At 34.6% G+C, this 71,751-nt stretch overlaps 5 protein-coding genes, 6 non-coding genes and 2 pseudogenes across 28 annotated transcripts in view; 9 read left to right on the forward strand and 4 right to left on the reverse strand.

Moving 5' to 3' along the window:
- The first annotated feature begins 12,681 nt into the window (after positions 1-12,681).
- LOC100784922 (peroxidase 3-like) lies at positions 12,682-15,179 on the forward strand. Its single transcript, NM_001255048.2, is given in 4 exon segments — positions 12,682-12,987; positions 13,085-13,276; positions 13,715-13,877; positions 14,478-15,179. Coding segments are annotated over 4 exon segments (975 nt in total). The 5' UTR covers positions 12,682-12,777; the 3' UTR covers positions 14,888-15,179.
- Positions 15,180-16,323: 1,144 nt separating this feature from the next.
- On the forward strand, positions 16,324-16,421 carry LOC112998608 (small nucleolar RNA Z157/R69/R10). The gene has a single exon (XR_003263702.1). It is a non-coding gene; the product is annotated as a small nucleolar RNA Z157/R69/R10 (small nucleolar RNA).
- A 127-nt stretch (positions 16,422-16,548) lies between these two features.
- On the forward strand, positions 16,549-16,632 carry LOC112998610 (small nucleolar RNA R11/Z151). Its single transcript, XR_003263704.1, has one exon. It is a non-coding gene; the product is annotated as a small nucleolar RNA R11/Z151 (small nucleolar RNA).
- A 165-nt stretch (positions 16,633-16,797) lies between these two features.
- Positions 16,798-16,903, forward strand: LOC112998611 (small nucleolar RNA Z152/R70/R12). Its single transcript, XR_003263705.1, has one exon. It is a non-coding gene; the product is annotated as a small nucleolar RNA Z152/R70/R12 (small nucleolar RNA).
- Positions 16,904-16,973: 70 nt separating this feature from the next.
- Positions 16,974-17,098, forward strand: LOC112998617 (small nucleolar RNA snoR80). Its single transcript, XR_003263711.1, has one exon. It is a non-coding gene; the product is annotated as a small nucleolar RNA snoR80 (small nucleolar RNA).
- A 175-nt stretch (positions 17,099-17,273) lies between these two features.
- On the forward strand, positions 17,274-17,371 carry LOC112998607 (small nucleolar RNA Z157/R69/R10). The gene has a single exon (XR_003263701.1). It is a non-coding gene; the product is annotated as a small nucleolar RNA Z157/R69/R10 (small nucleolar RNA).
- Positions 17,372-17,474: 103 nt separating this feature from the next.
- LOC112998609 (small nucleolar RNA R11/Z151) lies at positions 17,475-17,558 on the forward strand. Its single transcript, XR_003263703.1, has one exon. It is a non-coding gene; the product is annotated as a small nucleolar RNA R11/Z151 (small nucleolar RNA).
- A 2,136-nt stretch (positions 17,559-19,694) lies between these two features.
- On the reverse strand, positions 19,695-23,699 carry LOC100810061 (traB domain-containing protein). Its single transcript, XM_003540801.5, has 9 exons — positions 23,147-23,699; positions 22,861-22,908; positions 22,653-22,712; positions 22,133-22,216; positions 21,906-22,010; positions 21,511-21,624; positions 21,313-21,413; positions 20,184-20,295; positions 19,695-19,972 (listed from the first exon to the last, which is right to left on the reverse strand). Exons 1-9 carry the CDS (start codon positions 23,603-23,605, stop codon positions 19,844-19,846), a joined length of 1,212 nt encoding a protein of 403 aa, XP_003540849.1. The 5' UTR covers positions 23,606-23,699; the 3' UTR covers positions 19,695-19,843.
- Positions 23,700-31,909: 8,210 nt separating this feature from the next.
- On the reverse strand, positions 31,910-40,294 carry LOC100811131 (zinc finger CCCH domain-containing protein 13). Of its 11 annotated transcripts, none has more exons than XM_006592321.4 (13): positions 40,095-40,294; positions 39,742-39,926; positions 37,988-37,993; positions 36,610-36,720; positions 36,066-36,099; positions 35,142-35,283; positions 34,982-35,038; positions 34,116-34,213; positions 33,908-33,979; positions 33,545-33,759; positions 32,681-32,838; positions 32,212-32,412; positions 31,910-32,131 (listed from the first exon to the last, which is right to left on the reverse strand). In XM_006592321.4, the coding sequence occupies exons 2-13, from the start codon at positions 39,866-39,868 to the stop codon at positions 32,093-32,095; spliced, it is 1,260 nt and encodes a 419-aa protein (XP_006592384.1). In that variant the 5' UTR covers positions 39,869-39,926; positions 40,095-40,294; the 3' UTR covers positions 31,910-32,092. The 11 variants fall into 11 exon arrangements, with proteins under 11 accessions (XP_006592384.1, XP_006592383.1, XP_006592382.1 ...); XM_006592320.4 differs by having other exon boundaries at positions 39,742-39,954; XM_006592319.4 differs by having other exon boundaries at positions 39,742-39,968.
- Positions 40,295-52,250: 11,956 nt separating this feature from the next.
- On the reverse strand, positions 52,251-55,140 carry LOC100812195 (peroxisome biogenesis protein 22-like; annotated as a pseudogene).
- A 2,863-nt stretch (positions 55,141-58,003) lies between these two features.
- On the reverse strand, positions 58,004-65,135 carry LOC121173138 (protein transport protein Sec61 subunit alpha-like; annotated as a pseudogene).
- Positions 64,932-69,619, forward strand: LOC100813277 (uncharacterized). Of its 8 annotated transcripts, none has more exons than XM_006592332.4 (5): positions 64,936-66,169; positions 67,950-68,471; positions 68,599-68,811; positions 69,118-69,203; positions 69,314-69,619. In XM_006592332.4, exons 1-3 carry the CDS (start codon positions 65,324-65,326, stop codon positions 68,707-68,709), a joined length of 1,479 nt encoding a protein of 492 aa, XP_006592395.1. In that variant the 5' UTR covers positions 64,936-65,323; the 3' UTR covers positions 68,710-68,811; positions 69,118-69,203; positions 69,314-69,619. The 8 variants fall into 8 exon arrangements, with proteins under 8 accessions (XP_003540854.1, XP_006592395.1, XP_006592396.1 ...); XM_006592333.4 differs by having other exon boundaries at positions 69,317-69,619; XM_041007484.1 differs by having other exon boundaries at positions 69,121-69,203.
- A 494-nt stretch (positions 69,620-70,113) lies between these two features.
- Positions 70,114-71,751, forward strand: part of LOC100813816 (uncharacterized) — a 2,803-nt gene continuing 1,165 nt past the window's right edge. Inside the window, exon 1 of the mRNA XM_006592335.4 lies at positions 70,114-71,672. Within this exon, the coding sequence (XP_006592398.1) occupies positions 70,890-71,672 (783 nt within the window). The 5' untranslated portion in view covers positions 70,114-70,889. The remainder of the gene's footprint in view (positions 71,673-71,751) is intronic.

Here is a 71,751-nt window from a genome sequence, read left to right on the forward strand (position 1 = left end):
TCTACTTTTTATTATTTCCTTTCTCACCCCTGACACATGAGATGCACTCTTTATTGATCCTTCATTCACTGTCAGATTCTTCTTCTTAATCATAACAATAAAGGTTGATGCCAAGTATTTTTTATGTTTCTTCTCCACCTTTTTTCTTTTGCTGCTCTTTCCAGAGCCCAAATTGCCAACAACGTAGCCTCCCTCAATAGCCCCACTTTCCTCGTCAACTTTTTGTGGTTCGTTAATACAATCATGCACCCAGCTGACCCATATGTTATATTAGCATTACCAGACCCACTTCTATTATATTTTTTATCCACCTTACTTCCACTTTCACTTAGGCTTTCCCAACAAAGCCTATTGGGCCTGATTAACGTCTGTAGTGAGCGGTTCAATCCATCAACGCGTCTTTCTTCTAGAATATAGTTCAAGCCCACGTTCCCATCCTCTATAGTACATTTGTTTGCCACTTTCAAATTTGAAATTCGTCTCTTTACATCTTCTGGTTGCAATTGACTTGGCATCTTTGCACATTCCTGTGGTTGTGCAGAATCATTAACAGGTAGATCAGCCAAGGTATTGCCTAAAACGCTCATATTGTCTCAATTTTTCTTTTGACACGACCTTGTTTGTCTGCACATCCCCTTTATCTAGCCCCCTTATCACCTTTTTTTGCAACCCCTACCTACATCATTATCCAAAGGATTATTTTCCCCTTGGTTCCCCTCATCGTTACTTCATAGATCTTTTGTTGAACATTCTAACTGCGATGATAGAAGTTACATCTAGCATTGCTCTCTATCGTTGAACCTTCTCTGGAAGCTGTGCCCGCCTTCCATAACCAACACGAACAACGACTAGGCTGAAGACAAGTTTCCTCCACCACTCTCATTTGATATACTTTGCCATTAATCCTAGTATTGTTACAGACATCGATCTTCTTATAGGCATTCGTCTTAACCACAATACGCACATAGTCCAGCCTGTGTAGGTTTTCCGTTTCCTCATCTAACGAAACAAAATTACCAAAGGAGCGGGTGGTTGTTGCAAAACATTGTTTTCCCAACAGATGAAAAGGTATACTAGAAAACCTAAGCCATATAAGTCTGCATGCTAGTAGTGACGATTTCAGGTGACCACCGGTGAATCGAGTTGTCTTCACTTCTATCCATCATCTCCTTAGCAACTTCTTCATCCATGCCCACTATAAGGACCATGTCATCGTCGAGGTACCTAAGGCTAATCCTATTCAATACCTCCACATTTGATAAGTCTTTTTTCCTATCAAGCATAGACAACTCTCTCAGGTATCCCACCAAGCATTCCTTAGCCCATCCCAAATTCTCTTCTTCAACCTTGAAATCAATGGCTATCCATCCCCTTTCTGTTGTGGCATTCATGCCATGATTTGTTGGTTGTCGTCTCTGCATACCTTTCCTCCCTCCATGCTCTACCACTTTGGCATAAGACTTACCTGTCCCTACCTACGCAATATTGTTCCTCTTCGGTTCTTCCTAAACAATCGATTTTCCTTTAATTCCCATGGGTCTGTTGAGTCTAGGAATATTCACGTACATCTTTTCCTGGTCAATAATCCTTATGCTGTCTAATCGTTCTTCCAAAAGCTTTTCATTTTTAACCCCTAAAAATCTCACAAATCCAAACCGATGCCCCCCACCCTTTATCCCTTCATTTTGCAATGACCACTTCCCACACCTTGCCCCATTTCATAAAAACACGAGAAGTAATAAGTCAAAATGTCCCCCCTCTCAGTTCTTCCGATTCCACATCCTATGGCGTGCCTCGTCCGATACCACTTTGTCCCACCCCTCTCTAGATCTCTCCTGTTTGCTCTCCCCTCCCCATGTTCCCATCTTCAAATCTTGTCTTGCATCCTCACATCTGAATTTTTTTTTCCATTCTTGAATTCATGTCGTTATTAAGCTCGTACTCCTTTGTAAACAAGACTATTCTTAATTGATGAAAACTAATCATTTGTTAATATGGATTATGAATTAATACACGAAGCACGGTAGATCCAAAACCATGCAAGATATATATGACGTTTTAATTTTATATATATATATATATATATATATATATATATATATATATATATATATATATATATATATATATATTGTTTATTGTTTGCTTTTGACAATGTAGATTGTTTAGGGTTTAATTTGAGCACTCATTGATCCCTTACACATCAAGTTGGCTACTACGCAGTAGTGTCACCTTTGACATCCTACCAACGCTTGTGGGGCAGACTTAAAACATGTCTAGGACTAGCAACGGGACAAGTTTAAAATTCGTCCTCCAATTTGGGATCAATGTATTTAGCATCTTCTCTTCTTTGCAGTTTACGTCCTTCACTAGTAAAGTTACATATTTTTATTAATTTAATATCTTGAAAATATTTTGTTAATTTAAGATATAATGAATTTATACTCATTTTAAAATATTCATAAGGAGTTAAATGAGGAAAATGATAATTTTGACCACTAGTGTCGATGGGATTGGATTATATAAGCAAAATTTACTCCTATCACGGTCGTGGAAACCACAAGGTCAATGAGGCATTTTCCTTAGACCCCCAAGAGTTTCCTTTTTTTTATATTTTTAATATTTTTTTGTCAATTTAAATTATTAAGTGATAAATTTTGTTAAGATATGATTTATTATTTGTAATCATTTTTTCATTAATAAGACTATGTAATCTTAAGTTATGAATGTAATGGTTATCGTAAATCATTTATCTAAAAAGTCTGATATTGATGGTATTGATTTATTTTCAAAATTGAAAGTACTAAGAGAAGTGTTAAGAAAAGAAATTAACATACCAATAGAAGTATTGAGTTATATTAAAATTTTAGATTCTTTTCCAAATATTTACATTACATATAGAATTTTATTGACAATCTCTGTAACAGTTGCTACTGGTGAAAGAAGTTTTTCAAAATTAAAATTGCTTAAATCATATCTAAAATCAACAATGTTACAAGATAGATTGAATGAGTTAGTTATTTTATCTATTGAAAATGAAGTATTAGAATTGTTTGATTATAAAACTCAACCAGAGTTGTTCAGAGCACGTATCAACTGGTGCTCTCGTTGTCACCTTCATGGCTTCTTCTTCTTCCTCCGATAAGCTTGAGGAACTCATTATTCGTCTCACCAACCAACAACTCACCCTAACCAACAAAATTGATGATCTCCTTCAGCATGTTTCTCCTTCTTCCCCTCAGCCTCCACCGTATCAGCCTCCATTACATCGCCCCTTTCATAACCCAACCCCTGCACAGAACCACAGACTTAAATTAGATGTGCCTCATTTCGATGGCACTGACCCTTTCGGGTGGATTTTCAAAATTCAGCAATTCTTTGAGTATCATGGAACTCTAGAATATGACAGACTCACAATTGCCTCCTTCTATATGGAGGGAAGAGCCTTGGCCTAGTTTCAGTGGATGACCAGCAATGGTCAATTCACTTCCTGACCCGTCTTCCTACAAGCCCTCCAAACGAGGTTCGCACCATCGCAATATGAGGACCCTACAGGGGCTCTATGCAAACTAATGCAAAAGGGTTCAGTCGTGGCTTACCTGGCTGAGTTTGAGGATCTAGCAAATCGGGTTGTCGACGTTCCTCCACCGTTTCTCCTCAGCTGCTTCGTCTCCGGCCTCCTTCCGGAGATACGTCGGGAGGTTCAAGATCATCAACCTCTCACCATTTGCCAAGTTGCTGGCCTCGCACGTCTTCAAGAAGACAAGCTTTCCAACCACCGCCCCCGCCACCTCGCCCTCGTCCACCACCTCTTCTCAACCCTAACCCCATTCGACCTAACCCCCTTCCACCTCTTCTCTCACCACCCCCACGCCCCAACCCACCCCCACCCTTCAAGCGTCACACCTCCGACGAGATAGCCTCTCGCCGTGAGAGAGGTCTCTGCTTCTCTTGCGATGAGAAATATCACCGAGGGCACTGCTGCGCCTCTCGGGTGTTTCTCCTAATCGCAGAAGAGGAAGCTAACCCTAACCCACCTCATATAGACACCTTTGACCCAGGCCCAGACCCGAACCCCGACCTAGTTCCCGACCCGGACCCATACCCGGCCCAACTAAGCCTTAACTCCCTGGCGGGTCATATTGCTCCTGAAACTTTGCGTTTCATGGCCACCATCTCCGGCCACGACATGGTGTTGCTGGTGGACGGCGGCAGCACCCACAATTTTATTCAGCACCAACTTGTGGATCAATTGGGCCTTCCGACGCGACCCACCACACTGTTACGTGTTATGGTCGGTAATGGACAACATCTCTAGTGCTTCTCCATTTGTGAGTCCATTTCCATCATCATTCAATCCACAGAATTCATTGTTGACCTTTATGTGCTTCCCCTCTCCGGTGCCAATGTGGTTCTTGGTGTACAATGGCTCAAGTCTCTGGGCCCAGTCCTCATCGATTACAACACTTTAGCCATGCAATTCTTCTATAATGAGAAATTGATCACATTACAGGGATACATTGATGCTTCGTTGCATGCCCTTTCCCCCTTACAATTTAAACGTCTCTGTCGCACTCACAGTGAAACTACCTTTTACCACATCACGTTGTTATCTCCTTCGTCTTCCCTCAACAACCAGGAACCATCCCTTGTTGTTCAACCACTCATCTCAAAGTATGCGAGCCTCTTTCACCCTCCTACCACTCTACCCCCAATTCGCGACACTAACCACCATATACATCTACTTCCTCAAGCTTCTCCGGTCAATGTCAGACCGTACCGATACCCCCATTATCAGAAACAAGAAATTGAGAATCAGGTTGATGGCATGTTGCAGCGAGGCTTCATACAACCAAGCACAAGCCCGTTTTCCTCACCCGTGTTGTTTGTCAAGAAGCACGATAGGTCTTGGCGCTTATGCGTCGACTACCGTGCTTTAAATGCTTTGACGGTGCATGATCAGTTTCCAAGTCCGACTGTGGATGAACTCTTGGACGAATTAGGAGGCGCCAGCTACTTTTCGAAGCTCGATCTACTCCAAGGCTATCATCAGCTTCGCATGCATCCTGATGATATTCCTAAAACGGCCTTTAGAACGCATCACGACCACTATGAATTCAAAGTGATGTCGTTCGGCCTCTGCAACGCCTCCTCATCATTTCAGGCCACCATGAATTCCATTTTCCGGCCATACCTCCGTCAATTCATCATCGTCTTCTTTGACGATATTCTGATATATATAGTACCTCCATTGAAGACCACCTGCAACATTTGGAGCTTGCTTTTCAGGTATTGTTGACTCATCAATTTACATTAAAACTCTCGAAATGTTCTTTTGCGCAGACTCAAGTTGAGTATCTGGGGCACCTGGTTTCTCAAAGGGGTGTTGAACCCTTAGCCGCGAAGGTAGCAGCTATTCAACAGTGGGTGTCTCCTCGAACAACAAAGGCCTTACGCAGCTTCTTAGGCTTGGCCGGTTTCTATCACAGGTTTATACGAGGTTATGCTACGATTGCGGCCCCTTTGGTCAAGGCAACCACCATTGACCCTTTTCAATGGTCGTCCACGACCCAATCTGCTTTTGACCAGTTGAAGCTCGCCTTGTCCACCGCTCCGGTTTTAGCACTCCCAGATTTTCAATCTCCGTTCACCGTCGAGACAGATGCTTCCGGCATTGGAATGGGTGTCGTGTTGTCTTAGAAGGGCCATCCTATAGCGTATTTTAGTAAGCCTTTCAGCGCCAAACTCCTTCGATCATCCACGTATGTCAGGGAACTCTTTGCCATCACTGCCGCCATCAAAAAGTGGCATCAATATTTACTTGGTCGTCGGTTCCTCATTATCACTGATCATCAGAGCTTAAAAGAGCTCCTCACTCAGACAATTCAAACTCCCGAGCAGCATATGTACATTGCTCACCTTATGGGATACGATTATGAAATTCAATATCGTTCCGGCACACATAACCAGGCTACTGATGCTCTGTCACGCCTCCCGGAGATGGAGTCTTCTTGTTCCATGATGCTTTCAGTGCCTTGTTTTAATTTCCTCGAGGAACTTCATCATCAACTTCATCAACATCCTGAGTACATTCAGCATCGTCACGAGATTGTGGATAATCCGGCCAAATACCCCCATTACTCCCTCACCGACAAGCTCATCCTTCATCGAGGACGAATTTGGTTACCTCACACGATTCCCATTATTCAGACACTCCTCACTGAATACCATTCCACCTCGACAGGTGGTCATGCTGGAATTACGAAGACCTTGGCTCGCATTTCCAAAAACTTCACATGGTCTAGTCTCCGAGATGACATCACTCAGTTCATCACTAACTATGTCGACTGTCAGCTCACAAAGTATGAAACGAAGAAAATGGTCGGCCTCTTATGCCCCTTGCCGGTGCCCCACCGCCCGTGGGAAGACCTTTCATTGGATTTTATCGTCGGATTGCCGGCATATCGTGGCTACACCACTATCCTCGTGGTCGTTGACCGCTTTTCTAAGGGCGTCCATTTGGGAATGCTCCCCACTTCTCACACTGCTCTTATGGTAGCTTCGTTGTTTTTGGACATTGTTGTCAAACTCCATGGCGTTCCTCGCAGCTTGCTTTCCGACAGGGATCCCTTGTTTATCAGTAAGTTCTGGCAAGAACTTTTCCGGCGCAGTGGCACCCAGTTACGCCTGAGCTCAACCTATCACCCTCAGAGTGATGGCCAAACGGAGGTACTCAACAGAGTCGTTGAGCAATACTTACGAGCCTTTGTTCATAAACGTCCGACGAAGTGGGGACAGTTCCTTCCATGGGCTGAATGGTCCCATAACACATCGTGGAATGCAGCTACCGGAGCTACACCATTCGACATCACCTTTGGCCGCAAACCACTCACTTTTCCAGAGTATCTTGCAGGGACTTCACATAACGCCGCCGTGGATACATGTTGCTTTGCAGGGATGACACACTTGCCATCATCCGCAAGAAGTTGCTTAAGGCACAGACCACCATGAAGGAAAAAGCTGATCGAAAATGCCGTGATATTCACTTTGACCCTGGTCAATGGGTCTTGCTTAAACTTCGTCCCCACCGTCAAACTTTAGCAAGGGATTCTCCGGTCACCGGAAAGCTAAGCAAAAGATTTTATGGCCCTTTTCAGATCATAGAGCAGATTGGCAAAGTTGCTTACCATTTAAAACTCCCTGAGGGCGCCAAAATTCACCCGATTTTCCACTGTTCTTTGCTCAAACCATTTCATGGTTCCCCTGATAATACCAACATCACCCTTCCTCTCCACTTTCACAATGATCAACCCATCATTTTTCCCGGCGCCATTTTAGATTATCGATGTTCGTCCTCATCCCCTCATCAGTCATGGGAGGTTTTGGTGCAGTGGCAGGGCCTTTCCCCAGACGAGACATCTTGGGAGGATTGGTCCCAGCTTTGCCATGACTACCACCTTGAGAACAAGGTGATTTCCCAAGGGCCGCAGGGTGATACGGAAGCAATATCAGAGGTGCGTCAAGCAAAACAAACAACACATGAACAAACAGGGGAGGTGCAGAAAGAGGAAAAGCCCAAAAGAAAAACATCAAAGCCCACATACCTCAGAGATTACATTTGAAAGTTCACAACAGCATTTCCATCCTTGGTGATTTTATCGAAAGGCAGGAGACAAGGATAACCAACTTGATTCTGGAATCATCCCTTAGGCACAAAAAGATAAGAATTCCGTTAGGGAAGCATAGTATAAATAAACATGTAATAATATAATCAGAAGCATGAATGAATGAGAATTTTCTTGATAAATGATTTTACAGCTAAAAAAACTAAAAGATTAATATAAAAATTAATATTTTATATAATATACTAAGTCTGTTTAAAATTCTTGTAAAAAAAAATCTCTTTCACATTTTCGCCTTAGACCATAAAATGTCTATACACGGTCGTGACTCCTATAAACAATAAACCTCATTATCATTATCAAGGTTAATAGTTTTCTATATTATAAATTTGAGTTTTAATTTTAAAATTTTAAACATAAAAATATTTATACTACAATCTCTTATATTATTGTAATACGTGAATTTATAATTATTTGTCACTGATTTTCGCCTTAAACTCTAAAATATATATACACGGTCCTGACTCCTATAAACAATAAACCTCATTATCATTATCAAGGTTAATAGTTTTCTATATTATAAATTTGAGTTTTTATTTTAAAATTTTAAACATAAAAATATTTATACTGCAATCTCTTATATTATTGTAATACGCGAATTTATAATTATTTGTCACTTATTTTATATCATTTTTAAAAAATCTCAAATTAATTAGTTCTATAAGAAAACTCTAAAATTAGTAATGATTTTAATTTGTCCTTTGATAAGATTCTCAGATTTTCTTCTTTTTTTATTTTATATTCTAAATTATTAATCATTTTCAAATTTTAAATTTTCTTGTTTTTTAAAATCTCAGCTACTCGTACTTTTAAATTATTCTTTTTTATTTTTTTGAAGTGACTCCTCCCCCCTCCCTCCCCCCCCCCCCCCCCCCTATTTATTTACTTATTTGTATTAAATGTTCATATTTCTCTTATAATTTCACATATTTGTAGGGAATGACATGAAGTTAATTAATCATATTACACTTTAATACATCCAATAAATTTCATATATATTATAATATATATATATATATATATATATATTATATTGTTTGTTGTTTGCTTTTGACAATGTAGATTGTTTAGGGTTTAATTTGAGCACTCATTGATCCCTTACACATCAAGTTGGCTACTACGCAGTAGTGTCACCTTTGACATCCTACCAACGCTTGTGGGGCAGACTTAAAACATGTCTAGGACTAGCAACGGGACAAGTTTAAAATTCGTCCTCCAATTTGGGATCAATGTATTTAGCATCTTCTCTTCTTTGCAGTTTACGTCCTTCACTAGTAAAGTTACATATTTTTATTAATTTAATATCTTGAAAATGTTTTGTTAATTTTAAGATATAATGAATTTATACTCATTTTAAAATATTCATAAGGAGTTAAATGAGGAAAATGATAGTTTTGACCACTAGTGTCGGTGGGATTGGATTATATAAGCAAAATTTACTCCTATAAACCTCATTATCATTATCAAGGTTAATAGTTTTCTATATTATAAATTTGAGTTTTTATTTTAAACTTTTAAACATAAAAATATTTATACTGCAATCTCTTATATTATTGTAATACGTGAATTTATAATTATTTATCACTTATTTTATATCATTTTTAAAAAATCTCAAATTAAGTAGTTCTATAAGAAAACTCTAAAATTAGTAATGATTTTAATTTTTCCTTTGATAAGATTCTCAGATTTTCTTTTTTTTTATTTTATATTCTAAATTATTAATCATTTTCAATTTTTAAATTTTCTTGATATTTTTTTTTTAAATCTCAGCTACTCGTACTTTTAAATTATTCTTTTTTATTTTTTTGAAGTGACCCATCCCCCCCCCCCCCCCCCCCCCCGCCGCCCTTATTTATTTACTTATTTATTATTTGTATTAAATGTTCATATTTCTCTTATAATTTCACATATTTGTACGTAGGGAATGACATGAAGTTAATTAATCATATTACACTTTAATACATGCAATAAATTTCATATGTTACTCGACCTTTTTCTTCATTAGCATGGACTATTTTAAATGTTATATTTCTATGATGTTTTCTTTATAATAATTATTTTTTTAAAGGCATAAGACAACATTATTATAGAAAACTAAGTTAGGCACAAGACGTGACCCATTTAGAGAACAAAATAATAATTAAAAGTTTAGAACATGGTTTTTTTTATAGAATGTTTAGAACATAGTTAAGATAATTGAAAGTGAATTTAATTAATAAATTTTTATTCTAAGATAAAGGAATCTAAGCCTAATTTTATATCTATAAAAGAGAATGCCAAGACTAACATACATATTCAATGTTTAATAATTGTATGAGTCATTTTTTTATATTATTTCTGAAAACTTTTTAGTATATAATTCTACACTTATTTTAATACTCGAATACGAATTATGTAAATAGAATAAAAGTTTTTTTAATTTTTTAAATATTAAATAATTTTTTACCTAAAAAACTTACATAATTTTATCTATTGCTTTTATATTAGAACCAGTTTTTTAGCATGTGATGTAGAATAAATATATATTTTAAATAATCAATATTTATAAATATAAATTACATTATAGTTAAATATTATGATGTAATATATTTGAATATAAAAGTATATTTGAAATTTATAATGAATAAGTTAAATTAGTATATGTTTTAAAAAAAATTAAATTATTAATAAACAAAACATACTTTTGGGAAGGGTGCGGAGAACACTTTTATTGTGAGAAGTGAGAATAAAATATAAATCATTAGATCTTATTTGAATTTGAATGGTAGAGATTAACATATAAATGATGATAACTTTTTAATATGATCATGTGACCATTAAATAACTTTTAATCTTGACAATTTCCATTTGATTTTGCATGAACCACATTAATTTACAGTTCTTGTATTTTAAAAATCATGTAGATCAACTCATGATTGGTGGACTAACTTAGTGATTAAAGCGAGAACATCTTGAATGGTCGATCTATGGCTCCCAAAGAACTCATCTTTCCACAGTCGACTTCCCGACAATCTGGTATAGCCCTTCAAGAGTCAAGCTTGCAATGTGTTAGTGCTTCTATTAGTCAGTCGATCCACCAACCAAACAATGCACAATCTTTCACACATGAAGCCTGAAAGATGCAAACACGTCGATCTATTATCAGTTTCCTGGCCGGATGGTCCAAAACCTAATTATAATTATTCTCATAAGGTTAAATGAATTTTTGTTTTCTTGAAAAAAATACCCAAAAGATAAATAGATATTTTTTCGTACAAAAAGATAAATAGATACTGTGCATTAAAATGTTGAGAAATTTCAAGTCATAGTTGAGGCTAGCTGTTCTCCCTTATCCATATCCTTTTAAAGGTAGACTGGTCAGTGTTTAACATATTAAGCAAGTAATGTTGGTCATGCCCACGCTACGATATTCTCTCCACAACATTAGCCATAACAATCTCCCTTTACATAGTTTTGACCTTGTTATTTTAAACCTTTTCATTGCAATGCTTAATTGCTTATAGACATAGTCAACTTAACTTGCATGTGCCTTGAGATGAGATCCCAGCAAAGCAATCTCAAGTTTTCAACGTTTACATATGCAACCGATTTTCTTTTCTTTTCCTTTTTTTTTGGTTTTCTTCCATTCAGGTACTTATAAACTAAGCATATATTTAATTCAATTTATTATTTCGTAGTAGTATATATTCGTTATTTTTATTTTAAAAAAATCAAAAGTAAGTGATTATTTTCGACATAAGCTTAAGACAGTATCTTTATGACTTCCTTTTTTCCTTTCTTTTTATATTACTGCTGTTCTCAAGACACAATACCTTCAAGTAGTATATGTATATGGGAGTTAGGGTTTGTTTCAAAGAATGTATTTACAGTCTACTTGACTTTATCTTATGATATAAGTATTCATATAAGCGATTGAAAAAAATCATGATATATCTATAAGTTTTTTCAGTTTATTTTAATAAGCTTTTTAGGATATATAATTTATAAAAGCAACTTATAATTTATATGAAAACAGTTTAATCGTATTTTCTCTTTAATTATAAAATAACCTATACATAATATAAATGCTTATATGATAATAATACTTGTTAAATAAGTCCGCAATAATTAATCTGTCCACGCAAACATACCCTTACTATATCTGTCTTTGTTTTCAAAAGCACTTCCCGGACGACTATTTGTCTCTATCTTTGTCATTATCTAGTGTTTAAGTGTTTATATATATTATAATCACAATGATTAGAACCCTGCAACTGTCCTTCACCCACTCTATAATTCATGTGCCACGTTTTAATTTCTTATATCCAAACAATTTGTCCATAGGTGCCTGCAAGAAGCTACCGTTAATTTAATTTCAACAATGGACAGCTCAAGTGTGCAACAGGATAATGCATGTAGGCTCACATGCATATATAGACTTAAGTAAGTCAATTATTCATTTTTAAGTTCCTCCTTAAAGCCTGCTTCAAAACAGTAATTCTATTTGTTGTTAGGAAATTCACATCAATTCCTTGTACATTTAAGTTAACCACCACAACTCTTTAAATTTTACTATTATATACACAATCTGACGATAAATTAAAGCTATATGATCGGTGGAAGATGTTATATATATGCCAAGTTCTAAAATGGATCGATGGACATGCCCAAGTAATATTTTATTAGAGATGCATTATTTGTATAAAATTTTCTTACAACATTTTTTACAATAATATATATATATATATATATATATATTTCTTCTTCATCACATCTATCTTATCAGCACACAATTTTCTAGCTCTTCTTATCTTTTTGTTATAAAATAAATTGTACGAATTTATTGTATAAATATAAGTTCTCATATTTTTTTTATTAGACTACAAACATTATTAAATGGAAAGATATGGTAAAGTAACATGTACGTCACATGATGCATGGACCATCTCTATAATTTGCCCCATTAATTGTAACACAAGCTGAGGACTATAAATAACTAGGCACTGTTCTGAATTCAACCATAGAAATGAAGTTGCTTCTTGCAAGAAGTTTCTGAGTTTTTGTATCCTCTATATATAGTTCTCTGGCAATTAAGGTCTCAGCTAAATACGCACAAATGGGTAGCCAGAGTTGCTTCAAGGCTTTGATTATTTGCCTTATAGCATTAATTGGATCAACTCAAGCTCAATTGCAGCTTGGTTTCTATGCCAAAAGTTGTCCAAAGGCCGAGAAAATAATTTTGAAGTATGTTGTAGAGCATATCCGCAATGCTCCATCACTAGCAGCTGCTCTCATAAGAATGCACTTCCATGATTGTTTTGTCAATGTATGCACATAATTATGTTGTTTTTTTCTTTTATTATACTGTGGAGATAATTAACTATGTAACATTAACATGTAGTACATATTAATATAAATTTCAGGGTTGTGATGGATCAGTGCTTGTGGACTCAACACCAGGCAATCAAGCTGAAAAGGACTCTATTCCAAATCTTACACTCCGAGGCTTTGGTTTCATTGACGCAATAAAGAGGCTTGTTGAAGCTGAATGCCCTGGGGTAGTCTCTTGTGCTGATATCTTGGCCTTGACCGCCAGAGACTCTATTCATGCCACTGTAAGTACTCACTCTTGTTTCACCCTCATCTCTAAGGAAACATGAATACTTTGAATAATAGTTAAGCTGCATCCTATTAGAGTGGAAAATTCATATTGCATTTACTTGTATTGAAAATGTATCTATACAGTTCACAAATGCTTTGAATCTCCCAAACCCTTCATTTTTTTTTGTGATTTCTATCTGTTTTCATCACAAAACGCTTGCATGGCTCAATCAGACATTATATTGTCATGCTTGTGTTACTCACTAGGGTTGGCCTAGGGGTAAAAATTATGGTAAATGCATGAAAATTTAAGTTGGATTTTTATTATTGTCGTTCTAAAAAGAAGAAGAAAAAAAACTCATGTTTGTGTTATGTTTTCTCTAGGCTTTGTTACATAGGGTAGAAATTAAATGACATCTTCTTGTGTTGCCATGATTGACATGGGTTTGCAGGGTGGACCCTATTGGAATGTTCCAACAGGACGAAGGGATGGGCTCATCTCTAGAGCAGCAGATCCGTTACGCAGCCTGCCTGCTCCATTTCACAACCTCACTACCCAACTAACACTCTTTGGCAATGTTGGACTTGATGCAAACGACCTTGTCTTGCTTGTTGGTATGTCAAACACTAAGTTGCATGATAAAAGTTTGCATCAGGGTTGTTTAGAAATTTTTTTCCACTTTTAATTATAAAATTGGCACTACATTTTTTACTTATTTTTTTATTTCTGAAATATGTACTTGTTCCGTATTTAAATATAAGAAAAAAACACTCTTGAATTAATTAAATGTGAGTAACATCTCCGATAAATATGATTAATGGTAGTTTAGAAAATGTTATCTTTTTATAAATAAAATCAAGAAAAATATATAAACTTAACTAACAATTAGTGTGAAATCATATGTTTTTGTTTATATTTGAGTTTGTAAAAAGTATAAGAACGCATAAAACGTAAAAGAAAGTTGTTTTCATCATTTTAGTACAATATTTAAAAACAAAAAAAATGAGGTGACAATTTGTACCAATTTTAAAATAAAAAATGAAAACAAAATAATGTTTCTCAAAGTAAATAAGTCCTAAGTCAATGAAATGAAACTCTAATTATGATTGAAAAATAATACCAGAAACACCAAATAATTATATCTAAGTTTTTTCCTTTTTTATGTTCTACATTTTAAACTTTGTCTCTAATTATAAAAAATTCTATTCTTTCAGGTGCTCACACAATTGGTGTTGCCCATTGTTCATCAATTGCAACTCGTCTATACAATTTCACTGGCAAGGGTGACATAGACCCAACACTAGACAGTGAATATGCAAAAAATATCAAAACTTTTAAGTGTAAGAACATCAATGATAATACAATTATTGAGATGGATCCTGGAAGTCGCGATACATTTGATCTTGGATTTTATAAACAAGTTGTTAAGAGAAGGGGCTTGTTTCAGTCAGATGCTGAATTTCTTACTAGTCCTATCACAAGGTCTATTATCGATAGACAACTTCAATCAACTCAAGGATTCTTTGAGGAATTTGCCAAGTCTATCGAGAAAATGGGACGAATTAATGTCAAGCTTGGAACTGAAGGGGAGATAAGGAAACATTGTGCACGAGTTAATAACTAAGGATCTCGTTAATAATGACCATCTAGGTGCATTTATGTCTACTTTTCAGTATAATTTACTCTTGGTCTCATTATTTATTCTATGTTATGTCTATGGTGTCTTGATATATGAGATATCATATGATTTGGTTGTTTTTCCAAGTGATGTGGGAAGGGTTGGGGAGTGATTATTAGGTTTGAATGGAAATCATCCTCGGGTGGTAATAAGATGTAGAATTGAGTGAGAAGATTTATTGTAATACACAATTGCACAATAAAAAAGTCTCCCTTGCTATGTTGAAAATATGTTATAATTCAAAGTGCATTTTTTCTTTATTATTTATTAGTTTTAATTCTCAATATTCAGATGGGTCAAAGTTCTCCACAAATATATTTTTACTATTTTTTTACTCACCATAATTAGACTTTCGCTTTTCAGTAAGATCTCAATATATTGTTTTAGTATTTTGGATCGATTTTACGATAGTCAAATCTAAAACCATATTTAAGAAAAACTATATTTTGTCCGTTGATCCAACACATATTCGTTTCTTTAAAAATATATAAATTAGTATAATTATATTAAATAAGAATATTTATAGGGAGTATTTTTTTAATGAGAGCGTTTTTTGAATTTTTTTTCCAATGATAACATGTTAGAGATTTTTCTAAATCTCTTATTTTAATATATAAATTAGTATAATTATATTAAATAAGAATATTTATAGGGGGTATTTTTTTAATGAGAGCGTTTTTTGAATTTTTTTTCCAATGATAACATGTTTAAAGATTTTTCTAAATCTCTTTTTTTTCAATTTATCATTTTCATCTTATTTAAAAATAAAATTTTAATATTTTTTAAAATTAAAATTCAATATTTAAAAATAAACTTATATTATAAATTTAAAAATATAATTTATATATTCAAAAATATTTTTTATTATAAATTTTAGTTGTATAAAATAAATATTTATTCTGTGCACATGATAAAAGACTAGTTTAAAATATATCTGAAGAATTATAATAATTAATTAACTGATTAAAATTTAAAATAATTGTTTATTATTTTTTTCAGAATTTAAAAAATGGTTACTTACTGGAAAAGGCTCTATTTTATTTTTTTATCGCAAATTAGGGTGATGGATTTGGAGCTTATGATCCAGCCCACTCTATATTAGGGGCATCTTCGTGTTCGGCCCACGCTGTCTATAAACCCTAATTTGGTGTTTCCCTCTTCACTGCCTATATAATCGAACCTATAGCCCGATAATTTTTTCGTGTTCTTCTTGGTCGCTCTTCTTTGCAATCAAATAGCGATCCAGCGTTCGTCGTGTTTCTCCGTTTGGTGCCCGAATTGTCCTGAATTTTGCGTCTTTATGGAATCTCAGTTTCTGTATTTTTATGTTGTGTGTTATTAGTATTTGTTCTCTTTTTTTTTTTTGTTATTTGAAATTAAAGTTGTGTGCTGTGACGAGGCAATTTCGTGGACTAGAGTTTCTGATCTGGGAATTTACTCAGAAGTTGATTATCAAACCCTTGGCTGTCTGAGCACACCCTAATTTCCCAAACTTTCGAAAATTAGGTTTTTTTTAACATTTTCTTATTGTCAATGTTTAACCGTTTTTTAGTTTAATTTCTTCATTGATGTGTTGAGTTCAATCAATCGGCTTGATGAAAAAAATTTGGCTTATGATGATCATATAATTATCTTAGCGGATTTCAGTGAGATTTCTATCAATGATCTGATTGTTACACACACTGAAGCCTATGTTTTAATTGTTGTTTGCTAACATTACTCTTTTGCTAGTTATTCTATTTTGTTTCTTTTGTTCTTTTGTTATGATGATAAGTGTTAGCTCAAATTTTGCCTTTTTGTACTTGGGCATTTTAATATCGGTTATAGTACTTACTGGTATCTTTTTTATGATAAGAAGTGCAATGATGAGATGAAACACTTAAGTGTGTTTGGGCAGTGGACGTTGCCCTATGGTTTCGCCGTGAGCCCACATTTTAACGACTTCTCCTTCCACTGAGCACTATGATTACATTTAATTTTGATTGTTAATTTGATTATTATTGCATTGTCTGTGTTTTGCATTGCGTCCATTACCAATTCTGGGGGATATTTAGTTCCTCTTGGTATAATGGCTCGGACGCAATATACACGAAGTGGTCATCCTGATTGATGGTTTAATTATAATACCATTCGGTCTTGGAAACGCCACCAACATTGTTTGTAGGTTTTTTTTATTCAATAATATTATATGATTCTAAAGTTGTTTCTGAGAATGTACATGACTACAGGAAATGTGTTGTTTAAAGAATTCAAATGTTATTAATAATATGAAAATTGTGTTAAGAATATATCTCACTTTTCTTGTGTTTTGTGAAATTGAAAGTGTTCTGTTTTGTGTGCTGTGACGAGGCAATTTTGTGGATTAGAGTTTCTGATCTGGGAACTTACCCAGAAGTTGATTATCAAACCCTTGGCTGTCTGAGCATACCTAATTAAAATTTCTAAGATTTTTGAAATGTAGGTTTTTTAAGCATTATAATGTTTTCAGTTGTTAGAATCATTTACTTTTGCAAATTGGATTGCGAAATTCTTTTGGCTTGTGATGATAAGCTAATTATCTTAGCGGATTTCAGTGAGATTTCTATCTATGATCTGATTGTTACACACACTGAAGCCATTGGTTAATTTTCATTATAGCTTTGTTTTGAATGTCCTTTTGTTTCTTCTTTGTTAATATGATATTTGTGACCATAATTGGTGTTTGTTACTCATGAATCGTTGTTATGAATATAAAGCTGATTAGAAGGATGGAGGTAGCTATTGAAAATTGATTTTAAGACTTGTGACCATCTTTAGATGATTAGTGAATATGGGATGTGTAGGAAAAGAGATAATACACATGAGGATGTTGATGACAATCTGATTTTATTACAATCAGCTTAAAGAAGTATGTATTTGAAAATTTGAATAATGTAAATTACGTGAACAATAATTATGACTAGAATTTTAAAATTACTGAAATCTCTGGTGAAGTGTTTGTCTGTTTTACCGTGATACATGTACATAACAAATTTGGGGACACAAACCTCAATACTACAAGCTGGAGTAGTAGTGACATGGACTTATATTTCAATGAAATTTGTATTATGGATCATATTTTCTTAATACCAAGCGTATAAATAGTCATTTCGAAATGATTATAACTTTTTGTGAACAAAAATCTCACGAAAGAAGCCAAGAACCTTAACTTTAAAATCCACAATAAAACCTGATGATTCAAGAAATAGAGCCTTTTGGCACCTAATTTTCAATTGTTTACTAGACTTAAATTCGAAATTGAAGGAAAGTTATTTTTGTACAAGTTTAATTTAACTAATTCACTCCCTCGCTTAGTTGCAAGTTCAAAATATTAGTTTTTCTAAAGTAGAAGAAATGGAAAGCATCTGTAACTTGGGTGCTTCATGGGTTGTTTAAAAAGCATCTTGCATGTTTGAAATTAGGGATGTTTGAGAGGTGATTTAGTCAAATTTAAGATTTATTTTCATCAAATTTGATTGATTTGGTTTTACAATATTTTTTAAATCAATCTAATTTAATCATGAATGGTTTTGTTTGATTTGAGTTATCGAATTATTTATTTAAATTTGACTTTTTTTTTCTTTAAATTATAATTAGTTTTTACATATTAATTTTTTATAATCAGATTTGTTACAATTAATTTATTACAATTAAATTTGCTTAAACAAGTAAACCATATACCTAAGATTATGTTTGGATAGATAATTTTAAATGAGGAAAGTAATTTATGAGACAATTTGAATTTTTGAATCTAGAATTCATTGTTTGGATGTTTTTTTTATGAAGAATTTAAAATTTTAGAATTTTGAAATAGAATTTTAAACAACTAAAAATCTAGAATTTTAACTTTTTTTATCCAAACACAAAATTTTAAATTCTCTTCATATAATCTTATTCAAGAAATCTCGTCTCATTGTGAAACATTGATCGGACTTGAGAACGTAAAATAACAAGTATACCAATTATATCTTTTATTTTTTTCATTCATTTTTTTTCATCCTCGTAATTTTAATTTTTTTTATCCAAACATAAAATTTTAAAAATAAAAGAATTTCAGTTGAAATATTTAAAATTCTTAAAATTTAAAATTTCTTAAAATTTTAAATTCCTCCATCCCTGTGTTTGGATGAAGAGTAATTTTAAATTCCTCCATCAAAGATTACTATAGAGATGAAGAGTAATTAATTATTTTTAAAATAAAATAGGATGACTTTCGTTTTCTACATTCTGATACGAGAAAAGTAAAATACAGACAGACAAATGGTACACACGAGGGTAGGGAGTTTGAAAGAGAATGATTATGAAAACTTAAAAAAAACAAAATCATTTCATGATGTTGGACAATCATGTTATTCATCAAGATGAAAATTTTCTACTATTTTTTGCTATCCACTGTCTTAAAAAACCAACAAGTACAATTTTTTCATATTGATAATTACAGTGGCTTGTAAAATCACCTTTTTGTCTTCGTAAATCAGATAAATTTGACTTCTTGAATTCGAACTTAAATTTACTTCAATTTACTCCACCTTTCTCGTTTCTCTATCTCCTCCCCCTCTCGTTGTAAAGCTTATCATCAGTTTTCCTTTGAAATATTCTCTCAAATCTGTTTTTTTACTTTCTGTTCTTGCTAGTCAAAATGCTAAGATGACTGGTATCCATCTCTTTTTCGGTTTCTATTCTTCATGTTTTGGGACTATAGTTATTATTCACAAAAATGATCGATGCCCAAGAGTAAGAAATTGTAATTATTTCCATGGAAAGATTTAAAAAAAAAATTGTAATGACTTATGCATCAACTTAGTTGATGGTTGAATCAATGTTACATATTTCAATTCCTACATCAACGTTCCTGTGGATGACAGCATCTCTCTCCTAGGAAAGTTATTTCTTGCATGAAAGATAAATGCCCGATATAATGGCCACGCCGGCTACGGCAACACCAATAGACGTAACGATTCTTGTTGCAGAGACAGCTGGTTTGGGAGATGGAACTGTCATTAGATCCTTCATCTGAAAACCAGTAAGGTAAATTGAGCTAAGAAAATCTGACAATAAATAATAAAAGAATAATTCTATGGTTTTGAAAGAAAGAAATTGCAAAATAAGAAAATCGGGTTCATATTAGAATTGGCTGGATGGGAGCAACGGAACGATGGTTTTTGTGCTAAAAATAATTATAAATTGCAGGGTATATGATACAAGTAACTAAATGTTCCCCCACCACGACAGGTTGCTTCCAATGCTTCTTTATTCCCTGTAGATGGCCCTTTCCAACAACAGCAACAACTGAGCTATTCTCACTCGCCACTTTTAATAATGTGGAGGACATGTACCTGCATACAAGTCAAATCATGTCAAATTTATAAACTTAATATAAGTACATGATTCTAGAAAAAACTCTTGACAAAGCAAAGGTCAGTTGAAGGTGGAATCACCCTCGATGCTACCCTTTGAAGTAGTATTACAACATTATCAACAGTCTCTTCACAGGGTCTAATTTTAACCAGATAGGGGAGAGACTGCAGGATAGTCAAAATTACCAAAAGCAAGAAAGGCATACCAACCAAAGTTTTTACAGTAACAACGGCATCCTCAACACCACCATGAGGCAGAGCATATACTACTATTTCAGACAATTATGGCCAAATTTCATTCAAGCTGAAACATGTTCTTTATACGAGTAGTTCTGAGCACAAGAGATAGACGAAAAAGAAAGGTGTATGCACTAATTTCTTCATTGGTATGCATAAAGTCAACAATCATAGATAATGAAAATACTTTTAGAGAACAGTTTGCCCATCATGATGCTAAGGATTATAATATACTGCAGATTGTATATGTAAAGAAGCGATAAAGTCCCAGAATGCTCTGGTGTCCAGTAGCACCCCCTTAAATTTCTTCAAAATATAAACATTTTAGCTTACATTCTAATGCATGGCCTCCACAAAACATAAACACTATAATTGTTTCCTCTCCTCTAGCTCCACCACTGCCTGGTGTATTAGTCAAAAGGCACAACTAGACAATATCCCCCAGGGAAAAAAAACACGGATTAATTAAAAGGTTTTCTCATCCTATACTCTGAAACAAAAAAGGCAACCAGGGTAAGAAGTCCATGCCTCCATGACATTAGGATTTCAGATCATCCAGGGTGGCTAGGATATGCAGAAGATGTCAACACCAGAACCATATCCAAGACACCCTCCAACAAGGACCCCTCTGCTAAATCATAACATACTGGGGTGACAAACATTAACAGAAGCATTCTTTTAAGAGCAAGGAAAGCAGGTGACAGGTAACAGAAGCAATAAATGAAATTGTAAAATGATATTAAGTGCAATAGGTCTTACTGATCTCGTTCATGCACAAGAGTCTCCATTAAAGTTGGAAACTCCTTGCTCATTTCCTGAATAACAAGAGTTAGCATGTCACTGTCATCCATTTCCTTCAGCTGAAGAAAGCAAACCCAAGTTAGGATATAGACAATAACTTAGCACAAACACTATCAATTCACACTTTCTCTAGCACATGAGGATTATGAAATTTACCATCTTATTAAGATCATCAGAGCTGGGCAAAAATACTGCTTGGAAAAGTAAAGAGTATAACAATTTTGTCTTATGCCAAAGTGGCATCTTACTCCATGTTCTCCTCAATGTAATCTGTCTCAATCAAAATAATAACCCAATAATACATAACAAAAAAAAAACCTCTACAGCATAACCACACAATGTAAACCAAGTTGAAAGCACGTGTAACAAAATAGTAAATGTTTAAACCACACAAGACCTTGATGAAAATGAATATTATCCTGGGAATAACACATTCAAATACAACAACTCTTCATAATTCAAGAGAAATATTTTACATTAACAGAGAAGTAGAATTCATCCTAGCAGAATAGCAGAATAGCAGTCAGCATAAAATAAAATGAAAAACTCACCTGTACAGGACGATCACCAAGTATCACTCTGCCACCATACTTGATGGCTTCTTCATATGCCACACGAAACTCAGAGCCAGGAAATACCTCAAGCTTACTAGCAATCTGTCAAATTTAAGGAGAGAAAAACAGGCTATATGAGAAATATAATTGAATAAGGAATCAAAGACTAATAATTGAAAATCTAATATGGATGATGCATATGATTGTCAAATATAGAAACCTGCCTTGGCAAGGAACCAGCCATAAAGTACTTCAAACATGTTATGTTTTTTCTTCAACATTGTAACCATTTCTCCCATGGTGGGTACCTGGAAGAAGCAAAAAATAAATAAACATACAAACAACCAGATAACAGAATGAGAACCAAAGTAATGATGGATTCAAGGAAATTAGTTGATGCTAAGTTTGAATAAACATCTAGGCCATTAGAAAACAATAATTACAATTATCATTTTCACCTAAAGAGATTATTGTTTTCTCTATTCAAAAGGGAAAAAAAACTATTCATAAGTTGAAAGCTAAAAGGTTTAAATTATCAAGGTATATGAGCCTGTGTCTGTGATGTTCATCCTTCAGTGAAAACCAGTAAGCCAAACAAATATTCAGCCATCTGATATTTTATCTTTCAAACCGTCAACTCATCTAATATGGATCTGAAGAATGCTGATATTCTATAACTGTAAAATATTTTCCTACATTTTGCACACTTATACGCATAAAAACACCAAGTTAAAGGATACAAACCTTAAGATTTTGAAGGGTAAGCACTGCCACCCGACTCGAGCACAATTCCAGGAAGACAACCTGCAGCAAACAAAGAAAGCCACAAGGTTTAATCACCAAAATCCTACAAGGTCAAGAAGGGACATCAAGAAAACAAAAGCAAGCAATTAAGCACGCAAATGATCAATCCATCAACCATGTGTCACTGATTTCAAAAGGGAAACAAAACCTGAGGTTTCAGAAAATTCACTATAGCTTGAACTTCTCTGCTCGATTCCTGCAACAAAATTCAGCACAAATTTTAAACTCTTAACAATTCAACAACTCTGAATCAATACGATGAAGATAAAACACAGCCATGCATCCTTCTGAAAATGACACAACAACAATTCCGATTGAAACGAATACACAAGAAAGAAAAAAGAAACCCTAAATTTTCGTTATGGCTGAACACAGTGACAATGTGTAATGCAAGAAAACCTAAAACCTGATTCCAAACGACGAGAACAAAATACCTCGGAGACATGAGCGGTGCCGACCAAGTAAACGTCGCAGACGCCGCCTTCGGCAGCGGACTCGCACGACAGGACGAGCACGTTTCTTGAGAGCTCCGGCGAGAGCGTGGCTGGACGGCGATCGGAGTCCGGAGCGGAGGGAGCGGCGTCGGCTTCGGAAGGCTCGTCGATTCGAACCATGCTCTCGGAGAGGCTCTCCATCTTCAGATCCGTGACGTGGACGAAGTCCTCCGCCGAGGCGGCGGGCGCGGAAGGTTCCGGCGGTTGCGGGTCCATCGTCGGGCGGAGGAGAGGGTGCGTTCGGCGGCGGAAGGTGGCGGAGGAGAGTGTGGAGAGTTGGGGGAGAGAGAGGGTTTGGGAACGATAAAGTGTTGGTTTTGGTGTGAAGAAGAGGGGTTTGGGGCGATGAGAGAGCTGCGTGACTCTAGCGAGTTGAGTGCGAGTGACCAGGTGAGTCATAAGCTGTGAAAGCGTAAATGATTAAGGTTTCTCTCTCAGAGTCAGAATTCAGAAATCAAATGGGAATAGTGTGGACCCTCCACTCCCGCAAGTCATTCCAAAAGTGTTAAGAACCTAACAGGATGCCATTAAAGAAGTAAAATATCAAATTAGTCCCTCATTTTTTGAGGTATTGTCAATTTAGTTTATGAGATTTTAAAAACATTAAAATGATCATCGACTTTACATTCTATTTATCACGTTAGTCTCTGTCGTTAATAGTCTCCTAACACCGTTAATAAATGTATAATGTGACACGTTAAGTGTCACCTGAACGCACACGTGGCAAGTGTAATTGGGAAATAAACAATACCATGTCATAGGGACTAAGATGACATAATTATAAATGTTATATTGGAAAATGAAGAGTCAATTTTTATATATAGTGTAGAAGCAAGCTTCATGATGATGAATGAAGTATGATTCAAGTAGTTTTGATGATGACAAAAAGTCCAAAATAATGATATTAAGATTGAGTCAACAAGTTCAACATCAATATTAAAAAAAAAGACATCAAGAAGAATCAAGATTCAAGAGAAGATGAATTCAAGATTCAAGAGAAGAAACCAAAAAGCAACAAGTCAAGACTTCACAAGGGAAGTATTGAAAAAGATTTTTCAAAAACCAAACATAGCACAGTTTTGTTTTACAAGAAAAGTTTTTCCAAATGTTTCTAAGTTACCAGAGTATTTATTCTCTAGTAATCGATTATCAAAGTGGTAAAGTTTGATTTCAAAAGCTTTTAACTGAATTTGCAACGTTCCAAATATTTTTTAAATGATTTAATCGATTACAATATATTTGTAATCGATTACTAGTGTATCTGAACGTTGAAATTCAAATTCAATTGTGAAAAGTCGCATTTTTTCATAAAATGCTTTGTATAATCGATTACATGGTTATGATAATCGATTATCAGTGACAAGTTCTGAATAAAAAGTCAAGAGATGTAACTCTTCCAATGGTTTTCTCAAGATTATAACTCTTCTAATGGTTTTCTTGACCAGACATGAAGAGTCTATAAAAGCAAGACCTTGACTTGCATTTCAATAACTTTTACAATTTTTGAACTTCTTTGAACAACTTTTGAGATATCTTGAAACCTTCGCTTCTCATCTTTCTTCTTCTTCCTTTGCCAAAAAGCTTTCTAAGTTTTTTGTTTTCCAAACCTTATTCTTCTGCAGAAAACAAAAGTGTGTTATATCTTTTCATTCTCTTCTCTCTTTGCCAAAAAGAATTCAACAAGGACTAATCGCCTGAATTATTTTTGTGTCTCTCTTCTCCCTTTTCCAAAAGAAAAAAGGACTAACCGCCTGAATTCTTTTGTGTCACCCTTTTTCCTTTTCAAAGAATTCAAAAGGACACACTCTGAGAATTCTTTTGATTCTTCCCTTTCCCTTAAACAAAAGATTTCAAAGGACTAACTGCCTAAGATATCTTTTGTTTCCCCTTTACAAAGATTCAAAGGACTAACCGCCTGAGAACTTTGTCTTAACACATTGGAGGGTACATCCTTTGTGGTACAAGTAGAGGGTACATCTACTTGGGTTGTTGTAACTGAGAACAAGAGAGGGTACATTTCTTGTGGATCAGTTCAAGTGGAGGGTACATCCACTTGGTTGTTCAAAGAGAACAAGGGAGGGTACATCCCTTGTGGATCTTTGCTTGTAAAGGATTTTACATGCTTGAAAGAAATCTCAAGAACTGGTGGTTGCTTGGGGACTGGATGTAGGCACGAGTTGTTGCCGAACCAGTATAAAATTCTTGTGTTTGTCTTCTTCTTCCCTACACTTTTTAATTTCCCTTGTGCACTTTAATTATCTCTTTTACTTTTGGTTAAATTTCTATTTCAGTTCTTTACTTTCTAAACATTATAATAAAAACCTAATTGAATCTAGTAACATTAAGAAGGATAGATTTTTAATTAGTAAATATTCATTAATAATTAATTCAACCCCTCCCCCCTTCTTAATTATTCCAAGGCCACTTGATCAAACATATAGTGTCAAATTGATTTCTAATATTTTTCAATCTAATTGAAAACGTGATGAATTCCCTCTCACCATTTTCTCCTTCCTATGGTTGAAGGATAGCGTACCTGTGCTAGGTCAGCGTCGATCATCGCTCTCCCAGTGGTGGTGGTTGCCGTTCTTCATCACCCTTCACTGTTCATTGACACAATCAGTGCTTTTGTGTGTTCCATGTCGATCATCGTCACCCTCCAGTGTTGATTGACGCAATCGGTGCTTTCCAGTAAAGGTAAGGGTTTTGTTTTTCACTGCATTTAGTATTCTCGTGTTGAACCAGCGTAGTTGAACCGATACTATATCATTCAAACGCGTTGTTGTTTGCGTTTAAACCGTTGGAGTAATTTTTGAGAGTGAAGGGTTTGGGATTTTGGTTTAAGAGGTTATTGAGAATAGCGTAGTGGTGTAGTGTGAGATGTGAAGCTTTTGAGAGAAGGAAATGTTCTCTGTTTGAGATGCGTGTGTTCCAATAATGAATGAGAGGGGCTTTAGGGGTGAATGGGTTGATTTGTTGAGGCGTTATTCTTACTTGACAAACTTGCATTCATGATTTGTAACTTTATTTTTCCTATGTTTGTTTTAGTTTACAATTTTTTTTGTTTTTGCACTCTATTAGTGTTTGCATTCTGTTTAGCTAATTTTTGGTTTATTCGCGTGTTGCGTTGTGTTCTCTGTTTCTTGTGCCTTAGTTATACAGGATGTGGGAAATAACCTTAGTACTACACCATGGAGGTACCTTTACCAGGAATGAAGTTGATGGAAAATTAGAGTATGTTGGTGGGGAGTTAGATGTGTGGGATAAGATATAAACTAATTATTTAAATTTCTTTCTTCTAACCAATCTGGTGAAGCATTGTAGAAAATATAACAATGTGGGTGACATTCACTGGGTTGTGGATAAGGAAGTGGATTTAGAAGAGGGTTTGCATGTATATGAAACAGATTTTGATATTCAGGATATGGTCATCACTGCAAGGCACAATAGAGATGAGGTAGAGTTGTACTATGACCACAAGGTTGACATTGCTAGTGAGGAGCATGATGACATTGATGGTGACGAGGATGTAGACGCTGATGTGAGGGTAGGCCGTGAATGGTGGAGTGATATTTCAGAATACAATGATGAAGTCCAAGAGGATGAAGCTGAACCAGTTGGTTATGAATCTAAAAAGTTAGATAGCCCGAGAAGTTCTGATGATGAAGGTGGATTTGAAAAAGAAGTCTTCCCTCAATTCAATGAATGCAACAAGTTTGGTAATGTGCATTTGGAGGTGGGAATGGAATTCAGTAACCTGGAAATATTTAAGGAAGCAGTTAGGGATTACACCATTGAGTTGGGCAGGGATATTAAATGGAAGAAAAATGATGCTATTAGAGCAAGAGCCAAATGTAGAGAGCTTGGGTGTGATTGGTAAATTTTTAATTCATTATTTAGTATGTTGCATGCATGCATTAGCACTTGGATAAATTCGTCAATATTATTAATTCTAAAGGACTAAATTGACAGTACGTGACAAAAGTTAGGGACTGTTTTGACATAATTTCATAAATGTTGCAGGGTCTTATTCTAGCATTACAAGAAGTCCTACCTGGTGCACCTCATCGTTTTTGTGCAATGCATTTGTGGAAGAACTTCACAAAACAATGGAAGAGTAAGGAATTAAAAGGGGTTGTTTGGGATTGTGCCAAATCTACTACAGTTCCTAAATTTAATCAGAATCTGGCTCGTGTAAAGGCATGGGAGTATCTGAAGAAGTGGCCCAAAGAAGCTTGGACAAAGGCTTACTATAGTGAGTGGTGCAAGGTGGATAATATTTGCAACAATACTTGTGAGATGTTTAACTCAAAGATTGTTACCTATATAGGACGAAGCCTATTTTGACTATGTTGGAAGAGATTCGATGTTATGCAATGAGATCTATGAGTGGCCATAAATTGAAGTTAGCTGCAAGAAGTGGACCATTGTGCCCTATGCAGCAATCCAAATTAGATAGGGAAAAGAAATTGAGTAACAATTGGAGACCTGAGTGGGCTGGTGATGACAATGGTGCAAGGTTTAAAGTGCATTGTGTTGGAAAGAAAGTTGATGTGGATTTGGATATGCATACATGTACTTGTAGATTTTGGTAGCTGACTGGTAATGTTATTCTCATAGAACTGTTTTATTTATTGATTTCCAGAAGACAAAATAACCTTGAAATTGTTTACATATTTGTTGGCAGGTTTGCCATGTATGCATGCATGTGCTGCAATTAATTGGAGGCGTAAACGCCCTGAGGAGTTTTGCAATCATTGGTTGACTTTGGGTGCATACAATGCTACATATCAATTTTTTTTTATCAAACCAACCCATGGAGCACAATATTGGACACCTACTGAGTATGAAAAACCACAACCTCCAAACAAAAAGTCACAAAGAGGAAGACCAAAGAAGATGAGAAGAAAGGATACTGATGAAGAGCTAATTTCAAGGAAGAAACTGAAGAGACAACTGGTTGAATGGACATGTTCCAAATGTGGGTTGAATGGTCATAATAAGAGATGATGCAAAAATGCTATTGTTAATGAACAAGATGAACCTGCACCTGCTGCTATTAATCAGGATGTTGTTCATGAAGAAATCAACTTATCTCAACCCCCAAGTTGACAGGACACAAACTTAGACCTCTTCTTGGTATGAGTTATCTTTTACCTTGCTTTTATTTTTATTTTTATTTTTTACTTTAGGAACTAATTAATTTATTTTTGTTTGATATGTAGAGACCACCTGGTGTTGTAGCACAGCCACCAGGTTCACAGCAACCAATGCCTAATGTTCCCTTCAACATGTTTGGATCTTCTTCAAGGTATAGACCACCTCCAATTCAGCCCAACTACAACATTTTGATTCGTAATCCATCAACATCCCAGCAATAACCATCCATGTGCTTCATTCCCACACCAAGATTTCCTCATCAAGGACCAAGAAACAATTGAAGTTTAAGAATATAGAACATGGACCATCATGCTTGTTTTGTATTTTGTTGGTGCCTTTAAAGACCAAAAACAATTGAATTTGGTGCCATTAAATTTGGTTTGCTGTTTTGTTTAAAATGGACACAATTAGTGCCATTAAATTTGGTATCATGTTTTGTTTAAAATTGACACACTTGTTGTCATTACTTTGCTTATATTAAGGTTGGATATAAGGATGTGTCATGTTAAAATTGACCATAATAGTTGGTGTCATTACTTTGCTTATGTTATGCTTCCAACTCTATCATGACTCTACTCCATTTTCATTGTGTATTTTCATTGCACATTGTTGTTTTCTTTTGGATAACAAATACTAAAATCATAGGTAATCAAATATGATGACAAAATCGAATACAACGATAACACAATATGTCATAATTTCATAAAATTCAAAACATGAAACACTACTACAATGGATAACAAATTATAATATCATATTCTCTACTTATGATTACATGATAAAATTAAAAATACCACCACTACAAACCCTACAACTACACAATATGTTAACATCCTAACTTCTCTTTGCAGAATCTCTAGTCTCAACCTTAGACCAAAGTCTAGTATTGGTTATATTCTACCTATTTAAGTTGCACCAACATCAATGTCTTCATCAACCCACGAAAAGAAATTACATCGATCTGCATCTTACTGCACAACACAAAATACCCATGTTCAATCTTGCACAAAAATTAGAATATAAAAAACACCATTAACATTACTTACTTATGATAATGGACAAGCATAAAACAGTCTCTCATTATTCCTTGCCGTCTTTGCTGTTCGAATGGTAACTCTTCTACGACAATAGCAAAGACGATTTGACGTGACATTCCCCCTTGTGCTTGAATTAGCAGACATGGTAGACCACAAAATAATAGAAGAAGAACTACAAAGATGGAGAAAGATGAATAGGAAAAGAATAAGAATTGGATGAGAGTATGAGTAGGAAGAAAAATGGAATGAAAGCATGAATGTTAACGTAGCCGTTAGGGTTTTAACATTTTGGGGAAAAAATGATCATCTAAATTATGTCATTTTAGTCATTTTAATGTCAATTTAGTCTCTCTTCACGTGACAAGTAGAAGAAACTGATGTGGAAGTTCCGCGTATGCGTCCTGGTGGCACTTTACCTGCCACATCACACATTTATTAACGGTGTTAAGAGACTACTAACGGCAGAGACTAACGTGGCAAACAAAATGTAAAGTCGAGAATCATTTTGACATTTTTTAAATCTCAGGGACCAAATTGACAGCGCCTCCAAAAGTGAGGGATTAATTTGTTGCTTTACTCCATTAAAGAATTACTATACATTTTAATTTTTTGTATTTTAAACGCATTATTTATTTATTTGTGTGTGAGTTTAATTTTCATCCACGTTCAGTTAAAATTATGAAAGTTATGTTTGTAAATATAATTATTACAAAGAATAAAAACAAGGTATCCCGTATCCCAAATTCATGAAACCAACTCATGAAACGTAGAAATCATTGAATACTAACTATATAAATTGCACAGTAATAAAATTTATAAATTGTCAAAATTCAAATTATTATTTAAGATAACTTTGATTGATTGTCATTATAAATTTTATTTATTTACACTAACAATAACAATGTACAAAAGTTAAACTTTATTTTAAAAATTAATAAATTTATTATATATAATTATATCAAATTATGATTGGATGATAATATAAAAAAAATATTTTGATAATAAAGTTAGTTGATACCTTGAGAGAGAAAGAGAGGAAAGAAAGAGAAAGAGAGGGATATGAGTATGAATAGGTGATATGATTTAATAAAAAGAGAGATAGAGAAAAAAATAAGATTATAAATTAAATGTTTGAAAATTGTGTATAAAAAAATTACATTATTATTTCATACATTATTTATTCTTAATTTATTTTTAAAAAATTATATTATCATTTAATTATAAATCATAATATATGATATAATTATTTCATTTTATAATAATTATTTTAAAAATTATATTTAGAATAATTTTTACAATATTAAACAAAATCTTTCACCATTTTTTTCTCTCTATAATACAAACAGCTTTACAATTCAGATTTTTATTATTTTTTTGTCTGTCAACTGTCCTGTAAAACAAAAGCGATAATTAGGAAAGCGGCAAGCCACTTCTGTTGCAAACTAATCAAATATGAATATAACAAATCAAAGATCAATTGATTCCAAAAGTGTTAAGGGCTTAACGTGTGCCATCATTAAAGAAGTAGATATCTTCATTTTGCTATCTGAAATGCTTTATTTTTCCTCCTAAACAAAATCTTTCAGTCACTTTTTTGTCTTTTTCTTTTTTAAAGGACAGCATATAAAAATTAAACTCTTATTCTTAAACCTAAACAAAATCTTTCAGTCACTTTTTTCTCTTTCTCTAATACAAACAGCTTTATAAATTAGATTTTTAATCTTTCTTTCATACTCACCAAATTTCAAGAGTGTTTAAATCATTTATTATAAATTTAAATTACAATCTATACATTAAAAAAAACTTCTTTATTACAAGTTTTAATCATATAAAATATCCATACACAAACTAAAATATTAATTATACGACAATATAAAACCTTTTATTTTGTCAATATAAAACCTCGTATTAACTAACATTACCCTTTTACCTAACTTTTTTAATGTTCATTTTATCCAACAACAATTTATTTATACATTAAAACCGCAACTACACTTATTTGTAGTTTTTTCTTGTAAATTTACTATAAAAACATTATTTAGATATTTCATACGAAATCAATTATCTTAAAACTACACATTTCACCTAGTATATCTAAACATAAAAGCTTATTTCGCATAACCCCACTCAGTTACTTTGGAGTGAAGTAATTGGAAGTCTAGAGACTTTCCTACATTGAACAAGGTACCGCTCCCTATGCCTAAAATTATTTTCACAAATAAATTAAAAAAAATCGGATCACTTGAATTAGTATCATGTCAAAATCTTACATTGTCTTCGTAAAGATAAAACCGAATAAATAGAGTTTACAGTCAACAACGTTGATCAGACTCAAACCCCACATCCTTAATGAAAATAGTCTCTTTCCGTATAAATTTCATAATTTGAAATTCTCATTAGTCTGGATATGGAGAACCAAAAACACTTTGTAGGATGCAGAACATTGCATGTTATAGATATGGTACTCTAAAAAAACATTCAATAATTAGATCTTGAAAACCAAATATAATCGTAGACAACAGAGGATTACATTTATAATCACAGAAGTCCAACAGAAAATAGACAATCAGCTTAAGCACCACCACAAATATGGCATGTATGCATATGAAGGCCATAGAATTTATCAAAAGAAAGTTAGAAATTGCCAATATTAATTAACTAAACCATACGTGCCCCTGTTGCCTCTTCATCAACCATCCACATCAACATTCTCGTCGTTGCCTTCATACTGCACATGAAGTTAAAGTGCTCTTACAAATGTTTGTTACAAGTGCTTAAAGGAAGTAAAATATGCACACAAGAACTAACCTGCAGGTAATTGCTACGAGGTAGCAAAGCTGGGGGAAGCATTAATGGTGCACCCTTTACCTTATATGCCGCTCCATTATCATTTTCCGTATTTGCAGTTTCATTGATATCATTTCCATCATAACGTTCAATATCAACATCCTCGTCAACCACATGAGCTGCCATGCTGGTTGATGGCGCTTCAATTCTGGGTTGCTTCAACTGCATATTGATGGTGAAGAATGGAAAAGGTAATTTTCAATGACAATAGTCAACTTCAGAAATCTTATTCAAGGAAACTTAAGATACACTGCTTGATTTATGAATGAAACAAAAAGAGCACCACCAAAGGGCAAAGCCATAAAGAATGCAACACACTAAAACAACCTTTATTTTTTATTATGCCAGACTGCTAGAAGAGGCAGAACTACAATGGAATTAATTAAATTTGTATGTTTTCTGAAAAAAGGTTGTTAGAAGAATTCCTTACTCCTTTCTTGTGCTTGCCTTCAAGATCTAGAGATCTAGTAACTTCAGTTCCATTGTCTGGAGTACCAAGAGACTCCTCTTTCAATTGATCTGATAAATTCCAGCGAGAACGCTTCCTAGTTCTAGCTGTCTCAACCAAATGCCCATCTTTTGATCTATCTGCATGAGTTTTACAAAGATATTAGCATGAATAACAAAAACGCAATTACAAACAACCAACTTGTAAACAAAAAAAAAACAAAAATAATGAAACATATTAGCAGAGCAAAACATAAGAATAAAGCCACAAGAATTGACAGCAAATGTCCCTTGTCTCCAAATGAAATTATAGGAATGTGATATGCAAGTAAGCTAATGATCAAAATAGTATCCAAATTTAATTATCAAATCTTTTCATTTCACAGGACAATCAAAACCCATGCCAAATGAAGATATGATTTGGCAATCAGTTACAGTATCAAGCAGTATGCCACATCTGTAGCATAAAGCCAGCAAAAATTTAATATTTACAACTAGGTAAAACAAACTGAGCTCGGACATGCTATACACATGTATACATTTATGTTCTTAGTGAACACTAAAAGGAAATAAGCATCATACTAGGACCAGATGAGACTTTTCCATTTATAATTGACCATGAATAACGACCTCAAAAGCTTGTGGTCAACTCTACATTATTCTTCACAAAATAAAAAAGGTCACAGATGCTTGGTTATTGATTGTAAGAACATATCCATCACAAGTTGAAAGAAGTTTTCGGTTTTGATTTTGAACCTCCTGATGTTTTGCTTTGCAAACATAGTATTTCTGGAATTCAAAAACAGTTAAACAAAACCAACATCACTATATTTTCCATAACTACTACCCTGTTTTAACTCTTCCAAAGCATCATGTTCAATATGCAGCCTTTTTTTGTGGGAAGATGCATCATTGTGCTCCACATTATGTTTAGCGATTGGATGAAGACCAGTATTTTCACCATTGCTTATAATATCAATGCTTAAATCTTCTTCGTTGGCACCAATTCTAGAAATGTCTGAGACAAGCTGATCTCCAAACCTTTGAAGTCGGACTTGTGATCTATACATAAAATTATGAAACATTGAATACAACAGCATGACACAATATATATATAAGGGAAATGAAGCACATCAGAAGACAATAAAGCATACTACAAGTCAGCAAAGTAAAGCAAATTGCGGGGGGGGGGGGGGGGAATGTAACTTGCCTCCTCAGTTCATCTTGTAACTCTGACATATGATTGTGCACTCTTACAAATTTCCTTATTCTTGAAGTAATTCTGAATTTTTCAGAGAGAACAAAGAAAAAGGAAATACCAGGAAAGGGAATATCATTATCAAGAAATGCCAACATAATGGAGAGGTGTAACAGTTAACACAAATTATCGACATTTGCATAATGAAACATTCAAGTACCTTTTGCACTCCTCATCCTCTTTGCATAGTTGAGCTTCAAGTTCCCGAATTCTAGAATTAAGGCTATCCACTTCTTGAACACTCTCATCAAGATAGACCTTCAAAAATATGCATCTGTACATCAGAAATCAAAGCATGATTTGAATTTAATTACAACACCAACAGGATAATTAGCATTAGCTCAAAAAACAGGATTTTTTTTCACATTTTAGGGAAGCGGACTGGAAGGTGAATTTCATCAATATTCTCAAGACATCATACGAAACAATACTTCAATATCAGTACCAGAATGAAACTTCAAAACAAAGATTTGTCAGACAAATCATATTTCATATATTTTGTATAGTTTTGAAAAATAGCAGAGCATGATAAGTTGATGACTACTACAATACTTTAAGACTTAATGCCTATCATTATTTAAAGAACTAATCACAAAATTACAGTCTGCACATATATTTACATTTTACACTACAAGAGTCGAGAAAAATATATATTAATTCTAAAAACACGCTAAACAGAGTGAGTGATATCAAAAGCCACTCTAAGATCATTAGTTAGCAAGTGATAGTTATTGGCACCAAGGAATAATAAGCTGAGATGGCTTGTGAAGATAAAGTACAAATCTCAACGTATAAACCTAGTCAATTCCTTAAAAAGACAGGAAGCATCATAATTCATTATGCAACGAAATCAAGGAATAAGTTTCAGTAGAAACCCTTCAGTAAATGATTTGGAAGTCCACAGTACACTTATGAAAAAACTAGGTGTTAAATATTAGATAACCAATGTTTTTAACAGACAAGCTAATGAAGACAAAACACAAGGATAACCTGAGAAATGCAAATATAAGAGAGAAAAAAACTAACCTCTAGCTGGAATTTTCGGTTCTGAAGAGTGCTGATATCTGAATCTACTTTCTTCAGCTGCACACAGTTCCAAGTATAAAAACAAACATGCAATTTTACTTAACAAATAAGGGAATTTTACACATATATTTGTGAGAAAGATTTTACAGAATTCCCAAACCTGCTCCTCAAGATTATTCCTAGAACCAGAGGAAAGCAATTTTCCTTCTTTAACTTGACCTTGAACTCTATCTGAGACTTTCAAATTTCCAGAAATATCACTTTGGCCATTAGTATCCTGTTTTCTCCTATGTCTCCTGTCACTGCAACAGCAATTAATGATATTTATTTATTTTAGACTAAAACACGGATAAAGATCTGAAACAAAATGAAATAACATTTTTTTGAAAGCAAAAGACATAACATTATATAAAGCCAAATTGGCACAAGCAGTGACAGTGTTAAAATGAAATAACATATTAACAAATTAAGGTTTGCTCCAAGAAGGCCATATTCCAGTCATTAAGTGTCTAGAAAGTGAGAATGGAATTTAAATTTCAATTCAAGATAAGAGATTCCATCACCATGTTCTTACTATCAAATGTTAAACTTGGTTAACCCTATAACTCTAATTATAAAAAACACCTTTAAACAACAAGGCTGTCATGCCCACAGCATCTGACTACTATAAAAAATAATTGTGAAGATTAATACCAAAAGCCAACAAAAAAATGGAAACTTCATATTCATCATCGCACAATTACATAGTAGAAAATTTCATGGCACACGAAATACAGTCACTTTTAGTATGCTCAGCATGTTTCTTTTGAACTTGTTCATATCTTATCTATTATTCACAAGGCATCAAGTCTCCCCCCTCCCTTCTCCACTTTCCCTCCCTTTTTCAAAGGTTGCCTCTCCCAAATCAATGCAAATTCTTTCTCTCTAAATAGAATTATGAAATTAACAGTTTTATCTCTTAAATATAGCATATTTTAATTTTAATATACATTTACATTCAAGCAGAACAATAATAGACAGTAAATGCCAACAAAAACTAAAAGATGCTTACAAAATTATCAATAGTGATCCATGGTTAATTTACCTTTTTTTCTCCAAAGACATTGTAGGACTGTATTCTGCAATTTTTAATTCATGGGAAACATTAGGAAAGACAACAGGTGCATAATCATTAGGTAAAGCAGCATGTGCACATCTGTCTCTTTGGTATGTGTATGTATCAACAAAAAAATAAAGAGGCATGATCTTGTGCATAAAGAAATAAAACCACATATACAAATGCATACTCCCATTTATGCACGGTTAAACAGGTGCAAACTTCATAGTGAAGCAATGAACATTGTTCATAGCTTATAGAAAATTGGAGACATAATAGATAAAAATAAGTCATGCCTCTACAACTCTATTATTTGAAGTTCTATGAAAATCTAGAAAATGGTTATATCAGACACATATAAGGTTTGAAGAATGAAGACATCAACCTCAGAATGTGAAACATAAAATTGCTAATGGGGAAATAAAAACCAAATACTTAAGTGACAAAAAAGCTGGACCTCTCTGGTAGAACTAATTAAGAAATGATACCAAACATATGGAGCAAAAAGAAGTATAAAGATGTTGTGTCTGACCACGGATGATCTGGCGGCCTCTTGTATCTGGAGCTGGTGAGTACCTTCGAGGAGATACATACCTTCTGTCAAGTTTATCCCTCAAGTCATTACCTAAATAGTCTCTCCTCCCTGGAATAAAAAAAATAAAGCTCCATTATTGCAAACTAATATAAAAGACCAACAAACATTCCAGAATGTATTAAATGATTACTAAACCAAGCTTACCATTAACAGGAATAACAAGAGAAACATAATAATGAATAGTAATAGTGCCTCCCACATAAGAGAAAAAATGCAGATAGAAACTAGCACCCTCATATTATGACAGATATAGTAAAACCCACGCATGTAGCTTATACTTTGTTTGAAGTGTAATCAAGGTACCAATGGATTAAAAACATTTCACATCCCCAACTTGTAGAGAGAAGTAAGATATAAAATACAATCTCAAATGTAGAGATACATCCAAGATACTTAAGAAATAAAAATCCATCAACAAGCTATCAGATTTGATTAATCCTGACATAATCTCCACTAATTCCATTTTGCTAGTGCCCATGTAGCCATACCATATCCAGAAGTATCAGCCAAAAGGAGTAGCATAAGCTCCATACACTCAAGCAGTAGATATTTTAAATGAAATGATTGGGAAATTTGCTGAAATTGCTTCTGATCAAAACATGATGCTAGCAGACAATCCACGTAAGCCTAATCATGATCTCAGATAACACTGTAGTTCCACAGATTCAAGGAATGAAGCATAAAAAACATGGCCAAGAAAATACAATTTCATGAACAGACCAGCATCGCCTTTAAGATAAACCAATCAGCAGAATTCCTTCTGAAGAGTCTCGCATCTATAATGAAATATCCATACTGCTGGAAATGCAACAGTCTCAACAAGATAATGTGATCGTCCTATCATTGAATGAATTAATCTGACATTAATCCCATATGCCATTTGTTATTGCATATCTAAGCTTCTGTATCTGCTTACATAGAATCAATGGACATATGGACCAGTCTGTCAGATAAGTATATCAGTGTTTTAATATGACATTCAGTTAAACAAATGGAATAACAGTGTCAGTAAAACAGACTGGGGCTGTAAAATAATAGTTTATAGGAAAGCTTTGAAAGTGGCAACACACCCCTAAATAATTTATAAATTTATTTTCTTACACATTTCTCTTTTAATATATAATCTTCATATACAATGCTTTGTTTTCTTATAATTAATCAAATTTCCCATTCATGTTCAGCATGTTATCACAAATATGGAATGAAATTCAGACTCCCTTCCATTTAAACAGCTTCACATCACATGAATAATAGTCATATACAAACAACGAAGGACATAGCATTAGTGGACTCCGAGCACATATCTACAAGTCACCTATATCTGCAAGAAGAAAGACGATGACCTCTTCAAATGTGTGTCAATTTTTCATTCTGCAACATTGTTTTGAACACAACAATTCAAAAAAGAAATATAGCTTAATACTGGCATAGGAAGGAGGTATTAAAACCAGGTCCAAGGGTAATAAAGCTATAAAGTTGCATGAAATGAGATATAGACATGAAATTATTGGAGGAAAAACAAGACTAGAAAGTGGCTGAAGCAGATGCGATAAATAAAATAGTCATACTTCAAAATCCACTGAATAATTGAAGTGAAGATTAAAATTACCGTTATGATGCATATCAAACTAATGAATTTATTCATTAAATGATTTAATTTAGAGAGAAAAAAAGCAACATCAAGAAGGTAAAAAAAAAGTGTTGCCTCAAAATGCTAAAAAAATTGGAAAAAGAAATGGATTATGATAATGAATAGCCAAAAAGCTAAAATTTCTTCTATTGTAATCTCTACTCCCAAAAATAAACAACAAAATATTATAAGAAAACAACAATTGACTGATGGCAAAAAGCATCTCCAATATGTTACTCCACTTTTGTCCAAGGAATAAGAAATGCTGAGCACCTAATGTAATGGGTGTGAGTTTGAAGTTATAGATGTTGTAAACAGGATTATATCAGCATGCAGTAATGGTGGCATAAAGAGCCACACGAGTGGAAGAAAGTCATGGGCATGGATGGAATAAAATTGATAGATGACATGTGAACAATTAGTCCTCATTGGCAGGATAGAGTCAATTAAAATGATGTGACCAAGGAGGAGGAAAATGATTATTAAATGATGGATGTGATAATTTCAAACACAGTATTTAATATTCTCAAAATTTCTGTATTGCATAACTGTCCAGTCCTTTTTGTCAAGACTCACCTTATTTTTCAAGCAAACTCCAAGCAACATAAATTGCAATGCAAAACCTTTAGTTTTAAAAAGCTCTATCAATGTTATCATTGGCGGAATATGGCGGACCGCCAAAATTCTGCCATGTAAACACGCCATTGCAGCCTATGGCACTGCCACAATGGGCCTCCCTTCACAAATTGCCTATGGCAGTTGTCGAAAAATCCGCCATGCCATTCCACCATAGCGGCCATGGCACTGCCATTTGACAACACCGACTTATACTTAACAATTAACTAATGGCAAACAGACCAATTTGTCCATTTCTTTCCTCTACGAATTTTTCTTGCCAATAAAGTTCTACTCAAATAAAACACCTCAACACCTTCAAACGCAAAGAAGCTTTTTCCTTCACTCAGGAAAACTGTTTACCCCACATAACCAGCCATGCACTTGTCCAAGGGAAAGATTTGGAGGTAAAGGGAACAGAGAACAAATTATTTTTAATTCCTACTAAATATTTCTAGTATGATAAAAAAATTTAAATGAAAGAAAAAAAATGATCGATAACATAAATGTAATGTTCTAACTCCTAACTATTGTCATGTAAAAAAAAATCCTAACATTTATTTATTTTTGTAAATAGTAAAAAAAAGAAATATATATATATATATATTAACTTTAAATAGAAAAAATTGTCCTCCATTACTTTTCCTCCAAAACCATGTTCCCAGACATATTCTAGGGCACCGTTACTCAAAACACCAACCAAGTAACAATCAGCATACCTCAATTCACAAGATATATAGACTCAACTAAACAATTAATAATAACATAATAATAATAAAATTATAATAGCACTATTTGAGCAATGCAAAAATATAAAACTATACCACTATACGAGGCAGAGAATCGTCGAAGATCAGCACTCCCATGCGCGAAGGAGCAGTTATGGCGATTGCAGCGACCTCTCTGATACAGAACGCATAGCTTCGTCTTGAACTGCTTCCGTTCAACCATCTTCAACTATTTTCGCGCGCAAATGATTCGATTTATGAATATTATGAACCTTCAGTTCCTGCGCGAAGAAGACGGAACCCTAAATCCTGTGTGGTCGTTGCTGAGAAAATGCGAACGGAATTATAATAATAAGGTGAGAAAACATGGAAAAGAAAATAGAGGATACGAAATTAAAAAGAAAAGAAAAGAAGGAATTTCTCTCGTTCGTTCCGTGCAATTTGGTTACCTTGAAGTGAAAGATTGAATGAGAAGAATTGGGAAGTTTAGTTCCGGAAGGTTCACCACAAAAGCCACAAATGGTGTTTCTTCAGCAACGACTTGACTTTGTTGCTTGACTCGACTTCTTGTTGTTCATTTTCTCAATTCAGTTTAAAGGCTCCTGTCGTGTTATTAGGGCTTTGGGAAATTCATTATTAGGGTATTCTGTGGGAAATTGTTTTATGGGGGTATATGGTTTCAGTTCACACATGTTTTTATGCTCTCAATTAATTTTTATGTTAGATATAATCAAGATTTTTAGTTTCTGAAAAAAAAGTTAATAATATTTCGTGTAATGCAGATATTAGTTGGAATTATAGTAATCTTCTTATATGATATAGTTATAATTTTAAATGGAATTTTAATATTTCATTTTCATATTTTTTTTAAGGAGAATCATAAAAGATCTTCATTAATAATTGTTATTATCACTATTTTTATTGTCAATGTGACTAATTGAGTACGTTATTTTGTTATTATTACTATGGTTATTATTATCACTCTTGTTATATTATTGTAACTTTTATCATCATTTCAATTGTCTTTTCGAAACATTAGTGATGACAATTATAATAATAGTTATAATTACATGTACAATGGGTTTGGTTGAGACATAAGTTAGACAAAGAAAGTTGTTCAACCTTAAAATTCAATGAACCAAGTCACCTCTTTCGTTTGGAATCACTGAAAGCTAGATGAAAGATGGTGATAGACCTTGAGACCCACGAGCAAAAAATTTCACCTAAAAGATGAGGTGAAAGAGAATGAAAGGAACTATAAATGACATCCAAAATGAAAGATTTTTCAATCATGCCCTCGTGCCATGGGTGGTGCGTGGGTTTGGAAGGAAATGGTGGTTTGGTTGGGTAGGCAATGACAAGTTCAGGTGGTGGGTGCCATGGGTGTCGGTCGTGTGAAGAAGGAGAATGAAGGGAGGTTGTGCAGCTCAAGATGAAAGAGAAGAGGTTGGGAGGTTTTGCTTTGGGCATCAGCTGAATTGCTGGTACACCTAACAAATTTTGTAAATCCCAGTATTACCACTCCCTTATAACTTATTGTTCTGCGCTTTCCTTATTGACGCAAGATTTTTATTTTGTTGTGTTCACCTTCGTTGTTGTGAGAGATCTTCCATGAGAATTGCTCATTCGTTGTTGTGTCCTCTTTAGTGGAGGTGCATTATTTATGGTGGTTCGTCGGCAAGTGGTGCTTGTGTTGGTGATTGGATTGGCCATTAACGTTGGAGGTAAAGTCTTGATCTGGTTTTTTTTGCATAATATTTACAGATTGACAATCCATAACAAATTTACGAGTTGACAATTTGTATGTTACTTATGGATTGTCAATCCGTATGTTACTTACGCATTGTCAATCCATAGTTTTTTTTATCTTTTTGTATTTTTATAAATTTGTTTTATTGTTTAATTAAATAAAATTAGAATTGTTAATTAAAAACTTTTAAATAGATATAGTTTCAATATTCATTCGAAACTTATAGTTTGTATAGTTTGAAAATGATATTAATGTGAAAAGAATTTATACTTTTAATTTAATTTACTCATTTTAACATAAATTTGTTTTTTTTTTGTCCTTTTTAATTTAATGTATTATATTAATAAATGCAGTAAAAAATGCAACAATTATGTGATAGTATAATTAGGGTATAGTTAGGGGTTTTTTGTTTGTCATTGAAATTTTTCAATGTTTTGTTAAGATGGACGAAGATCAATAGATGCATGACAATATAATGTCTGAAGAAGTTGATATGAATGAATAAAATGAAGACGAAGCTGGTGTGAATGAAAAACATGTTAATTGTTCTGATGCGTTCAATACTTCTCAGGTATTAATATGATTTATTATTATTAAAGTAATTAAATGAATGTCCCTTGAGGACTAAACTAGTATGGATTGCATTGTAGACGTTTGCTACCTGTGATGATGTTTTGTATTGGGCTCGATCTGTTGCTTATGAAATTGGTTTTGTGGCGGTGATTATGAGGTCAAACACAAATAATGATAGAGGAAGGACCTCATTTGTTTTAATTGTTTGTTAAAGGAGTGGTAAATATAGGGCCAAGAAGAAAGATTTGGTAAGAACAATTACTGATAGTAGAAAATGCGGGTGTCCCTTTAAGCTGCGTGTGAAACCAATTTTGGGAGATGAAAGATGGATGGCGAAGTTAATGTGTGGGAGTCACAATTATGAATTGGCCAAGTCATTAGTTGGACATCCATATGTTGATCGACTGACTAAGGATGAGAAGATCATTGTTGTTGATATGACAAAGTCAATGGTGAAACCAAGAAATATTCTTCTAACGTTGAAGGAGCACAATATCAATAGTTATATAACAATCAAGCAAATATACAATGCAAGAAATGTTTATCGTTCTTTTATAAGAGGCAGTAATAGTGAAATGCAACAACTAATGAAGCTTCTTGAACGATACTAGTATATCCATGGGCATAGATTGAAGGATGAAGATGTTAGACATGACATATTTTGGTATTTTTTATAGACAGTACCTACAAAACAAACAAATGCAGGTTTTCGTTACTTGATATTGTTGGTGTGACACCAAAAATGATGACATTCTCTGCTATTTTTGGCTATTTGGAGAGAGAACGTCTAAATAATGTTGTTTGGGCTCTATAACGGTTTTGAGATCTTTTCCTCAGACGTGATGCACTCCCTAGAATTATTGTTACTGACAGAGATCTAGCATTGATAAATGCAGTGAAAACTGTATTCCCTGAAACTACCAATTTGTTGTGTCGGTTTCACATTGATAAGAATGTCAAAAGTGTAAAACCCTGGTTGGTCAAAAAAATGCATGAGATTATGTCATAGAAGCCTGGGGGAGTTTGAAATTGTTTGCTCACCATGACCAATGTTTGTTGACTATGTCAACCAATCATGGTTGATTCCCCACAAAGAACAATTTGTTAAAGCCTATACGAATAAGGTGATGCACTTAGGAAACACAACAACTAACAGGTATGAAAATTCTAAATTTTTGTTCTTGTTAGGGTTTACGATTTAATGGATAAAAATAATTGTGTTTGTTTACTTGGTTGTGTATTTCATATGCAGGATTGAATATGCTCATTGGGCCTTAAAGAGACTACTACAAAATAGCCTTGGAGACCTATGTAGTGTTTAGGAAGCGATGAACAACATGATCACGCTGCAACACACTGAAATTAAGGCATCTTTTGAGACAAGCACACATGTGGTTGGACATGTTTTTAAAAGTTACCTTATACAATAAATTACTTGGGATGGTATCAAGGTATGCTTTAAACCAGATTGTTACTGAGTTTGAACGTGTACATTATGCATCTGCAGGTGCTTCATCCATAGTCGCTGCCACCACCCGGTGTTGAGGCAACAAATGTGTCATCATGCACCATGAGAGGATGTCTAGGAGGATCCCTTTGTTAGAGTTTGTGGTCTTAGTTCCTGTGTCCCACATCGCTTGGTCTGTAAAACTTGTGTGGTCTTAGTCCCACATCGCTTGGTTTGTAAAAACTTGTGTCTCATTAGTGTTATATATAGAGACACCTTGTAAGCTTTTATGTGCAAGTAATAAAAAGTTCTCCTAGTGTAGCCGTGGACGTAGGCACATACATTGTGTGTTGAACCATGTTAAACTTTGTGTCTTTTTCTTTCTTCCCTTTATTTCTTTCTCTTTTTTTATTGCTCTATACTAACAACTGGTATCAAGAGCTTTTGGTTACTCCACGTGATTTCCTTAGTTTAAAGGAATTAGTGGGAGTCTTCTCAGTTTAGAGGAGGCAGTGGGAGCAATGGCATTAGAAGAGGGGAAGGTGAAGATCGAGAAGTTCGATGGCAGAGATTTCAGCTTTTGGAAGATGCAGATAGAGGATTATCTATATCAGAAGAAGTTGTATCAGCCCTTATCAGGGGTTAAGCCAGAAGACATGAAGCAAGAAGAATGGAACTTGCTAGATCGACAGGCTCTTGGCGTGATCAGATTGACATTAGCCAAGAATGTCGCGTTCAACATCGTGAACGAGAAGACTACTGCAGGCTTAATGAAGGCGTTATCAGATATGTACGAGAAGTCGTCGGCAGCCAACAAAGTATACTTGATGCGCCGGTTGTTCAACCTCAAGATGGGAGAAGGTATCTCTGTAACTGATCATATTAATGAATTCAATACTATTCTTGCCCAATTGGAATCAGTGCAGATTAAATTTGAGGATGAGGTGAAGGCATTGATTCTATTGTCATCATTACCGAATAGTTGGGCTGCAACTATTACTATAGTTAGTAGTTCTACAAGGGAGAACACATTAAAGCTTAGTGACATCTGTGACTTGATCTTAAGCGAAGATGTTCGCAAGAGAGATTCAGGAGAATCTTCCAGTCATGTTTCCAATTCAGCATTGAATACTGAAGGCAGGGGAAGGACTACCCAGAAGGGTCAGAATGGTCGAGGCAGATCAAAGTCAAGAGGGAAAGGTCAGAGAAAATTTCAAAGTGATGTTACTTGGTAGAATTGTGACAAGAGAGGTCACTTTAGCAATCAGTGCAAGGAACCAAAGAAGAACAAGTCGCACAAAAACAAGAAGCGCGATGATGATGAATCCGCAAATGCAGCAACTGATGAACTTGATGATGCATTAATTTGCAGTTTGGATAGTCCTGTTGATTCATGGATCATGGACTCAGGTGCGTCGTTCCACACTACTCCCTCTAAAGATTTATTGTCTAACTATGTTTCTGGAAGATTTGGAAAAGTTTACCTTGCAGATGGAAAATCTCTTGACATTGTCGGAAGAGGTGATATCAACATCAAGACCTCCAGTGGATCCCTATGGACATTGCACAATGTCAGACATATTCCTGCCTTAAAGAGAAATTTAATATCTATAGGGTTGTTGGATGATGAGGGACATCACACCACTTTTGGAGATGGAGCTTCGAAGGTAACAAAAGGCAATCTCGTTGTGACTCGTGGAAAGAAGCGAGGATCTCTTTACATGATTGCAGATGAGGATATGGTAGCAGTTATTGAGGCTGTCAATAATTCAACCATGTGGCATCAAAGACTTGGACACATGAGTGAAAAAGGAATGAAGCTTATGGCTGCAAAGGGTAAGCTATCAAGCCTCAAGCATGTTGATGTTGGTGCTTGTGAACATTGTATCCTTGGAAAGCAGAAAAAGGTCAGTTTCTCAAGGGCAGGAAAGACTCTTAAAGCTGAAAAGCTAGAATTGGTGCACACAGATGTTTGGGGGCCAACCTTAGTGAAATCTATTGGAAACTCACGCTATTATGTCACCTTTATCGATGACTCTACCAGAAAGGTATGGGTTTATTTTCTTAAAAATAAATCTGATGTGTTTTCTGTGTTTAAAAGGTGGAAAACAAAAGTTGAAAATCAGACAGGTCTAAAGGTTAAAAGTCTGAAATCTGACAATGGCGGGGAGTATGATAGTCAGGAGTTTAAAGACTTCTGTTCAGAACATGGGATCAGAATGATCAAGACAATACCAGGAACACCTGAGCAAAACGGTGTTGCAGAAAGGATGAATAGAACCTTGAACGAGAGAGCAAGCTGTATGCGGATCCAATCTGGCTTGCCTAAAGCATTCTGGGCAGAAGCAATAAACACAGCAGCATATCTCATCAATAGAGGACCATCAATTCCTTTGAATTATCAGTTGCCCGAAGAAGTATGGTCTGGAAAGGAGGTAAAACTTTCACATTTGAGAATTTTTTGTTGTGTTTCATATATACTGACAGACTCTAATAGTAGAGATAAATTGGATCTGAAGGCGAGGAAGTGTTATTTTATTGGTTATGGATCTGACATGTATGGCTATAGGTTTTGGGATGACCAAACCAATAAAGTTATCAGAAGCAGAAATGTTACTTTTAATGAGAACTTATTTTATAAGGACAAAATTTCTGCAGAATCTACATGTGCAGGTAAACTGTCAAAAATTTCTGAGAAAGCAACACTTGAAGAAATTTCAGAAAGTGATGTAGCCAACAAAAACCAGAGTACAGGCGTATAGGTTGAGTCAGAACCAGAACCATCAACTCCTCCAAGAAAATCTAGTAGAATTTCAGTACCACCAGATAGGTATTCCCCTTCATTGCATTATTTGTTGTTAACTGATGCTGGTGAGCCAGAATGTTTCAGTAAGGCTACACAGGGGAATGATACTATTGAGTGGGAGCTAGCGATGAAAGATGAGATGGCATCCCTTCAGAAGAATAAGACATGGTCTATAACTGAATTGCCAGAAGGAAAGAAAGCGTTACAGAATAAGTGGGTCTATAGGCTAAAGGAAGAATCTGAGGGTAGAAGAAGATACAAGGTGAGACTTGTGGTGAAAGGGTTTCAGCATAAACAAGGAATTGATTTCACAGAGATCTTCTCTCCAGTTGTAAAGATGACTACCATTAGAGTTATTCTGAGCATAGTAGCTGTAGAGAATCTTCACTTGGAGCAGTTAGATGTTAACTGCATTCTTGCATGGGGATTTAGAGGAAGACATCTATATGACCCAACCAGAAGGTTTTGAAGTACCAGGCAAGGAGAATCTTGTATGCAAGCTTCAAAAAAGTTTATATGGCTTGAAACAAGCACCGAGGCAGTGGTACAAGAAGTTTAATGAGTTTATGAGCAACTCAGGATTCAACAGATGTGACATGGACCATTGCTGCTATGTTAAGAAATATACTAATAGTTATGTTATCCTTGTCGTGTATGTTGATGACATGTTGATTGCAGGATCTAGTATGGTAGAAATTAACAAGTTGAAGCAGCAGTTGACAGAAAACTTTGAAATGAAGGATCTTGGTCCAGCTAAACAAATCCTTGGTATGAGAATTCTTAGAAACAGATCAGAAGGAATCTTGAAGTTGTCTCAGGAGAAATATATACACAAGTTGCTTGATAGGTTTTACCTTGGAGATTCTAAGACCAGGAATACCCCTTTGGGATCTCATTTGAAGTTTTCAAAGAAGCAATCTTTGCAGACAGATGAAGAAAAATGTTACATGTCAAGAGTGCCATATGCATCAGCAGTTGGGAGTTTGATGTATGCTATGGTGTGTACCAGACCTGACATAGCACATGCAGTGGGAGTTGTCAGTAGGTTCCTATCAAATCCAGCAAAGGAGCATTGGGAAGGCGTAAAGTGGATACTCAGATATCTGAAGGGTACTTCAGATATGTGTTTGTGCTTCACAAAAGGCAATCTCACTTTACAGGGATTTTCATATGCAAACTTGGGAGGAGATTTTGATACCAAGAAAAGCACCACAAGCTACATTTTTACCTTGGGAGGTATTGCTGTGAGTTAGAAGTCTAAACTTCAAGATAGAGTTGCTCTCTCAACCACGGAAGCCGAGTACATAGCTATCTCAGAAGCAGCTAAGGAGATGATTTGGCTAAAGAATTTTCTCAATGAATTAGGGAAAGAAAAAGATGATGCTCCAATGTTTAGTGACAGTCAAAGTTCTATAAGTCTTGCTAAGAATCCAGTCTTCCATTCTAGATGCAAGCATATTCAATTAAGATACCATTTTATCAGGGAGTTGATAAATGATGGAGACTTATCTTTATTGAAGATCTTAGGATCAGAGAATCCAGCAGATATGTTGACTAAAGCTATTACAACTGACAAACTGAGGCTTTGCATTGCCTTAGTTGGCCTTCAAGGATAATTGAAGATGAAGGCGCTACACTAGGTAAAGAGTCGATGAACTCATTGCTTACAAGGAGCTGCTAGAGTTTGGAACTTAGACCCCAAGTGGGAGAATTGTTAGAGTTTGTGGTCTTAGTTCTTGTGTCCCACATCGCTTGGTCTGTAAAACTTGTGTGGTCTTAGTCCCTGTGTCCCAGATCGCTTGGTCTGTAAAACTTGTGTGGTCTTAGTCCCACATCGCTTGGTTTGTAAAAACTTGTGTCTCATTAGTGTTATATATAGAGACACCTTGTAAGCTTTTATGTGCAAGTAATAAAAAGTTCTCCTAGTGTAGCCGTGGACGTAGGCACATACATTGTGTGCTGAACCACGTTAAACTTTGTGTCTTTTTCTTTCTTCCCTTTATTTCTTTCTCTTCTTTTATTGCTCTATACTAACACCCTTGGCTGTGCTGGACTCATGAAGGGATGAAATATCATGTAGAACCACTCCATGTAGTCTGTTGAACATTATCTAGGCACAACACATATTTGACTCACCGGTGCAATGTATTTAGAAAACTGAATCCATCTATCATCAATGTCTTCTATACATAGAGAAGGAGCAACAAGGTGAGGCGAAAATGGTTTGCACATACCCAAATTGTCATACAACCCTCTCCAGTCGGTGTATGACAATAGATGGACTCCATCTGATATGTCTGAAAAATAAAGAGAAAAGCTCGAACTCTCTGAATGCACGATGGTCATCATACGGAATCCAACACACAACATCCGATGTCAATCTATCTAAATGTTTAAGATATGTCGATACTTGTAATACCTTCCCAGACTTCCAACGACAAGCACGTGATTTCCTTTCGTGATAATCTTCAACAGCAATACAAGAAGCAATAGAAGAAAGTGCTCGTAGATCCAACACTGCACATATTTTAAAAACAACAAAACAATGAAAACAATACTCAATATAAACTAAAGAACTAAAAAAATTAAAATTAACTGTAAAAGTGTGATATATCCTACAAGTTGTCTGGCAGTCTTCTTTGATGCATCATTCAAATTCTCATACATATGAACCAGTGCGGTAGCTCTCCATGCATAGCTTCCACTCTGGTTCAGGTCACAAAATGCGTCCAAGAATACCACATGAACGTGTGTGGCACTCTTGTTAGCAAAGAGAGTGCAACCTACCAGATGCAACAAATATGATCGAGCTGCTACAATCCACCGTGCTACGTTACATTTGCTCCGATATATGTCTCGCAAGCTAAATAGGTGAACATATGCCCTATGGCATTGTATTGTCTCAACTCTTGCTTATTTTGAACTAACTTCAAGCAATTCAACTAACAGCAAGATGACTTCATCCACATGAAGAGCCTGGAAGCTGTGGAAGACCCTGTTATGGGCATATGTAACAACGATGCCACATCGTCGAAGGTAATAGTTACCTCTCCTATAGGAAGATGGAAACTACTAGTTTCCTTATGTTACCTCTCCATGAATGCCGATATAAGTCCCTGATCACTAGTGTCCAACGAACATGCAATCAGAGGACTTAATCGTGTGGCAGCCACTAAGCCTTTAATCTCTGGAGCAGGCCTGCCAAATTTCTCAACTTTCCTTCCATGGGAGGATAACTTCAACTCAAGACGTTGCTGAAAACCATAATTTAAATAATTTCAACAATAATAACAAATACTTATGAAAATATTATTTATTTAAAAATATAAATACCTCTCAATTCCAAACTTTCGCTGCCACATGATAAACATAGTCCATCAAAACTGATGTGTCGTGGGGTTCGCCTGAAAAACCCTCGGCATCAGTAACTGCATCATCAGTAGCTGCTTCTTCAGGATGATCATGGACCTCATCATCTACATGATCCACATACTAAACATCCTCAAAAACAAGTGCAACTTCTCATTGCCTACGTGCAGATGTTGTGGGCCTTCACCGCTAGAGGACTTCATCTGCATCACAACTGACTTCTCTCCTTAGGGTTCTTCCTATAATTTTGTCTAAAGCCCAACTCAAACATTTGATTTTAACCATAATCTACACATTAAAATAGTCATAACAATTTATGTAAGCGTTCAAACAATACTTCAATCAATTACAATATTTTTTATTTATTTTTTATTTGATCTTTTTTATTACTTTAATATATTCATAAATGCATATACAAATTCTTTTCCAAATATATAGAGTTGACAACACAAATTCTAGTAAACTTAAATTAATGACCAAAATGTAACTACGATTTTGGTTTTTATTTCTAACAAATCACTATTTCATTTTTCAACAAATTACTATGACAATAACTTTAAATTTTTTTTAAAATAATGAAAAAAAATTAATTTTATACTTCCAAACACTATTTATATAAATACTTAATACTATGATTGTAACAATATATATACGACTATATCAATAAAAAAATTGTAATTTACAAATTTACATTTTCTTGTTAAACTAAATTGTCAAATATATACTAATAAAAATTTGGAATTTATGATATCTAACAATTTAAAAAAAAAAATCAAAATACCAAATATAATTAAATTACTTATATTTTTTTAAAAAAATAAATCACAATAATATACACACACACACACACACACACACACACACACACACACACACACACACACACACACACACACACACACACACACACACACACACACACACACACACACATTGTTTTTAAAATAAAAAAAATACTTAACTTCTTTATTAAAAACCAACTTCAAAAAACAAATATAATTAATTAAATAAAAAAACAAAAAAATATACAACAATATTTATTTATTACAAAAATTTTTAAAACAAAAATATTAATTTATTTATAATTTTAAAAAAATTATAAATAATTTTTTTCTTTCAAATTTAAATTACAAAATTAAAATAAATTTACGAATTGGATAATTCGTATAAGTCATATGAATTAACAATTTGTATGCCTTATACGAATTTCCGACAACCAAACACGACCAAAAGCTCCACAAAGCGATAGAGACAAGGAGGGGACACTTACGATGGAGAAGCACAACACCATGACGATTGGGTTTGCGGTTACTGGCAGCACAAACGACAGAACGAGCAGCGGCATGAAGAGAAAACTAGGCGAAGAACGAAGAAGAAGGCGAAAAACAACGTACGAAATGCGTGAACAGAAAAAGAGAGGGAAGCGCTTTCTAAAAATTATGTGAATGACATTTTTATCACTTCACATTTTTTGCTGGTGTATGAGCGGTGCTCAAAGCAAAACACGAGGTTGGGACGTCCAGGGTTCCAGAATACAATGAGAATCTCCTTTTTATATATCTTTTACTATTGGGACACCCCATTTTATTACTTGCACCTCTTCTTCCCCAATTTATACAAAACAATATGATTTCTTTGCATTTCTCACATTTCACCTCTATCAAACACAACATTAATGATAATGGTATCAATAATGGTGACATGAATAACAAAAATGATAGTTATGATAGTGACAATTGATGACAAGGGTAACGATAACAATATATTTGCACAATGTTAGAATGAAGTTAAGAATTTTAATTCAATTAGTAAAAGTTAGGAAATGAAAAATGTTGAATTTAATCAAATTATATTTCCACAAATTAGATCTTAAAATTGTGATCTGTGATCTAAAAAGATTTTCAAATGTTATAATTATAATTGTAATGTTAAACTTCAATTCCATGTGCTAAAATTAAATTGATATACGTCATGAACAAACTCTTTCAAAATTAGTTACTGAATAAAGATACATGGTGCTTGACCAATACTAACTCCCTTAATTTTTTTAAAAACGTAAATAGTTTTTATGCAGAATTTTTAGTTAAAGCATGTAAATGGTTTTTAAATCGTTTAAACTATGCACAAGAAAAAGGAAAAAATTACATGCTATCCTTAAAGATGATTTGAACATACACTTCACTGACACTTAATTTACTCATGAACTTATCTACAAATCATTAGATAACACACTCCACTGCACTGTTTTTTCAGTTTGAACGGTCAAACCTCCAGAATGAATTTGGAAAACTAGACAAATTACTAAAATACTGCAAAATAGGGTATGCATTGGGATTATCGAATACAAACCAAAGAAAAACTGAAATGCTACAACTTGAATAAGAGGAACCAAATACAAGAAAGACAAAAGTTAAGTAACTGTACAATCAAAGATTCAATAACCAATGGACTTTCCTATAAAGTATGAGGATGATCATTAACAATTGTCAATGATGACATATCATGTAATGTAACTATGATCAAAATACAAATATCCAATGAGAATTGATACCTTGACAGTCAGAAAGTATGGATATGAGTCCACTCAAATGCACAATTTCAAACCAAAAGCTCAAATTCAAAAAGAAAGAAATCTTTTCCTCAATGCATTATATGGAGATACATAGCAGGTCTTTCACTTACAAAAGGGGAGAATCAATTGGACTGAAAATCTAACCTATAGCTCTTAAAATGTCTAGGCAAGCTGGAAAAAAATGTGTGGCGATGGTGGAACCAGGCTGCATACAGAAACAAACTAGTATCAATTTAATGACATCCTAGAATTTCATATGGATCCCAAGAACTGTTCCAGGGATGGAGCACTGAAAATGTTAGCAGCAGTTCTTTCGGTTCTAAAAGGTGAGACATGAAGTTGATACTTGATAAATCTCTACAACATGATATGTGTTCGTCATTAGACAATATAAACAAATAACCATGTGGCTATCATATCAAAGTATGAACTTTATAATTGCTGAGTAAAGTTGATGTTATGTAGTAACATACAGCAAGCTGAGAGATAATTTCAGGATTTGAGTCGATATGCCAATCTGGTTCCAGTTGCCGAACAAATGATGATCGTCCATTCTCTGTGCTACAAAAGAGAACCTGCATATAGGAAGTAAAAAGAGCCAATGAAAAAAGTTATCAAGAAGCACAAAAGAGAAAAGAATAGGTAGCCAATGGTTTATAAAACTCAAATATATAATATTCATACAACAGAGAAAGCAAATATATGTGCAACAATCAGACTATGGTGAGTATATGTGGTAACCATATGTTTCTGCAATATTTCTCCAATCCCTTCTCATGATTGTTGAAACAAACTTGATCATATAGTTATAATTTTGCACACAACACAACATGAGGATAAAGTCTAAACCAATGGAACAAAACACTGTAGAATTTCAAGAGTTCTTAAAAAAATTGAGCATGAAACAAGCATCACATGATTAGTGACACTTTTTCTTCTAAGAAAATAATTGTCTGCTTGTATTGATACTCAATTAGAGTTTTTCCAGAAGGAAATGTTTTTTTTCTTTCAAGAAAATGTTTACCAGCATGAAAAATCGTGCAATGTGCCTGCATGTGGAAAGCAAACAGACCATTAGACCCCCTATCATTATGACCTTCTGGCCCAGTATTCTACATTGAATTTAGGTGGGTGTCCCAAACATGTAAATTTTTAGGAAAGAACCACATACAAAGTTTATCTCTCCACTCGAACTTTATATATTAGGCTTATTAGCACAAATGTCCTGTAGGCCATCTTCTATCACATTTGGAAGAGTTTAAAAGATTTCAATCCAATAGATATTCTAATGCTGCCCATCAATATGTATCCTGAACATACAACAATGTCCTCATAAAGTGCAAAAAGACTTGCGCGTAACTATTGTAGTATATTTACATGCATATCTTGTCCTTGACCAAACCACCTGAAGTGAATATCTCAACATCTTCTAATACTACAAGAACTCTTTTCTGTAGAAATAATGATACATAAAGCAAAAACATATTAAATTTTAAAATGCAGTATATATTATATAACAATAGAGTGGCAACAAGGAAAAATTACAAGGAGGCCAACAAGCAATTATAGTTTGCACCTGATATCAATAGTTGTAAGAAATGTACAACCCCGGCAAGTTCAAAATCAAATTAATAATAGTAATTCCATTTTCCAAACACACCCAAAGTTGGAAGATGGTAAAGTATGCTGCCTATAATGTGAAGTGTTGCTGTGACGAACAAATGATATAGGCTAACAAATGAACACACCTCACTTTCATCATCCAAAACTCGATCCATGAGATATAAATCACAAAATTTTGTTATTTCCAACAACACTTCCAGCACAGAGGACCTTATAGTTGCTTGTTTCTGCCAATGACCGAATAGACCACATTGATAAATTTGTCCACATTAATGTCTTAAATATACAAAAAATGGACAATCTCACCACCTAAAGCTCTTCTGTATTACTTTTTTCAAGGATTACTCCAAGATGACGACAAGTTACCTACATAAAATATAAAACAGAATATAGGATAAGATTTGACAACATCGACAAAAACCTGGTAAACAGAAAGAAAAATAGAATAATAGGATCAAGCATATAAGTTGGAAATCAAGTTATTATTGAAGCAAGTACATATCTTATAACAAATACAGTGGTTTTTTCTTTCTAAAGTTTTTACAAAAGAATTTGTACACCATTACCCATGTTTTATTTTTATAATCCATTATTAGATATGGTAAAAACCCAAGCTCCACATTAACTAGAGATAATGCCTGATAAGAGCTTCGGCACCCCTCACCTTATAAATCGGTTTTGTAAGGGATGAGTTTGACCAAAAATCTAAGTTCAATTTGCAAATCAAGTCTATACAAATAGACTGGGGTGGTGAATTCTGCCTATTCATAAAGCACCTTTTTTATCTTGGCATTGTACACATAGTAATATGTCTTCTTATACATCATAAAAAATTCCAAATTGGGTTAATTGAAAGGAAGCCTAGACAAATCATGGCCATGGGTCTAACATTGTAGTGGCATGCATCAATGCCTTTGAATTTATGATTGCACTTTCACTGTTGTGGTTTACCTTATCGATCGTCTTCCCTCAGAAACTCTCAACTTTGACATTCCATTTGTCAAGCTTTATCCCACAATTCCAAATTACAACTTCCTCCGCACCTGAGTGTACTTGCTATCCCTTTTTTGTGTCATATAATCAACACAAATTTGCATTCAGAACACAGGAGAAATCCTTGGCAACTAGAACCTTCCTCACCATAACCATGCCTTTACTCCAAATCTCCACCTCATCACCCAGATAATGATTTCTCTCCTTTTGTTTTCTCTTATTCTTCATTCCTTTAGGTTTTTGTTTCTTCAATCTTGGCTTGTATAAATTTATAATCATTTTTGGCTCTCACATGAATTGATGTTAGTTTCAGTAAATATGTGGCACAATGCACACCTAACCTCTAGTTCCTCTTGCTCCATCTCTCGCTCAATTTCACATTTAGCAAACGTGTTGCTTATTTTTATTTTCAACATATTTTAATTGAACTTCATTGATATTTAAATCTCCTAAAAGAAAAATGAGAACTTGATTGGTAGTTTTCACATGAATGAATATGAATCAAAATTGAGAAATATACAATTCAACATTCATCTATTTTCAACATATTTTAATTGGATTGTATTGATATTATATTCGTTATGTTATTTTCTTTCATGCTAGATTAGGTGTTGTTCTTTTTTAATTAATTGCCTAATATAGTGTTGGAAGTAGTTGTTTGCTTTTATAGCTAGTTCCTTGGCAAATTGTATTGAATATATTTCCATATTATGAACATTGAAGTAGACATTCAATATTAGGTTTAGTTTCTATTCATCTTTGAATATCTTATTTAATTGCATAGAATAGTTGCTTATTTACCGGTGCTTGTTGTTGTTACCTCTGATAATTGGTTGTTGGGTCGATATATAACTGTAAATTTTAGCAAAACATTGATACTTTGGTTGTGGGATCTTCTCCTATTAACTTAGATTTGTATATTTGATTTGATCTCTAGGGAGTAATATATTGCATGTGGTGTCATTCTTCTTCTTATGAACATATGTAACAAATATGTTGTCTGATAATGGTATCTATCTGTTAGGATAGACTCTCAATATCTAGTTTAGTTTTTATGCACCTTTGGATATCTTGTTTCTATGCACCTTTGAATATGCAACCGTTTGATTCTTTTAGCCAACCCTAGATTTAGCATGTGTTTGGAAAATCATTCCCTTAAACTCAATGTCGAGTCTTTATATTTGGTTTAGTTTCTATGCACCTTTAAACCAACCTTAGATTTACCATGTATTTGGTGCATGTAACTTTCAATCATACATGTGTTCAACTAAAATTAAACTCAACTTTGTGAGAAAATAGTAGAATAGGAAAAGAGGAAAGATAATCTTATTCATAAACAACCAAATTAACTTTTTTCCCTTCCTTTCCAACCATGCTGCTACAACAAAATTTTTGTTTGTTGTTGCTGAATATGCGATTACAAAGGAGGCAAAGAAGCAATGCATCATATTGCCAATGAAAACTCTGCCTTTATCATATTTTAGAGTGAATCATGGGGAGGATAACTCTTCCAAAATCAATTGACTCCAATCAAGAATTGAGAGTAGGGATGATGTTTGAGTCATATAAAATGTTTTTAGCTCTTGTATTAGAAATTTGATCTCAGTGAAAAAAAAAACAAAAAATGAATAAGATGCGAAGTAGAATCATTATACACGATGTAAATGTTGTTGTCTTATCTTGAAATGGGGGATGGTTTGGTTCTTTTGTGGGAAATAAATCATTTTGTGTTGATAATTTAATTGTTGGATAATAGTTTCTCTTGCCCTAGTTTAATTGTGTACAATTTTACTACAATCCTTCATTTTACTTGAAAGCCTTGACATATAGTCTAAAGAGGCAAATAATAGGTTGAATATTAATGTTGTCCATCAAGACAATAATAAAACTGCAAATTCCTTTTCATGCAACACTCCTGTCCTATTTGGAGAGAGACAAAGAGTGATTCAATGAGTGTTTCTAAGTAATTAGTATCCAAGACAATAAAATTCTATTTTATCTACCAAGTTTTTGGAACTATTATCGTTAGAATATGGTTGAAAGTAAAGATGGCTACAAGAGGGATCTACATTAAGATTATTCCTAGAAAGCAAAGAAGCTAATTAAGCTTGCTAGCTCTCTCCTTCTCTATAGTCTCCAAGTTTTGTACTAGCAGATGATTGATACGACAAGTAAAATTCTTGTCCCTGAACCAATTTCCCCCGCTAAATCTGCTAATATTGTCAAGGCACCAATACATATGTCTCCAAATGCAATAACAATGGGAATGTGTGTGTGTGTGTATTTTGACCAACTTGCAAAAAGCCTTACTAAAGTTGCAATGAAGCTAGAAATGACATATCTATTATTAGGTTGCTTCATGTGTCTAAAGTAAAGATTTCCAATAACAATATTAGTTTAATTGGAAAATAAGACTTCCAACATCTCACAATATTATAAACCACACAGTTTACCAAACAAATGAACTTTTATTATCAACACATGATGAGAAAACATGCTAGTTAATAGTTATATTGAAGTACTAAAACAAAACAATAAATTTACAAAAATGCATGTCATTTTAGTTAGTACCTTCAGCTGCTTTGCAACATCTCTAGCTGGTGAACCCGAGACTTCAATCCAACGTTTAGAGAACTAGGAACAAGCTAGAAACATAAACACAAGGTAGACTAATGCATGGAAAGGATTGGTTGCCATATTAGCTAAGCTGCCAAAATGAAAATTCAGCTAGAATAGTAAGTAACAAGGTATGGTAAAAATACAATTGATTCAAGTTTTAGATCACATAGGTAAAGTACAAGAATTTTACATGTTTATAAACCAAAAACAATAAACCATACAATCAGAAGCACACTTGTCTAATAACAAGTTTCCCCTATAGTTTTTGTGTAGAAATTGTACAATCCAGTAAAAACTTGTTACCAAAATTTATCCCAAGTGTCAATTTACCATCATTAAACTAATTCCACTATCTGAGAAACAAAGTATAGAATGGAAACAAGGACATAGTATAATATCCTTATTTTTATAAAGGAATCACTATAATTTAATTAATTAAAATACATGGAATAATAAATAGTTCTCTTAAAATACAATATTCAATTGTAAATATTACATTGATAAGTACCAAGTACTAGAAAAATACGTAAATGATTTTTTTTTCCAAAATATACAAAAGCATCATTAATATGAATATCACTCACTAATCAAGTAAGACATAAGGAATAACAATACTCCAAAATATAACCTCTAACTAGTCGGTGACATATTATTTGCATAAAGCCATACAATAAATTGTCTGACGAGGATAATTGAAGTAATTACAAACTACCATAAAAGTACTGAACGAGAACTGATAAAAGGTATTACATCCAAAGAGTTATGCTAGACCTACCATGCTGCAGGATCTAAGAATAATTCTTAAATGGATCTTCCTCGATCTCTAATGTCTCTTTAGCATCACTCACATCCTCGAAAGGGTCTTCCTCCTCGACACTAAGATCATCAATATAGTCCTCCAAAACGGATAACCAATCAATCGGATGTTCATGCAAAAGGAATCTAGTTTGGGTAACTGGATCGTATGACAAATATGTTGGGGAACGTATTCCCTCACATCATGCATCTGTAGGCGCTTCATCCATAGCCAGTGCTGCCACCGGGTGCTGAGGAACATCTGGTTCAACAAATGTGTCATCGTGCACCTTGGGCGGAAGTCTAGGAGGATCCCTTGGCTGTGCTGGACTCATGAAGGGATGAGATATTATGTAGAACAACTCCATGTAGTCTGTTGAACACTTTCTAGGCACAACACATATTTGACCCATTGGTGCAATGTATTCAGAAAACTAAATCCATCTATCATCAATGTCTTCTATACATAGAGAAGGAGCAGTAGGGTGTGGAGGAATAGTCTGCACATACCCAAATTTTCATACAACCTATATCCTGTTTTCTCATAGTTTTGTACCCTGTTTTATAAAATCAATAATTCTTCATTTTTCAATTGATTCTTATGAAATTTGTCAACAGAGAAAGGTCTTTAAGTCTATTTTCTTAGTGGTTTCATAGAATAACATCACAATGCAAAAATAGAATTATAATCAATTAGAATTAAATCAATAACACCATATATCATGTTTTCTCATAGTTTTGTACCTTGTTTTTATAAAATCAATAACTTCTTCATTTCTTAATGGATTCTCATGAAATTTGTCAACATAGAAAGATATTTAAGTCTATTTTTGAAATTAGGCTCACACATCACCAGATGATAACCACACAAAGAGAACTAACCATTTTACCTAAGCATGTTTCACTAGAAATATAGCAGAGTCCTCTGCACATGCTTCTTTCTACTTAAATTAGTTTCCTGACTTACTCATTGAATTAAAATATGAGCGATCCCAAATTTTAAATATTATCACATCTATTTTTTATTTTTTTTATAGTTTTTCACCATATCTACATATTATTTCCATTCTACAATGAAGCCTCTAAAGCAAGAGAGAAGTTGAACTCTCCTCTTGCCTTTTTTGATAAAAAACGGAGCATCACCCTAGGTCATGCTAGGGTTGGTGTTGCTTCTTATAATGGGTCTTAATCCTATTTAGATTAAGGCCCAATTAGGTTAGGTGTCATAATTGAATCCTTAATCTCCTAATTAAGCTTCATAATACGTAATCCTAGTCTTAACTCACTTTTAACTATTAATTCTAACTCTAACTAAGTCTTTTTATTTAATAAATTCTCTTTTAAATGAGTTTTGGTCATATTTACCAATGTCATTAATGAGTCGACCAAAGTCAATCCCTTTCCATTGACTCTATTGGTCTATAGTTGTCTAGTTGACTTTTTACAATTTTCACTAAAAATGATTTTTTTTCCTTATTTTACCTCTAATCCTAATCTATTCTATCTGTAATAGTTTAATTACTTGCTTATTAATCTATCACTATTATTATTTCTAAATTCCTATAATTGAATTTTTGAGATGTTGCACATAGTGAAGAATAATGGGTTGTTGGAGGTATAAAATAACTTGCTTGGATATGAACCTAGCGTCCACAACATTCTTTGATCTCACAGGTAAAAGCACACAGAAACCTTGGAAGTATATCACAATCAGGAAGATCAAAACAGTACCAAGTAGGCATGACAATTTTCCCCGCAACTCGGGGATCCCCGCGGGGACTGCCCCATTCGGGGCCTGCGATCGAGGGAAAATTCCCCGTAGGGACGGGGACAAGGACGAGGACTATGCTCCCCGCCCCGCAGGGTCCCCGTATCTCCGTGTATATAGAATTTTACTTATATACCCTCATAACTTATAATATGTATAACATAAATATAAAGGTTAATATAATATTTTACTAGTAAAAAATACAAAATAAAATTATCATATATATAAGTAATATCTCACAAGTCACAAAGACACAAACATTACCCAAACCCTAAAATACCGCATCAAACATTCAGACTTCGTTCTTTGACTTCCTTCTTCACCTTTGTTCCTTCTTCATTGCTTCACCTTCGTTCCTTCTTCACTTCTTCATCGTTCATTTTACCATTTCACACTGTCTTCACCCTCTTCACTTCTTCACCATTCCTTCTTCATTGTTCGTTTCAGCTGTGAACTCGTGAAAGCCTTCGTTGCACCTTTTTCTTCTTCGAGTCGCACCGTGCATTTTTGGGTTTCGCAACTTCGAATTGTTCTTCCTCTGTTTTATTTATTTATTTCTATTGTATTTTCAATTCTTTGTTCTGCTGCTAGCTTATTGTGATGTTTTGATTTGGTTGATTCATTGAGTTTAAAATTTGTAATCTTGGAATAAGAGTCAGATTTATGCATTTATAATTTTACATGACTCATATTTGTAAATTTTGGTACTTGTTTGTTGTACAAAAAAGGGTACGCCTATTGATCCATCAACTAATAGTATTGCTCCATTAGAAACACAACAAGTTGCTAATGACGCACAAAGCAATCTGGTGGAAGAAGAAAAAAATTCTCCAAATATAGAAGAAGTTGAAGATGTTGAAAGAAGTCCAAATAAAAGAGGATTAACTTCCGCTGCTTGGACCCACTTCAAAAGAAAGAAAATAAAGGAAAAATGGAAAGCTATATGTAAATATTGTGAAAAGAAACTTGGTGGTGATACAAGATCAGGTATGAAGCATTTGCACGGTCACATTAGAACCTGTAAGCTTCGAACAATGAGGGGTCCAAAGCAATCAATACTTAAAACTCTTCAACAATCATTATCTTCAGAAGGAGATAGAGGCGAATCTATTTTAGTTGGAAACTATACCTTTAATCAAGATGCTACTAGGATGGAATTGAAAAAGATGATTGCATTGCATGAATACCCTCTTACTATGGTTGATCACATTGGGTTTCGAAGGTTTTGTAATGTTGTCCTACCTTTGTTCAAAGTAATATCTTGTAATACATTGAAGCTGGATATACTAAAGTTCTATGAGAGTGAAAGGGCCAAAACTATGAGGTTAATTCAAAAAAATTCAAGTCGCATAGCTATAACAACAGACATGTGGACTACATCAAATCAAAACAAAGGCTATATGACTATTACAACCCATTTCATTGATAGCAATTAGAATTTGCAAAGTCGGCATATGAGGTAAATAATCATTCACTTGAAAGTTTTATGATTTTAATTTTATATACTTGGTAATATCTGTAGCTATAGTAACATGTATTCATAGAACTTGGTTTTAAGATGAATAATTATTTTATTTTAGGTTTACTGCTGAAGTTCTTGTAGAGATTATAATTGAACATTTATTTGAATGGAATCTAGATAGAAAGGTATCTATAATAACTGTTGATAATTGTAGTACTAATGATGCAATGATTCCTAAATTTTTTAGCAAGTTTGGACGTAGTTTATTTATTTTGGGAGGGACTTACTTCCATATGCGGTGTTGTGCCCATATTTTAAACTTGATTGTGAAGGATGGAATGTCAATTATCCATGATTCCTTTGAGAAGATTAAGGATAATGTTTCCTTTTGGGTTGGAACACCTAAGAGGGAAGAAGAATTTATTGAGACTTGTGAACAGTTGGAAATTCCTTATTCAAAGAAACTTATGATGGATTGTAGAATTAGAAGGAATTCAACTTATTTAATGCTTGTTTCTGCATTGCCATATCTGGAAGTTTTCAAGCGTTTGACTCAACGAGAGCCTGAATATAAGTCATTGCCAAGTGATGATGATTGGAAAATGACAACTGAAATTTATGAGAAGTTGGAAATCTTTTATAAAGTTACTGAGTTATTTTCGAATACACAATATCCAACTTCAAATGTTTATTTTCCAAAAGTGTGTGAAATTTGATTGGCTTTGAATGAATGGATTTTTTCTTCTAATAGCACCATTCAAGGTATGACTGACAGTATGATTCCCAAGTTTGAGAAGTATTAGGGCATGATCAATAGGGTGATGGCAATTGGGGTTATTTTGGACCCTAGGTTGAAAATGAAGTTGCTAAAGTACTTTTTTCCTCTCATGTATGGAAGTGAAAGCACAAATCAATTGAATAAGGTGACAAAATTATTAGAAGATTTGGTTTCTGAATATCAATCTAGGAAAAAGATGACTACTTCTATTTCCACTTCATCTTCAATAGTGCCGGGTTTGGATAATAATGGTGGAAAAGTTGAATGGAGTTCTGATTTTTTAAAATATGTTCAAGAAACTTCTTCTTGTGATTGTGTTAAATCTGAATTAGATTTATACTTGGAGGAGCCTGTATTGTTTAATCAATCAAATATTAGTAACTTTGACATTTTGGGATATTGGAAAAACATTGGAGTCAAGTATCCTACTTTGCAAAGGATTGCTAAAGATTTTCTAGCTATTCCTATCTCAACTATTGCTAAAGACTTTCTAGCTATTCCTATCTCAACGGTTGCTTCAGAGTCTGTGCATTTAGCATTGGTGGACAGTTTCTCACTCCATATCGTAGCAAATTAAATGAAGACATTGTTGATGCATTGATGTGCTCTCAAGATTGGTTGCGTAATGAGATTGAAGATAATAAATTTAATTTTATTTGTAAATTTTTCTTCTAAGCAATTAATTTATTTTAATGATTGTATAATTGTGTCATTAGGTTCCTTAAAATCAAAGATAAAATTTTGCTCAATAGTTGATGACGCAGACACAACAGCGCCAATGGTATGAAAATTTTATTATATTAATTCATGACTTTTTTATATTTTATAAACACATATTTACATGTTTCATTGTGTAGGTTTGATGTTGAAGATGTTTCATTGTACTTGGATGGAAGTATGAAGACTTGATTCACTATGATGATGTTAATTTATTGTATGAAGACTTGTAATGTTATGCTAGCTTTATTATTTTTTTATTGTGTAATACTGTAACATTAATGTGTACTTAGATATTTCTTGGATGCTTTTATGCTAGTGTGATTTTATTACTATTATTATTTATTTATTTTTGTATTTTTAGTCATGTTTTAAACTTAGAATTAAACCTTAAATTTATTATTGTTGAAAAATTGAGATAAAACAAAAAAAAATATTTTCTTTTATAATTTTTGACATTTTTTAATGTAAAATGGTGTTCCTGTGGGTCCTCGCGGGGAGCCGAGAAACGGAAACAGGACAAAAAATACCCCCACCACGTGAAGCGAGAACGAAACAGGATAAGGTTCGCGGAGGAGTACTCCCCACCCCCGCTCCGCGCGGATGTCATGCCTAGTACCAAACCAAACATATTTGCCACATTGGGAGGGTTTTGGCGGTAACATACTTCTCCAAGGGCCTGAACCTTGTCAGTTCTTTAGCAACAAATAGTTCTTTAGCAACAAATGGAATATAGCAACAATGACAACACCCTCAAAATCAGCTCCCCGTCCTCTATTAATGGTGGTGGAACTAAATGCTTTCCATATGATGTTTTCACCACAACATAATTAATGTGACAATTCATTCAAACAAGTTACACTTTGTTTAATAGTTGCTATTGCTATGAGACACAAAACTCAGTGCTGGAAATAAATAAATTAAGGGTAAAGTATACTTCGGTCCTTCTAAAATATATGAAATTTGGAATAAGTCTCATAAAATTCTTAGTCTCATTTCAATTCCTCTAAATTTTAACATGTCTTCATCCATTATGTTAACTCTATTAGTGAATTATTTAAGTGGCAGACTCTCTTAGACATTTGTCCAACAATTTTTTTTAAAAAAATTGGTGGTAATACATGTTAAATTACTGAATGAACATACTGAATTTATTAACAAAAATAATATAAAAAATGAATAATATATTATAATTTTAGAAGGAATGAAATGGGATAAATTTTTTTAGAGGAACCAATTCTAGATTTCACATAGAGAAAAAAAAAATACTTTACTCATTAAATAAAAGTAAAAGAAGACTTCCCATATATTAGTGACAATGAATAGAGAAATTCCATATACCAAACCATAAAGAACATACCCAACTGCCTGAGCAAAGGCTATCGAGATGCCAAGTAGCTTCTGTGCACCATTTTTGGGAGAGTAAAAGAAATTATATATGTCATTAGGCAACATATATGACAACACAAAACCTCCTTAAAACACGAGAAGAATTTATAGGCATAAGTCATAACCCACGTGTGACAAATTGACAACCACAAAAGCAAGCAGCTAAAATCACATCACATGTATGTATTGTTCAAAGGCAAAATGTAAAAACATGCATGCAAGTCAAGAAAGATATATACTTACAAGAGAGCACGATCCTCCCTAACATTGTTGTTGTCCACTTGAGTTACAAAGAATTTGCATTAGCATCCTAGAAGTGAGACTGGGGGTGATTCCCAGCTCCATGACAGTTCCACAACTAGAAGCACCTGTTGTCGGTTGAGTGTGAGAGTTGACTGCCAACAATTAATAAACAAAATAATCTTATTTTCTAAAAATAAATAATTTTAAATACATTTTTTAATTATTAAAAATGGCATATTGTAGTACTCTAATCATGTTTACAACATACCATAAAAGGGCAATGATGCTTTTACTTCCTGCACCCCCTTTTTGCTTCCTTCACCCCCAAAGGACCTGAACGAACACAAATATCCCTGTCTTACCAAGCAAGATCTGCCTCCACCCAACATCACCGTCGACCCAAACACCACTTCCACAACCACCTTACACTGGAAAAGACCTTATTAAGAAAGGACAATTTTGTCAGCATGTCTGAGCAAAGTATGGGCTAAGCCCAACAGGGCCCAATAAAAAGAGAAAGAAAGAGTCCAGGTTGAAACCGCAACTCAATCTCCATTCTCCAACTCCAAGCACCGTGGAGCTCCATTTTTTCTTTCCTGTACAAACAAGAACAAGCACCTGTTGCTTCCGTCACCGGTTTTAAAAGCTAACCTTAACTTGGAGGTTGATTTTGTCCCCTCCGTGAGCCTTTTCTTCTTCTTCCCCACCTTTCTAATTAATAATAATTAAAATAAAAACAAAAAAAGCAAGCAAGGAACAAAGACAACAACAATTATGTTCCAGCGAAGAAAAAAGGAACACGGTCATAGTACCTTGCCACTTTCCACCACCTCAGACTTAGACAACACAGCAACAGCAATGCCTCCTCTTCCCACCATCAGAACCAAAACACCTTCCTTCAAATCCTTCCTCTTAACCCTATCTATCCTCCTCAACCTCTTCCTCCTGTGGGCCCCACCCAACTCCTCATCACCATCACTGCCCTCATCCACGTCCGCCCTCATCTCCCGCCTCTCCCCCACCACGCGCCGCCACCTCCTCTTCTCCGTCGCCTCCTCCTCCACCTCCTGGCCCCGCCGCCTCCCCTACATCAACCTCTGGTACTCCCCCGCCACCACCCGCGCCCTCGCATTCCTCGACAAAACACCACCCAACGCCACCTCAGCCGACGATTCCTCGCCGCCGTTGGTGATCTCCGGCGACACCTCCTCTTTCCCCTACACGTTCCGCGGCGGGCTGCGGTCCGCCATCCGCGTGGCGCGTGCCGTGAAGGAGGCCGTGGATCGCAACGAGACGGACGTGCGGTGGTTCGTGTTCGGCGACGACGACACTGTGTTCTTCGTCGACAACGTGGTGAGGGCGCTCGCGAGGTACGATCATAGCAAGTGGTTCTACGTCGGGAGCAACTCCGAGAGCTACGAGCAGAACGTGAAGTACTCGTTCGAGATGGCGTTTGGAGGTGGTGGCTTCGCGATCAGCTACTCGCTTGCTAGGGTTTTGGCGAGGGTTTTGGACTCGTGTTTGAGGAGGTATGGCCATTTGTATGGAAGCGATTCGAGGATTTATTCTTGCATTGCTGAGCTTGGTGTTGCGTTAACTCACGAACCTGGATTTCATCAGGTACTTTGTGATTATTATTATTATTATTCAAATCTGGTTATTGTTTTTCTGTTACGTTTTTTTTTTTTTTTTTATGATTTTGATCTAAGTGCATGTGTTAGATTCATTGACTATGCTGTTTTCTCTTTTGTTGGTTGTTTGCATGTTTGTAATGAGGAACAATGAACTCAATGTCTGTGTGGTTTATCTTATAGATTGATCTGATATTGGACTAATTGATAGAATTTAGTTGATATGGCTTGTGTTCCTCTCTGATTGAGTTTGTGGAATAGGGTATTAGGAAATTAGAGTGGGTTGGTTTCCACATGTAGTTCTTCATAATGCACTGAACCAAGGTTCAAATCCTAATTGATAGAGGTCCTCACGTTAGGGCATGTTTGGATTAAAGTTGAGACTTGAGAGAGTTCAAAAGTACTTTTACTCTAGAAGCAACAAAATTTTCCTTTTCCGTTCATGCATTGAAACATGCAATTTTAAATTAAAATTTGCCAAAGTACTTCTATAACTTTAAATCAAACATGCACTTAGTGCTTTGAATAGAATTACTTTCAAAAGTGGATTCGCGTGGGAAGCCAAAAATGGAAAATGGAAAATGGCATAAAATGCAGTTGATGTGGCCACAATTACAATTGCTGTTGTGGTCGTGGACACTTAAAAAACCTTGACATTTTGGCCAAAAGCATGGTTGTGTATTGTTTTTTAAAACCTTGGTTGGATGTTCTATTTTAGGAAATGGGGAGTGAGAACCAACTGGGTTTATTCCCACATTTAGTCCCCCACAACATGCCAAATCAAGGTTTGAATCTCGGATAGGAGACGTATTCACATTTGGTGTCCAACAATGTCTTAAATAAGGTAAGATTACCCCTGAAAGAGGATACTTGTGTAACCAAAAAAAGGAAAATGTTGGAAACATGAATTGGTTCCCACTCCCCACATTTAGTCTTCATAATGTATCGAACCAAAGTTCTAATCTTGTCTGGGAGAGTATCCATGTTTAGTGTTCGGCAGTGCTTTTGAAGGAAGATACCTTAGTGGTAAACCAAAAAAAGGGAAATGGCGAGTGGGATGAGTAGTCTTGATCTGTTCTTTAATTATCCATGAGATGTGATTTTTGTTTCTGGTATAGTGTTAAAATGTGCTGAAGAGTTCATAGATGTCCCATTGACTATTTTATTCCTTACTTCTTTTGTGGATATTTGAGACTTGTTTAGAAGGACAAAACTTAGATGTGTAAGCTATAGGTATTGCTTTTGGTGCTGTTTTTTTTTTAAATTAAAATAGCTTTTTGAACTCGGTGACTAAAATTAGCAATAATTGTTGAGATGAAAAGTTAATGTTGATTGGAGAACATTATCAATGGTATTGTATATAAGTTTTGTCCATAGATAAAAGCAATTATGAAACACGAAAATGTGCATTGTGTTCTATTTTACTGGTTGCATTCAATGTTTGTATGCACAATGTGTAGTTACTTAAATTTTAAAGTGTATTTTGGTCTCATGCACACTTGGGGTATGCATGGAATGATAAATCTAAAAATTTGTTTATATTGTTAAACACTTTAGCATTTCAAAATAAATATCTATCATAGGTGTCAGGTGCTTGAGTGTGTTGTCTTGGTCTTGAGTTTGATACTTTTGCTGGATCTCGTCAAGGCTGCTTGACTTCTATAGTTCAGGGGCACTCTTTTATCTTTATAGTTCAGGTCTAAAACTTGTGCAAGTAAAATGATAGTCTCTATGGAAATAATAATTTGGTCATTTATTTTTCACACCAGTTAGATATGCGGGGGAACTTGTTCGGGATGCTGGCTGCTCATCCATTATCTCCGTTATTGTCACTTCATCACTTGGAATCAGTGGAGCCCCTTTTCCCGGACATGAACAGAGTACAAGCTTTGGAACATCTTATTGCAGCTGCAAATGTAGATCCTGCCAGGATCCTGCAGCAAACTGTCTGCTATGATCGATCAAATTCTTTGACCTTCTCGGTTTCTTGGGGTTTTGCTATCCAGGTTTATCAAGGAAATGAACTTCTACCTGACCTCCTTTCACTGCAGAGAACTTTTGTGCCATGGAAGAGGGGTAGTAAAGTTAATGCCAATTTTATGTTTAACACCAGAGACTATCCTAGAGATCCTTGTAAAAGGCCTTCTATATTTTTCTTTAAAAGTGTTGCATCTGATAAAAGGGGCATTTGGAGCAATTACAGTGGACATGTTGTTGGGAACTGCTTTGAATCTACACTGCTCAAGCAGATCATAGTTTTTTCAAAGAAGCTGGAGCTTAATAATGAACAGGTTTTGTTAAAGCAATCCTAGAAATGGATGATTTGAATTTTTTGATTATTTTTTGTTTGTTTGGTCTTGTCTGCATTCTTATTCTAGTTATTTAACTTTATGTTGCCTTATTGGGTCCTTATGACAGATGATTGCTCCCCGCCGTCAGTGCTGCAATGTATTGCTGACCTCTAATGATACAGTCAGTCTTCATATTAGACAGTGTGAACTTGATGAACTGATCTCCATGCAACCCTAGCATTCATTTAGGGAGTGGCCTCCTTTAAAAGCTTCTTCGAAATTTTCAAGAGCATGAATGTCCGTGTGGTAGCTGATGTGAGGTGGATGCTTCTTCTTTAAGGTTGATCTTATACCTTGTTTTGATAGGAAAATCATGTGAATCTTTAATTATTTTCTTTGTTTGAAAATTGAATAGAAGGTAAATAGTTTTTTTTCCCCAACATTCTTCAGTTCTTAATTAGTTTTACTATATCATTGAACAAGAAATACCCCAACAGGACACAGCAAGCAGTATGTCTCTAAGTTTACATTTGTTGTTGTGTGATCTATGTAGTTGACCTCACTCAGTGGGATAAGCCTTTGTTGTTGTTGTTGTTGTTGTATTTAGGCCCTGCCTTTCCTAATTTCTATTTCCTCATCTTTGCAGTAGAGAAAGATCCTTGTCCTTTTTGTTGAAGAAAAATAATCAGAAGATAACTCTTAAGATCTTGCTGGTAATCAAACCCCTCTCAGGTAGGTTTTTCGTTTGCTGGAAAAGTGCTCCACCCCTCACAATCTGCCCCAGTTGCCTGGCTTGTTTTATTTGCTGCGTAGCTGATTTTTTCAAATGGTTTATTTCCCAGCAGTTGCACCTAACAACATTACATGTTATCCACTTCTGATGCTCAAAATTTCAGGCAATCTCTCGTGGTATTTGGAGTGAGGTAACCTCAGTCAAGGTTTCCAATTATAAATTTGAAATGTGATCCCAACGAGATCATGTCTCAATTCATGTCATTTGCCAACTAGTTCTTTTGTTTGAAAATTCTGTAAATTCTACATAATTGTTTGCTGGCTGCATGTTGGTAATATACTTATAAACATTAAACAGTCCGTTGGAAATATTTTTAGAAATATTTTAACTCGAATGATTAATATTTTTTTATGCATATAAGAGATGAATTTCATTTACATTTGTGCGTGAAGCTGAACATCTCAATCATTAAGTTATATTTTATTTCCGAGTTATGTGGGCTTCCAAAATTCCATGCCGTCCCATACGCGGCTTCTCGCAACAACGTTACAACTCAGCTTCTTTCTGTTTTATATAAGTAGAGATCCTTGATACATGGCGTACTTTTTTCTGTTTTTTTTGTTCATTCCAGGAGACAGTAAACAGAATATAATCAAGCATATAATCTAATATTAATGCTATTTTATGCATTACCTTACTTTAATACTCCAAAACGAAAATAAATGCTTAGTCCACGAGTTAAGCATAATTTGAACCAGTCAATTATCTTGGTAGTAGAGTTAGGGAGATACAGATATAACTTACAAGAGATTTCGTGAGTGATAATATAATATAATAATAACCGAAGGAGCAAAACGGAAAAGTAAAACTGAAAAACGCACAACTCGGTAGAAAGACAATAAATACGCGATAAATCTCAAAACAATGCCGGAATAATCGTGCTTTCAGGCCTAAATTGTAAAACTAGCGTGAACAATATTGTGTTGTTCCACACCAACCTTATTCATTTTTCATGTGATGTGACAGTGTTAAAAGCGTTGGCCATGTAAAAAAAATCTTGACGTGGAAGACTAGAACCTTTTACACGTACGATAGGTGGCCTAATCCGCCACCACTTTTTTTCTTTTTTTCCATTCTCTTCTGTATCATAGTCAATGCATATAAATTCAACCACTCGAATCCATTAACCATCAACACCAGCCAACCGTGCGAATCTAATTGGCAGGGACACTTTGAGTTTTCCTCTAACACACCTACCATAGTTTTTTTTTTTTTTTTTTTCTGATTCAAAAATCATGGATATTTTTTAACCACTGTATCAGAGATTAATTTGTTCGAAGTATCACTGACCTAAATTTTTTTTATACGTAATAAAAATCGAACAAAATTCTTCCACTACATTAGACCAGTGCATCAATCTTGGGTTTACACACCTACGATAGTTACACATGGAACATTAACTGATCTAAAAAAAAAGCTAAAATAATCAGCTTTCTTACGCCGAGGATTACGGCAGAACTTTGCTGAGTTATACTTATATACATCAAAACACGTCTTAAACCGATCTCACTTCTCACACATAGCACATGAAGTACCATGTTCATGTATTAACCTATTAAACCAAACCAATAGTAATCCTCTCCATCAGTGCAGAAGAGAATACTAGATCCAATTCTTGTTAAAAAATGCAGCTTTTTCACAAACCCACCAAGGGCCAGTCTCTGGTTAATTTGATCTTGGTTTCTTCATCGTTCTGTGCCCTCTACCTCATTGTATCAGTGCTGCTTTTGGGGCCTTCAAAGCTAGTTCATGTGAATAGGTCATCACAAGATGTGTCCACACCAACCACCATTGATCACCTTGTGTTTGGAATTGCTTCAAGCACGAGTTCGTGGGGCAAGAGGAAGGAGTACGTGAAGCTGTGGTGGAACAACACCAATACCAAGAAAGCAATGAAAGGGTGTGTGTTTTTGGATAGTCTCTCGGATGAAGACAATGCTAGGAATGCGAATGATACTTCTCTTCCTCCTCTCTGTGTCTCTCAGGACACTTCACGGTTTCGTTTCACTCACAAGGGTGGTCTGCGCTCAGCAATACGCGTGGCGCGTGTTGTTGCGGAGACCGTGGCGCTGTACAATGATTCGGACGTGAGGTGGTATGTGTTTGGAGACGATGACACGGTTTTCTTCCCGGAGAATGTGCAGAAGACGCTTTCCAAGTATGATCATGAGCTTTGGTACTATATTGGTGCACACTCTGAGGTTTATGAGCAGAACCGGGTGTTTGGTTTTGGAATGGCTTTTGGGGGTGCAGGTTTTGCTATCAGCTCCTCTCTGGCTAAGGTCTTGGCCAAGGTTTTTGATTCGTGTATTGAAAGGTACCCTCATCTCTATGGAAGTGATGGCAGGGTGTACTCTTGCTTGGCAGAACTTGGGGTAGGATTAACACATGAACCCGGTTTTCACCAGGTAAAAAATAGTTTGAACTTTTGAAATGATGAATATTTTGGGAGATTTGATGATTGTCTTCCTTTTGATCTGTCTTATT

Source organism: Glycine max, chromosome 12, assembly GCF_000004515.6.
Source record: "Glycine max cultivar Williams 82 chromosome 12, Glycine_max_v4.0, whole genome shotgun sequence".
NCBI lineage: Eukaryota > Viridiplantae > Streptophyta > Magnoliopsida > Fabales > Fabaceae > Glycine > Glycine max.

What these genes read in the sequence shown, in the direction of transcription:
- LOC100811131 (XM_006592321.4), bottom strand. Translation starts at nt 39,868, where the DNA reads ATGGTTGAACGGAAGCAGTTCAAGACGAAGCTATGCGTTCTGTATCAG. An exon ending in AGGCCGCCAGATCATCCGTG is followed by an intron (nt 36,100 to 36,609) that starts GTCAGACACAAC and finishes TAAAAATTGCAG; the next exon opens with AATACAGTCCTACAATGTCT. An exon ending in AAGGCAAGCACAAGAAAGGA is followed by an intron (nt 32,413 to 32,680) that starts GTAAGGAATTCT and finishes ATCAATATGCAG; the next exon opens with TTGAAGCAACCCAGAATTGA.
- LOC100813277 (XM_003540806.5), top strand. Translation starts at nt 65,324, where the DNA reads ATGTTCCAGCGAAGAAAAAAGGAACACGGTCATAGTACCTTGCCACTT. An exon ending in ACGAACCTGGATTTCATCAG is followed by an intron (nt 66,170 to 67,949) that starts GTACTTTGTGAT and finishes TTTTCACACCAG; the next exon opens with TTAGATATGCGGGGGAACTT. An exon ending in TGGAGCTTAATAATGAACAG is followed by an intron (nt 68,472 to 68,598) that starts GTTTTGTTAAAG and finishes TCCTTATGACAG; the next exon opens with ATGATTGCTCCCCGCCGTCA.
- LOC100810061 (XM_003540801.5), bottom strand. Translation starts at nt 23,605, where the DNA reads ATGACTCACCTGGTCACTCGCACTCAACTCGCTAGAGTCACGCAGCTC. An exon ending in GCACCGCTCATGTCTCCGAG is followed by an intron (nt 22,909 to 23,146) that starts GTATTTTGTTCT and finishes ATTTTGTTGCAG; the next exon opens with GAATCGAGCAGAGAAGTTCA. An exon ending in TTACCCTTCAAAATCTTAAG is followed by an intron (nt 22,217 to 22,652) that starts GTTTGTATCCTT and finishes TGCTTCTTCCAG; the next exon opens with GTACCCACCATGGGAGAAAT.